This window comes from Cygnus atratus, chromosome 4 (genome assembly GCF_013377495.2).
Source record: "Cygnus atratus isolate AKBS03 ecotype Queensland, Australia chromosome 4, CAtr_DNAZoo_HiC_assembly, whole genome shotgun sequence".
In the NCBI taxonomy this organism is placed as follows: Eukaryota; Metazoa; Chordata; class Aves; order Anseriformes; family Anatidae; genus Cygnus; species Cygnus atratus.
In genome coordinates, this window is record NC_066365.1 from 15,739,256 (window position 1) to 15,809,684 (window position 70,429).

Consider the following 70,429-nt stretch of genomic DNA (forward strand, 5'->3'; position numbering starts at 1 on the left):
CCCAGGGGAAAAGTTTTATTTTGTTTCTCCAAAAGTGATCTCAAATCCAAGATCATGTTTTATCAAAACACGTAGGTAGTACCCCTGAACACACTGTAGGCAAGCAAGGTACCTATCTTTGTACCTGAGCACACGTTTAAAATATGTTCTTTGGTTTTTAAAACTCATCTGGCAGTGTTCTAGTTCCTGAAAAAGGATTTTTTCTCATGCTGCCATTTTTAAAGGTATCTTTAAAGGTGCTCATCTCTTCTGAAAAGTTGAAGCATCCGGCTTCCTTTGAGGCTGGTAGTATCAGGTTTTGAAGCTAGGCACGCAGTCTGTGTTGACCTCCACTATGGAGGAACAGCTGTCCACACTAGCCATGTTTCAGGGTTTTTTCTTGGGCCTGGCTTGAACCTGCTCCTGTGGACTGAGCTCCCATTTAGTAGCCAGAGTGTGTCCTCTGGTGTCTTTCATTTGAAAGGAACCCGTGTCATGCTGTTTCGGACTGCTCTGCCAGGTATACCAGAACGCACTAAGTGGAGGTGATTGGGGATGTCTGTTTCTAAAGCAAGCTGTTGATACAGAACGAATCATTTGTATCATTGCTTCTCTGGGTAGCTAATACTTGTTGAAATCTTCAGGTATTTCTCTTTGAAAAGACATTTTTATGTGAAAATCCATATGGAAATTATCTGTCTACACACAGAGTTTCTGAACTTGAAAATCTGTTTTTCCTGCAGTGGGATTTGCCCTGTATAGAAGGTGACAAGTAAGAGCCTTAAATGCTAGAGATTCTGATTTTTTTTTTTTTCTGTGCAATTGTCCATTTGAGTACCTGCATTATGAAAAAAAGACCATAAAGCACCAGGTGTATTTGGGCATAATTTGCAGTGATTTCAGGCCATTTTTGACGCTGATATGCAATAATGTTGTTAGATTAAAACTAGAGTGACTGGTATTTTGTTAAGAGCATTGTAAATTATATTCCTGTTAAATCATCTGGTTAATGTGAAGATGCATTTGTGCATTTCAGCATTCTGGGCAAGATAGAGAATTTCAGCATTTCTTTTATGTAGAAACTTTCTGCACTGACGTTTTGTTTAGCATGGATCATTCCCCTGAGCAAGCACTGTGCACATGTACCTTATACAACACTGGACACGTTCCTTCCATTAGCCTTTCTGCAGATCTGTAGGCAAAAGGGCTGCAGGAAGTGAGAGAAGGAGAAGGGAATGGCTTTTCCCTCCCCTGCTGAGAAGTGCCTCTGCTGTCCTGACCCTTCAAAAGCCTTTAAAATGTTGTGCTAGCACCAGACCTAATATTGTTAAAGGTGATTTTTTCCTTCCTTTCCTTTCTCAGCTTTCTCCCTCTCTCCAATTATGGGGCAGAATAAAAATCTTTATAAATCGTATGTGATACAGCCTGGGACTACTGTGGCAGACGTACGTGGAGTTTTATTTTTCCAACATTTTTTTATTTCCCCAAGAGGAAATGTGTCTGACCACAAAAGGCATTCTGATTGTCCTCAAAATGAGAAGTTTCAGAATTTGCCTTATTCTTGAAACAGGATCCTTTTGCTCTGAGCAGAGCTTTCTGCAGCAGTGAGGTGAACAAAAGTCTGGCTCTGGCTGTCCTGTCCTTTTATGCTGGCCAGGATCTGAGCAATTGATGGCATAATACACCCCCGCACTCAAGCAGATCCATGAGGTGAAGAAAAGCAGTATTTATTTCACAAAGCTGATTATTTTCGTATGATAGCTAATTGCTATTTTAGACTTATCTCCCCTCTAGCTGTGGAACTGCAAATAGATTTAAATACCATATGTATGTTCGTCCCTCGTAATGAGAGTTATCCTTCAGAGATGGTATATGCATAAATATATTTGCATATACTGAGTGTTACTGAATCAACTTAATTACTTTAATGCTTCCAGATCAGTATAAAAAATCTTGATTTTTTTTCTGTATGGCAAATGCCTCAAATATGCAGTCATGTAGTATTTTAGCACCTTTTACTTCATCTGGGTGCTTCAGCTGTGCGTGAGTAACGGGGGTGGTAGCATGAGGACTTGGAGATGTGGTCTGCTCTTAGTGCTCAATCAAGCATATTTTATTGTACCATTTGAAATGAAGGTTCACATCAAAGAGCCATATTGCTAAAAGTATAGGAGCCTGAAATTAGGTATATGAAATATTGTGTGAGTACATGAATGCCTGGTTTATACATCTACTGTACAATTACGGTACCTAGATATGTAATGCCTGATATTTTTATCCAATTGGCAAAGGTGCTGGAATTATTCCTGTTCATATAGCTGAGTTGAAATTTTAAACAGCAAGACAGAAATCCTCATCTCAGATTGTCTAGAAGACAACAAAGTAGCTTGAGGAACGTGGTAGTAGAAGATGTACTTGGGCACAAGACAGGACATCTGCTTGTTGATCTTAATAAGTGTTAATATATTTAATTATAGACTCAGCACTGTGGGGCATGTTGCAGCAGTTTTGATTCTGATCGAATGCTTTCCTGCATCTCTCGCATGGTTTCGACGATACTGGGCCAGTCGGCAGCATTCTAGTACTGGTTGGAAAACATGGGATCTGGTAGTTCTGTAAATGCCAACTACAAGTACTCTCTGCAGAAGTCTGAAAACGGTGAGTGATTCTCTGAAATGTAATCTTTTCCTGTCTGCTCCTGCACATGCTGTTGGAAGGTTGTGGTGGATGGGCTTCTTTTCCACGTTACTCCTTTTTCTTGATAGTACTGAGGTGAGGTTATATCTTTCAGTCATGTCCTATGATGAGGAATTTCAGATGTCATGCAGAATACCAACACTAGACTTAGAAAATAACAGCTATCTAGACCCAGGATTAGATTAAAATCAATCAAAACCTGACCAGAAGTGAAGCAGCAAAAAGCAGTTTTGTTGGAACTAACGTCAGATTAATTAATCAATTTCTGCCTAATTTGTATGTGTTGGAACCTCATGTGCTGACAGGGTGAAAGATGAAAACACCCTGCCGCTTCTGGTGGGCTTCCTCTTCAAAGACTGTGCTAGGGATGTAAGACTGATAAAGCAGAAACATTAGCAAAGCCAAAATAAACGTGGTTCTAAAGAAGGCAAGATGCTGTGGTTAAGAAAAGCTAAAAGCCAAAGCGTGAAGAAAAAAAGAAAAGAAAGACTAATTTTCTTGTTTCATTCAGTCATTGGCAGTAGCAGAACAGGAGTATGGTACAAACTATTTGCAAATGTTTTGAAAGCAAAACCAGTGATTAATTTTAGAAATTAGGAGAGTGGAGGTACTGCTGTGACTCAGAATTATTTGTTTGTAATTTTCTTTTATTAAAAATCTCCACCTTTACTTTAAGTTAGAGTTGTCTACTGCCAGTAGCCTCAGAGAACTAAGGAGTTTCTCAGGAAGTTCAGGGTGATTTTATGACAGTGGCTTGTTCATAACATAGAAAGCATAGCATAACATAAAACTAGTTACTGATTTGAAACCCTCCGTTAAATCTGATACCTCATCAACAATTTCCAATGGCAGTAAAATCTTTGTCAATTTCTTGCCTCTCATTTTTAAAATCCTTCAGATCTGGTGATCTGCAGAAGTGGAGCTAGCTGCTCAGGAGTTTCCAACGTAACCGCTGGGCTCTGCCCTGCCAGCTGAGGCTGGAGCTCTGCACAAGTTGTGATGAGGGAGCAGGCCAAACCTTGAGCTGGTACCAGCTGGCACAGAGCAGGGCTGTGCTGACAGGGCATCAGCTGCCTCTGTCTTCTGTGGGGCCTCTGGCTCTCTTGCGTAGGTTGTGGAGACGTGGTAGAACATACCCATGGTGTAAATGTTGCCATTTCCCTGCACAGATGCGCAACTTAATTTAATTTTCATTAAATAAACCTGTATGATGGGGAGAACTTGGGCTGCATAAGTATCTGTCAGGTTAAAAAGAATGTTTTCTGGCTTGAATTCTCATTAATTAGAAGTTAAAATGTAGATAAAAATAATTTCTTACAATAGGCTTTCCATTCCTTAGAACAGGGTCTCCTTTTTTGCTGGAGCTGTTGTTAAAATCAGCTTGTAGCTATCTACTTGTATTTCTGCAGTGCCTTCTCAGGAAATCGTACTCTGCTGGCACTTGTTTTGCAAGAGACCTGAAAGGATACTTGTGGGACACTCACTTTCAGGCAATTCATTTGGTTATAAATGGTTGCAGAGTACGAAGGCAATATTTGTTCACAGCTGATTTGTGAACTATACTGCTAACATGAACAGGCGTAGCTGAGTTTGGGTGCTGCGACTTTGGCACGCATGCAGTAGCTTGTGTGTTGATGTATGATTCAGTTTACTTCTTGGATCCTCATAAAATGTGGATAAATCTCTTTTTCTTCCTTTTTAATTATTTTTTTCTAAACTAGTACAAACACTGCCAGATGCAACTCACCCAGGTAAGCTGGTAAATTAGAATACCTGGATTTTTCAGTTGCAGAGTCATCTATGTAAAAGTAGTATTAAAAAAAAAAAAGATGCCTTGCCTATCTGGAGCTTAAAATGCTGTGGATGGTGGTATATGTGCTCAGTGTGGGCTTGGTGACCAATCTTTCACTGATTTTATTTTTTAATCTGTAAAAGGATCTGGTTTTCATTGGTATATGTGCAGTCATAGCTATAAATTTCTTCTCGGGATTCACTTGAAGTATATCTGGCTCCTGCTGCAGTAATTGGACGTTATATCTGCTGTTAGGGGAATGCAACACGTTCAGAAGTTATTTATTTTAGAGTGATTGGGACTGTGATTCTGGCTATATGCCAGCCAAATTGCTGTACAGGGAGTAAGGCAGCTAGTGTGAAAGATATAAAAGAGGCTTGAAGAAGTAGCATGGGGAGCACAAACGGCAGAAAACAAAGTCAGCTTTTTAAAACTTTCTCATGGCCCAGCAGATCAGAAAGCATTTTCTCAGCAAGATATAAGGCCCAGGCAAAGTCTAACATAAGTTATTCTCAAATTAAGGGTAACCAGTCTTACCTTCTTGCCCATGACTTCACTGTGACTCAGTTCCCCGTCTGCTCAACACCAATAGCTCTTCCATGCTCTGCACCTCCTGGTGGTTTTACAGTAAAATAGATTAGAAGGATTATTATTTTCAATACATAAGCCATCGGGATATCTTCTTTAGGTAAAGGTCAAGTAGTGGTTCCTGCTGAAGTACGTCAGGTTTTAACATAATTAATACAAGATAATTGAATTAATATGATCTCTTTGTCTCTTGCCAGCACTTAGCAGCCTTTGGGGTAGGGGTGGGGGGATTTTCTTTTTAATCAAGGTTTTTCATTCCACACACCCAATTAATTGCTCTGCCTGCTCTGGTGAACACAGCAGCGCTCTCACAAACCCATTATGCCAAGGGAACAACACAAGCTTCTGCAGCAGGGCTAACTCCCTCGTCTTCATTTGAATTTGTGGCCAGCCTCTAGATAGAGCAGTTGTCCCTCTCCCAGCTGAAGCTGACACAGAGAAGTGCTTTTAGAAAATGTTTTAAACACAGGGCTCTAGGAGTGAACAGAAAGAGCACTGAGCCTAATAAAAAGAGAGAGACCAAGTAGCAAAGCTGGTTGGCTAGGTGACGTAAAGTAACCAGGCAGTCCAAATGGGGTCAAGACCAGCTAAGGAGGATATAAGAGTTTCCAGAGGTACATGAAGTTCTGCTGCAGAATTTGAAAAAGTAAATGGAAAATGGTACCACTTTGCTTTATTTTAAAGTACACTGCTTTATCTTAAATCACTGGAACTGGGGAAATATGGAGGAATTACTATGTTTTGAACACCAGGCCATATGGCCATCATTTGGAGGGAAGAGCCTGGTGCCGGTGCTGGCTGTAGATTGACCCATGACCAGAGAGACCTGTGAATTCCTGGCATTTCACTCCTTCTGCATCATTAAGTGGATGAAGGGCTGTTTCCCTCTTTTCACTGTGTGTGTTATTTTAGTCCAAGGTAACAACACCTTAACGTTTACACTAGAACAAATCACACCTGAGGTTTGCCCAGAACTACAGAAGCTGAGGTATTTATTTGGCATAAAGGAAGGGAGATAAAACCTGTGTTTTTGAGGTTCTGTAGACCTCAGTGTCTTGTTTTTCCTCGTAACATCTTGTGTGGCCTCAGTCAAATGTCTGGTTCCCTGAAGCCCCAGTACCTAGACTGTAAGGGGGGCATGAAAATGATGAAGGCGGATGGAAAGGGATGAAATTGTGCATTAACACTGAAGAATCTGTTTGGACCTTTAGGCCCCAACAAGTTGTTAACGCAGGTGCTGAAGAGATGGCAGTGATGGTTAGAAACTCTTCAGAGCAGAGTCAGATCACCTCTTGCAACAGGGTGAAAGAAGTGGGTGTTTTGTTATTCCTAATATTTAGGCATCAGAACACGTTTTTTGAAAACTTGCTCTTGGAAGAGAAAGGTCCCTCTTGAGTTTTCAGGGTCAGGAAAGGAGAAGAAGCGGGGTGTCTCAGCTGGTGTGGCCACTGCAGCTCACCAGGCTGGTTCTGTTTTTGTCCCCTAGCTTTCAAGGCAGCTGTTTTGATCCAAAGGTGGTATCGGCGCTATGTTGCTCGGCTGGAAATGCGCCGACGTTGCACTTGGAGAATCTTTCAATCCATTGAGTATGCCTGTGAGCAGGATCAGATCAAGGTAAGGTGCTAAGGAAAAGAGTAAGTGGGAAGAGACATCCTCGTTTGGTGATTTTGGTACTGGCTGAAGCTTACTTCCTAGCTTTCTGTCTGAATGCAGCCTCTCTGTGCTGAAGCTAGCTAACGGTAAACTATTTTTAGGGCAGAAGCAGGCAGCTTCTTCCTATGTGGGTGTGTAAGATGTATCATGATTTTTAGGACCCTAATTTATGGAGGGAGAGAAATAAGCCTCTGCCTGAGGGTTTGCAAGGACTGCTGCTGTAAAAGTGGCAGTAGTAGAGTAGCCTGGGGAGGAAAGAACATCGTTTATTGGGGAAGCTGCGTAACCTTGCGCCTCCATGTGTCAGGAACTTCACAACTTTGTGTTAAATTTAGAGAGGGTTGTTATTTGTGAGTGTGGGGTTTTATTTGTTTGGGTTTTGGTTTTGATTTAATGAACTCTTGTCTCCTTTGGAGCCTAGTCCCTCTTCCCTCTTGGAGAACATTGTGGCCTGCCATTATTTGCCATTCTGGGAGGCACGGTCCCTTCTGTGAATTCTCAAATAGGAGGATGCTTTCTCTGCCACAGATGCATTTGTTTCTGTCTACTGGCTAGTAAGCCTGAAAGTGCTTCGGTGGACCAAAGATTGGGTTTCCTGCTTCTTTTCTGCCTATCGATTTCCTGCATGCTTGTGTGTGTGATGAAATGCTAAGAAATAAATCTTGAAATAAAGTTATAAGGAGCATTTAACATCATCAGCTCTTTCCTGAGTCTGAACTCAAGAGGCAATCCTAGTTTTGTTTGAACTTTGCTTGATGTTCTCTTATATGGTTGCCTTGTTGTTGAGCAGGGAGAGGGCTTATGGGTGTTCTGTCTGTATGGCTGAAGGGAAAGCTACTACTTTTACTTCATTACAAGAAATATCAAACCAAATAAGTAGTGTGATTTGTTGTACATGCTAGAAAACATGAGAAGGGCATGTGTAGGTAATACTTGTAAAAAGAAGATCTTGTCAGCTTCCCACTCTACAGAATTTCAAGTGGGCGTTGGGGATGTTCCAGGGTGAATGATGATGGGCTTTGTCTCTTCTTGCAGCTTCACAACTTCTTCAGCTACCTCATGGACCACTTCACGCCAAGCAGCAGTAAAGAGAGTAAGTTTGTGTGTGTCTTTTGTAGACTCTCTACAAATCTGAATAGGGACTGAATTACAAGGAGACTGTCAGAGCTGTGCAAGGAATGTGGGGTAATTCCTACTCCTTAGGAGCTAGAAGGGGGAATAAAACCTCAGCATGTTTTCTAAGAGCACTATTAGAAATCTGCCCTTTTTGCTGTCATCCCTGGTAACCAGCGCTCCAGAGTCCATTTCCGAAGCTACAGAGGATCCATCTCTAGGGAACCAGAGATGCTTCAGATTATCTACATTATTTAGTCTCTCACCTAAAATGGTGGGGGGAAAGAAGTGCGGTGGGAACCAATAGGGTATCTTTCTGAACCTGCAGAGAGGACTATGTATTATTTCTTAGTGTTGGGAACTTGCTAATGAATTTAGGTCCGAAATCTGGTTATAAGATGTTACAGCAATTAAAAAAAAAAGTGCAACACTGAGAATGTGGGTGCAGGCTTAGAAAAAAACAGGGTAACATAGGAGACAGCTCCTCATTATAATTTTGCATGCTTTTCGCTCTTGACTAAAGAAACAGCTTTTCCTTAGCAAAAAACAAGAATGGTGTATTAACTTTTTCTTGTCTCTTTCTCTTTTTAAATAAACAATCCAACCAACCAATCTGTCATCCAGGGGATTTTATCAGTCGCATGTTCATAAGTGGGGAAAGCTTCAAAGAGGCAGAGCTGGAAAAGTACTGTGACTATGAATCCATGGAGGTGCCAGACTCCTACACTGGACCCCATCTCTCTTTCCCCCTCCTTCCTGACCATGCGACTGCCTTGCTGGAAGCTTTCAAACAGAAACAAGTAAGGATCCCGAAAGGAACCACGCTTTCCCCTTCTGCATATAGAGGTGTGGGACAGATGATTTGTTTTTAGACTTCCTAGCAACTAAAGTGATTTGAATATGAGCAGCTGGCAGGCTGTTAAGCAATGAGTGTAGAAATGATCTGGTAGGTACTTCCCAGGGCAAACTTTCTTCTTTTCAGAAAACACAGTTCTAACAAAAACACAAAAATTTTGTAGTTAATGTGCCAGTGTTAACCTTAATTTCATTTCAAAAGGGAAAAAAAAAACCCACAACAGTCCATGTTGAAACATTCTTTTGTCATTTTTTGTTGCAATGCCTCTATTTGTAGGAATGTATAGGATGGCCCAGGTGGAACAAAGTGATCAAAATTATGTTTTGTGCTGTGCATATCTGACTCTTGGGGAAAAAAATATATTTTAAATCTAAGATAGAATTGTGGGGATTCTTTTTTTTTTTTTTTTGATTAGGAAGGCCATTACCAATTCAGCAAACCTAACAAGAGGAGTCCTTGTACAATTGTTCTGCTTCCATCCCTCAGATGAGGTGCTGAACAGCAAAATAGGTCAAAATAGGTCAAAACCTCCCTTCCCCAAACAAATCCAGACTTGTAAAGCAAAGCCTCTAGAGCCCTGACTAACATTAAATTCTCCCACACTGGCTTCAAGGGAACAAATTTATGCAGGTCACATGGCAGCTCAGAATCTGGCCTTATGTGGAGAATGCAAAGAAAGATGTAGAAGATAGCAGCTTCTTACCTGTGATGCCAGGCTACAGCTTCTGCTCTAGGGGATGGAGTTGCATAGCAGATATAGCTTTGACCACTGGGCTTTTGGATTTTGCTGCCAGCTGTGTTGATGCCAAGGCAGTGCTGCTTTGGACAAGTCTCTTCCGTTCTGCCTTTGCCCGGTATTTGTGCTGTCTTGTTTGCAAGCCTGTAGGTCAGCTCTGACTGTTGTGATGGGTCCTTGGGGCCTTTGCAGGCAGCTGTGTTGCTGCTCAGAGCTTTAATTCCTTCGCTTTCTCCTAGTAGCAGCTCCACGCTCGCTATGTCTTAAACCTTCTGCATGAGACGAGGAAGCACCTCAAGCAGTTGCCAAACATCAGTCACGTCTCCACCTGCTATAGCGAGGAGGTCACCGTGTGCGGTACGTCTGGGTGGGAGGGCACTGCACCCTTTGGAGGGTCTTTGGAGTCTCTGGAGGGAGAGTGCTTAGGTGGAAGGGATGGAAGAGAAATAAATTGGTACTGTTCAAATGTGGAATAGAAATGCAGTCTGTACGTAAAATGTGTGTTGAGAGGCAGCTGGCGCTGCCTTTAAAATATCTGGTAAAATACCTTACGGTGCTGTATTTGAGCTGCTGTCGAGACTGGCCTGAACATTGGAGGGAGCAATTCTCCATTGTGGCCTCATTTCTGCTTGGTCTGGAATAGGATGGTTTGATAACTGCCCCTTGATGGCAGCGTTTAGCTTGCCATAGCCTGCTGTAGCAGCAGTGTTGTCATGGCGATTCTAAAAATGCAAAGAGAGGAGGAGGTATGAAAGGAAAGGATAAGGATATACATTTGTCTTAGTATAAAATGAAGGGTGCTAATGATAGCCCGTGGCTGTTAAAATTGTTATACATTACCACATAAATTGAGATTTTTTTCAACTGGATTCAATTTTGTCTTTGTTCTGTCACCCAGAACTTGGGATCCCTGTTCCAAAGCACAGAAACTGCACCCAGTCAAGGACTGGCCTCAAGACTCATTTTTTGTCCTGCTCTGTTCCCTGGAATTATTTAAGCAACCAAGTCCTGGAGCTGTTTTGGTTGAGTCTTCATAATTGGCAGTGTGTGCATTCAGATCCAGGATACTCACAAGTCTTTGAGTTGTATCAGATAAATTTGAAAGAGACAAAACTTTTCACCGTTATTTTCCTACTCTAAGACTAATGTTAAAACTTCGAGATATTTCTGAAAACCATGTATTATGCACAGAATTTTGTGTGCAGTCAATAACACGTTAAATGAAAATTTAGTTTGATTATTTTGTATGCAAACCTTTCTCCTGTGTAATGATCAAAGGCAAACAATTTTTTGTGCCATCTTATGTCATCATAAAAGAGATAAACAAAGCTTCTGAAGCAGTTTGTTCTCACTCAGACTTCAGCTCAAGCCTTTACATCATGTCCTTTTGCTCTGGGCATGCTGCCTCAGCGTCAGGAATGTATTACTTTACTCTGGACCTTGAAATTCCTGAAGCATTTCAGTGGTCATAAATTTATAGAGATACTTTATAGAAAGTTATTTATTGGTGTCTTTTTAAGTTAAAAGTAAGCATACTGTGACTTGTCTTTTTGTGCCTGTTAGGAGATTTGCATGGCCAGCTGGATGACTTGTTCCTCATATTTTATAAGGTAGGCTCCATACTTGGTGAGACTGCCCAGGCATTGTAAGAGGTATCACATGGGTCATGCTGAGAAGCATTTGCAAAACTGGGCCCTTGAGATGTAATTGTCCAGCTATTTTGATCAGTTTTAAATGGCTTCACAAAGCAAAAGCTTATTCTCTCGCTGACTTTTAAATCTGTGAGAACTGTTATGGTAGACATGTGCATTTGGCAAGTGCTAATGGATATTTTTGTAAGTCCTGACACCAGTGGCTCCACCTCCTGACTCCGTTTTCACTTTTCAGTGCATTTACCACTGGGAGCCTACAGGATAAAAATAAGAGTTAGGATCTATTGTAGAAGGTAACTTGGGGTAAGCGTGAGTGTGCAGCTAGTGGGGAGGTGTATTTGCATGTCATGGGGAGGCCTCTCTAGTAATGTCTGCCTGTCCCTTGTTTTTTGCAGAATGGCCTTCCTTCCCCTTCCAAGTCCTACGTGTTCAATGGGGACTTTGTAGACAGAGGCAAACAGTCCCTCGAGATCCTTATCATCCTCTTTACCTTCCTCTTGATCTATCCAAAAGAGGTTCATCTCAACCGTGGGAACCATGAAGATCACATGGTCAACTTACGGTATGGGTTCTGTGTGGGGCTGATCACAATGTCAATGCTGTCGCTGCAAAATCTCACTGAACTTCCTTTCTTCTGTTCCTACAGGTATGGTTTCGCCAAGGAAGTCATGCAGAAATACAAGGTAGGCCTATGTTTGTGTCTCCTTCAGCACGAGACAGGCTTTGAAGGTTCGATGCTTCATCTTTTCCTTTCTGCCCTGTCCTCCTAGGTGCATGGGAAGAAAATCTTGAAGATGATTCAGAATGTCTTCTGCTGGCTACCCCTGGCCACCCTGATTGATCAGAAAGTCCTCATTATACATGGAGGCGTCTCTGATACCACTGACCTGGACATGCTGGAGAAAATTCAAAGGAACAAAGTAGGTTTTATTTCCTAGAGACAACAGTGTTGCTGATTTGTGGTTGGAGAGCTTATTCCTGTGTGTCAGCTTGGCTGTTGACAAATGTAAAGGATGGTCTTCCTAGCCAAAAAGTGTGTTCAGGTACAGGCTCGGGGTGCACTGCTTTGGTTTAATAGGGTGTGTGCAGGAGGTGTGAAGGGAAAAAGAGTTGTCGATTTCTGGAACTTGAGAGGATTGGTTATAGCCACGTAAGTGGTGGACAATGGCATTGGGTAAACATGTGCTGGTGCTGACAGTAAACACATAGCAATGACAGGATTTTGTCCCATAGTTCTTTAGCTTGTTTAACTTTTTTTTTCCCTGCTAGATTTCTAGAGGGATTGTGACAAGTCATTAGCCTGTGTCTGCCTCTCTTTTTAGTTGACAAATAGTACTTCCCTTCACCAAATCTAATGACAAGCACCTGCTTTAGCGATTAATCTTTCCCTCATTCTGCTGCCTAGTTCCCATTGCAGACTAAATCCATGTAATCTGTCTTTCACAAATGTCTGAGCAGTACAAAGTCAATGAAGAAGAGATGGATCCATAGTCAGGATAAATGTGTGGCCCCAGCTGTAAACCAAGAATGGTACATCTGAGAGGGTGGCACTAGTAACCTCCTACAATTAAACACCATTTGATGGCAGCAAAGGGAATTGAGTTTCAGAGGCCCGTGTCACTTGACAGATTGCCAGTGGAAGATGTTAGAGCTAGAGATCCAGCTTTCCAAGCGGTTTGACCATCTCTGTTTCCTCTCCTACCTCTTTCAGTTTATTTCTGTCTTGAGGGGGAAGAAAAGGAAGGAGTCAAACAGGAACGTGGAAATACAGGAGGTAAACGGGGAGAGCAACGCGGAGGCTGACCCTACAGGGAACGAAGCAACGCCCAGTTTACCCTCGCAGCCCCGACCAGCGCAGGCTCCCAGCATGGCCAACAGGCTGGAGTTCTCCAGGTGGGTCCGGCAGACGGTGCAGGAGCAAATCGAGTGGTGCCGCCGGCTGGTGGACATCAGTGAGTCGGAGGACGAGGAGCTCACCTACTCCAGCATGGTCTCCTTAGCGGATTTGGACGGGCCGTGCTGGACTCGCCAGGAAGAGTGGAAGCAGGTGAGCAGTGTAAACAGGGCCCTGGCTTTGGTGGGTGCCTCCCACAGCTTTGTTCTCTGTTCTAATGAGGAATCTTGCTATAAAATGTGTGAGTCAGTGCCCAGACCTCTCTGCAAAGATATTTTTGCTGCTCTGTAAAGTGGAGTTAAGGAGAAAGTCAGTGCAGAGGTGCCAGAGGAGGACTGGTGCTAGCTGTGTTCTGCTGGTGCCTTTCTCTTAGCCTTGCAAGTCAGTCTCTTCACTGGGCTTTTGGCTTTCTGCACTCAAGGCTCTGTTCCAGCGTTTGCCACCAGCACAGCACTCATCTGTTGGATAAATCAAACTGCTGCTCAAGCGCAGTGGGATGACAGGTTTCTTTTGATTCACTGCAAGGGAGAGAAATAACAGACGACTTGACTGTAGAGCCCAGTGGTTATATCCCTTGCTGTGTGCGTGGGGTATCTGAGGTCAGCTCTGCAGCTAATGAATGAGCGTGTCATTTGCTTATGAGGGAGTCATGGTCTTGGATGCTAGGAGCACTAAGAGTACTAATGGGCTTCTGGTTTTATCCAGGCTGTACAGTGAGATCACTAGGTGAATCGGAGCCTGGAAACTCGATTTCCTCTTTCTGTTGGATCAGTCTCTTTGTGTGCCTGTGTGCTGTGAAATCATCATTCCTTACCACACACTGCCTATGACATCCTGGCATCACACACCTTATCAGCGTAAAGCTGTATATTGAGGTCAGGGTTAAAGAGATTAAACTTTAATCCTTGTAGTGGGTTACTGAGTCAGCACTTACATTAGTGGAGGCTGCTGAACATCCTGACCGGGGAGCAAAGGAGTTTAATACTAAGTCCACTCGTGGCCCCAGGATCTGTCAGGCGTTCTTGCTCTGGGACATGTTTTGGACTCGAGGAAGACAGGAAAGGCTTTTTGAAATCTAGCGGGATCAAAGGGAAAGCTTGTTTCAGGCCTGATTTATGAACGCCTCTCTCCCCCAGGCACTTCTGAGTGTGGCTGTAGCTCCAGGCCGACAGTGTTGCCACCTCTGTGGTGGCTCAGGTTTGTGAGAGTCCTGCAAAGCAATAAGGAGGTTCAGCGGGGATTCAGGAAACATCTCTGCGCTATGCTAACAGCAGAAGTCCAGGCACGCAGAGATGGTGCTGTACTTGCTTAGTTGATGGGCAGTGATTGCCAAATACACATTATTCAGTGAACTTTTCCAATCCTTTCAGATTTTGGACATTCTCTGGAGTGACCCCATGCCTCAGGAGGGCTGCAGAGAAAATACGGTGCGAGGTGGTGGCTGCTACTTTGGGCCTGACGTGACAGGGAAGATCCTTGAGAAGTACAACTTGCAGTTCCTCATCCGCTCCCATGAGTGCAAGCAAGAGGGCTATGAGTTCTGTCACAACCGCAAGGTTGGTAAGGGGCATGCTGTGAAGGATGCTTGAGTTTCCATCCAGCCAGGGCAGGGTTTCTGAGGTGTTTCACCTCAGCTCTTCATTTCTTCCAGTAGGGTTTTGTTAAATACATACAAAATCCTTGAGAGGCCATATCAGGACTTACTGAAATGTGCTCCCAGCTGAGATGTGAGGTCAGGGCAGTCTGAAGTCAGCCTCTCTGTCAGGGGGGCTGTTATGCAGGCAAAACACATTCCTCTGCATTGTAGCTGAGAAAAGATCTGAACCCATTTGTGCTATTGCCCCTGCTTTAAGCAGCTGTTTCTGAAGATTAAATACAAAAGGAGCATTAAATAAGCTGATGCAGCGAAGTTTGGCACTCGGAAGACTCAGGGTGACTTCAGTGACCTCAACTGAGGCACCTGGACTCTGCTCACTGCAGTGGAGAGTGGAAATTTGTCAGGAGAGTGCAGAGAAATCACAGAAGTCCAGCACATGGCCAGAACCACACAAGGCCAGTGCCACCCTCGAGGAACTCTCACCTCACTTTTCCATGTAAAACATTTTACTTTCACCATCTGTTGACTCCAGATGGGATGGGAGTTTTTACTGATGCAAATATATGTATAATGGAGGATGCATGTAGTGACTGTAAATGCCTCTCTTTTTGGGGTTAGGTACTGACCATATTTTCAGCCTCAAACTACTATGAGATTGGCAGCAACAGGGGAGCCTACGTGAAGCTGGGGCCGGACCTGGTCCCCCATTTTGTTCAGTACCAAGCCAACAAGACAGCCCACACTCTCACCATGACCCAAAGGCAAGGCTTTTGTTGCTGAGTATTCACCAAGTCAAAATTCCCAAAGGGAAAACTTTGGGAGCTTTGAGAACGTTTGGCCGCAGAGCTGAACTTTCACAGCTTGATTTACCAAATAAATAGCCCTAAAGGAGGATTCAAGCTTTGGGCAGAAATTACTGAGGGAGGTTCAGGGGACAAGGAGGAAGTGTTACAAGATCAGAAGGGGGCTTTTCATTACTGGCTGCTGATTTTCCAGCTTCTCTTTCCAATGCCACGTTTCAATTTGTGACCCTTTGTTACTTCACAAATTGCACAGCTGTTAAAAGCCCCTGTGACTGGCATGGTAGAACCATTGAAACAAAAATGTGTAAACACAAACTGCAGAAGTTGGCTGGGATGGATTGTTTTTCCCTGAACTTGAGCTGACTGCTGACAGCTTGTAGAGGAAGGGCAACAGTTTCTGTGCTATGGCAGGGATTCACTGGATCAGTTGGGGGAAATACTGCTCCAGACACATGCAGGGCAGTTGTGCGAGGGTCTGGGCAATCCATGGACAATGCAGAGGACTGGGAACATGCTTCTCTCTTTTCTGCATCCTTCAGAATCAGCAGAGTAGAGGAGTCAGCCTTTCGAGCCTTGCGGGAGAAGCTGTTTGCTCACACCTCTGCTCTCATCAGCGCATTCAAGGCATACGATAAGGACAATACAGGTAAATTTGAGCCACGAGCTGCTAAATTAATCTCCTGGTGGGATGGGGTCGAAGAGGCTAAGTTGGGTGCATGTCATAATCCTCAGGCTGCTTTTGTGCCAGCTAGGAAAGCTCTGCTGGTACGGCAACTGAGTCATGGTGCTGAGGAGATCTCTCTGCATGTGCTTAGAGGGGAAACAGGGACAGGGCAGTCAGCAGAACAACTTCGTTGTGGGTATACCTTCCCTAGCAGCAGAATCATTCAAAAAAGTCCAGTTTAGCTGTTAGAGCAGCTGTTAAACTTGGGGCTTTTCTACGTTCCTGGGCCACCGAGGAACAACTAGTGCAGTTGCACAGCTCACAAGCTGTAGGGCACACTTGGCTGTCGGCCACAAATTTATGAAGAAATATCCAAAGTCAGTGTCTTCACAGCGTTCAGAGGTTTGCAGTCCCACAGTCCTGATTTGTTATGGTGGTCAAAAGCTGGCTGAGGCTGGAGGGGGCAGCACGTGCTTGTGCCCTGCAGCAGCTGTTGCAGGCTGATGTCTGTACGGCCTTGTAGGGTTTTTACCTGTACCCAAGTGCTCAAGTGTACCATGGAGAAATGGAGCCGCTGCTGTCAGCAGCACAGTAGCCTAGGATATTTACTTTGAGAGCCAGCTGCACTGCGGCTTGGTGTAATGGATCTTCTGGAGGTGGCCCTGTGCAGCAGCTAGAGGTGACGGTGGTGGAGCAGGTGAAACAAGCAACACACCAGCCATCTTTACGTGCTTTCAGCCACCAGCCTCTCAGAGGTCTCCATGGCTTTCTCTTCTCCTTACAGGAAGGATCACGCTGAGCAATTGGGCAACGGCAGTGGAGTCAGTCTTGCACCTGGGACTGCCGTGGCGAATGCTGAGACCGCAGCTGGTGCGCACCACGGCGGATGGCATGCTGGAGTACAAGTCCTGGCTTGATGATTTAGCCATGGGGCAGCGGAGCCAAGAGGTAAGGACTCACGTCTGCCAAAGCGTGCTGCAGAGCAGCTCACAAGATCTCAGTGTGGGACAGGCAGGAAAGGCTAGGAGAGTGGATGGTTCCTGTAACGCAGAGTTGCACAGACGATCCAGCCATCACAAACCCATTTCAGGAGGCACACATAATGCCAAGTGCACTACTGGCTAACTCTGAACACAGCAGATATTTTTATGTATGGGAGGGTCTGCAGTAACTGCTTGGAGAAAACAGAGCTGTTGGAATGGGTAGGAGTGTCCACGTTGTCTTTCAGCACATCCAGTCAAGCTTGTTGGAAGTCATTTATCGGAACAGATCCAACTTGGAGACCATATTCAGGATCATTGACAGAGATCATTCAGGTAAGGAGGGGTGCAGGGGGTGTTGGTCACTGTGTTGTATTCCATTTTACTTTTGGTCTTTATTATCTTCAAAGGCATTTTATTTAATAGTTTAGGACACGCATTACCTTCCTTGCTACACTGTTTTTTTGGTTCTTGCAAATTATATTATGTCTCTTTGCTGCTTCTAAGTTGTATTTTATCCACCGTTCTCCACCCTAGGAAGTTTAGTTGCAGCATGTGAAAGTCATTTCCTTCCTTTAGGGTAAGCAGGTAGTGAATGTGAGCAGGGGTACGTCCCTGCACGCAGAGCAGGAGCTGGCAGCTTGGTGCTAAGGTGGCTGTGCCTTTCTGCCCCGCAGGTCTCATCTCATTTGAGGAATTCCACCAAACCTGGAAACTGTTCAGCTCCCACATGAACATTGAACTCACAGACGACGGCATCGACGACTTAGTTCGCAGCATTGACTTCAATAAAGATGGAAACATCGACTTCAACGAGTTCCTCGAAGCCTTCCGCCTTGTCAAACAGACACAGTAGTGAGAACTCAGAGGGGATTGCCACATCCAATGCCTTGTCTGCAAAGCCAGGACTCCTTCCTACCTAACTGCAGAGCATGCTTGCAGCTGCAAAACAGGGAAAGGGAAAGCAGGGACCTGTAGCACTACTACAAAAGCTGAAAACAGGAACCACCCCAGCCAACAGCTGTGCTCTGTTTTGGGAAGGTAACAGTACAATAGATAAGCTGCACTTCAGTTATGACCACATTTAAAGAAGAGCTCTGTTCCAAGTAGAAATCCGTGCTCCAAGGGAGCTACAATTTAATTTCTCTTGTCAATGCATGTGATGAAATCTTAAAGATCTCTTCCAGTTTCGTAAAATGGAATTAAAGGTATTTCTTGGGGGCAGTGTTTTAACCAAACAGCAACTGCTACTGCAGTCTCCCTTTTATGAAACATTTCTTCTCAGTTGGCTGGTTCTGGGCCTTCTCAGCTGTGCTAGCACCACTGCTACTTCTGTGATGATACCTCTCTCCCCTGTTGTTCCTTTGCTTCAGTAAGTTTGCAGCTACTACATATGTTCAGTTGAGCAACACTTTGAAAAATAAACTATCTCAAGCATGCAAAAGAGTCTCTCACATGGGGGGTCTTAAGAAATCTGCTGAAGCTATAGTTTTTGTCAAGGGTCATAGGAATGGACGAGGTAGCTCCCAGCTGCAGTGATTCTGTTGCAGGCTCAAGATTAGCTTACATTCAAAGCACAATACAACTGCAGCATAAAAAGCATGGGGGAATTTTTAAATAAAGTGTTTGCAAAGGAAAAAAAGCCTCTCTCTCCTACCTACAGCATCGTCATTCTAGCTGTTTCTCCAGTGCACGCAGCTGTAAGATCTAAGGGATGTGACACTGTGTTCTAGTTTGGGGACTGAGAGGCTACTCAGGAGCTCTGTGGCATCTGGCTGGGTAGCTTGTTACATGCAGTGCCTAGACGAAGGGGAAGTGCATTAAACTGGACTTGTTGGCAGCTTCGAGGCTTTACTGACAGAGCTGAAAAGGAGCCAACACCATGCACAAGTTATTATAAAGTCAGACTGAATTTATTACTCTCCAGAAATTAAAAAAAAAAAAAGGAAGACATCATCTACCCATCTTGTTGTTAGTTGAGGGACAGAAAAGCTTCTTAGAATTCACATATGTAAACAGTCCAAAGGAAAGACAGACACTGGAAAAGTCAAATTCCTGCAGATTGCCCCAGAAAACTACCAGTATTGTGAAGACCGACATAGTTACAGCAACATACATATCTGTAATGATTTAGATTAGCTCTTTACATAATGCTGTTACTTGTTTTGACAAAACCATGGAAGCAGGCTAAGCTTTCCACAAACCAAGTCACAAGTAGAACAACGCCCTCACCACTGTATTTTCTAAGACAATAATATTGTAAAAAAAAAAAAAAAAAGGAAAAATGTACAATAGTACATATAGTTTTATAGTAAACCAGTATCTGAACAGATTCAGTTTTCCTTCTTTTATTAAAGCATATACAGCTTTATAAAATATAAACCTTCCAAAGGTCAAGTTCAAAAGCTTACAAGAGGCTTTGCTAATTCTAAAGATAACAGACAACATACCATTACTCCTAGAAGATACACATTTCATTTTACCTCACCAGTTTTAGCCTTGGAAGGTGAACCATGAACTTGAATAATATGTTCCGTGCGAGCCCAGCAGCAAGTGACCTGTCAACTGAAGACTCCTCCTCTGATGGGAATGCTCTCGTTCAGCCCATGTTCTATTAGTTTGATATCCTCCAAGTCATCCTTTATAATGCTAATTAAGTGACTAAGGCCTTCCTGCTGCTGCTTCAGATGCTGCAGGTATTTACAAAAAACAACATGAGTGTACTTTAACTTCACAGATTTTAAGTAACATTTCTCAAAGCAGTCATGGCTGGTGGCCTTGGCAAATTGAAAAGTCTAGTATAATTTCTTTGTAAGAAGAAAAAATATCATTTTCTGCACTAATACCTTAATTGCATAGCATATCTGTATATAAACTTGAGGCACCGTCACTGAGAACTGTAAAAAGGACTATCCTCAAACAAAAGCCATATAAAATTCTCAATACATCTCCCAAACTAGTGCCCAGCAGGCTTAAATGACCAAGTTGTGAGTATCCCAGCGGTCTACTGGGTAGTACTTACTTGCTTGATTTCCCTTAAGAGGTCTGCATCTATGTAATAGCGCTCTTCAGCCCTCACTGCTCCAAAGTGGTTTTGCATCCTGATTTGGGACATAAGCTCATTCAGTCTGCCCTGGGAAGAGAGAGAAGAGAGAGGCTTAAATTAAACAACTCATTTACATCTGTTGGAGCTCCAGCACACATCACTCCGAATCACCAAGGCAGGAAGCATTACTGATTATGCTAGTTTTGGCTTTTTTTTTTTTTTTTTTCTTGTGGAAGGCATGCAAGGAGCAAGCAACACTAATACTTTTAACTCAAAAATACTTAGACCTATCAGACATGCAGCAGAAAACACGATGCTGCAACCTAGTAACACTGCTGGACTTCTCTTCTGAAAGCTTTCCACAAGAAATACATACGCGTGCTTTGGAAAATTTACATTGTTTTGTGTGGAGAAAAAATGGGCCAAGTTCTATTAACTACTCACCTTGAACTGTGTAGGTGCGTTAAGTTCACACTGAATAGTATCTAATTGTACACGAAGCTGCTCCTCATCTGCTTGAATGGCATAACCACTTTTCCTTTGGATCTCCTGCTTTATTAACACCTGCAAAAGAAGCCTTTGAGGTTCATTAGAGAAGACTTCGCTCCTCTCTTTCTCCACCAGCCCAGTAACATCTCTTTTTGCCTTTGCTCTGGCAACTCTTTCATAAGATTTGTTCTGTCATTCACTCTGCTGCTCTGAGTCTCCAGGGCAGTCCCACAGCTTCTGGGTAAGTGAGAAAGTCTCCAAAGCAGAGACACATGTGTTTGAAGCTTTCCCTGACAGCCCTGCATGTTAATTTAATGAATACCTTTAGATGAAGTCAGAATTTCATTTTCAACACTGGCCGTGCACACAACTGCAGAGGTTATACTGGGGATCCCATCCCCTTTCAGTTTGCTTTCTGGCACCAGCCTGTGCATCAGAATGAGTTACTTTGAACATCCGTATTACCTGTAATGTTCTGTGAGAAAGCGCCATCAGTTTCCTTTTGTACTGTGCAATTTTTGCCATAGTGGTTGTCTGGTTTTTCTGTAGCTCACTGATATCTTCTGATATTATCTGCAGATGACATGAATAAGTTGGAAGTCATAAAAGTATCTGATAACAAAGCACATTTGTCCTCATTTGAAACCACGAGTTTCAAAGGAGTACTCAGTCCAGCAACCTAAGGTCCTTGCAAGAGATGCTTTCAAAAAGCTTTTTGCTGGACCTTTACAGTTTTGGTCGCTGTCTGTTTTTATATGCAAGTGGGACTTCCAGAAGGAATAACGTGTGCCCAAATTAGAGTCCATGTCAATGCAACTTAATACAGCTGTTTGATTTAGCCTATAACAATATACTAAACTTGAGCCTAAAAAAAACAAAAACAAAACACTAGTCAGATTTTGGGCCAAAAGGTATTAATTAATATATTAAGGAATGAGAGGAAAAAAAAAGAGTCACAGCCCCATGCACACGGCTCCACCACCAGTTTTCAGCACACAGAAGAGAGGCTCATTTAATAGCACCTCCTTCATCAGCAGCAAGCAGTCACAATAAAGATGAGAAACCTTACATCTAATCGAGTTTGATGCTGTTTGGTCATCTGATCTTGGACCTTCAATCTTCTCAACAGTTCTTTGAAACCCACCATTGGTACAGGAATAAGCCTACAAGAATAGAAATATTTCTTACAAAACGTTTTTTTTGTACGAGACATGTAGTATTGATTAATAATTACAAATATAATCTAATGGTGATATAAGTGATCTTGGCTTTTGATAAATTAAGATATGTTTTGGTAAGTTCTAGAATCCTCTCTATTCCTAATAACCTTTTCCTTTTTCAGAGGGAAATCAGCCTAAGCTGTCTGTAACCAATGGAAGGTACAAGAGTACAATTTCAGCTTCAGGGATAAAGAGGAAAAAAACCCCAACACTTAATGATTGCAAAAAAAAAGTCAAAAAAGTCACAATAGCTAGGCCATAAAATAGAGACCACTGCAATTCCAAGTAACACAAGTTAGGCTCTTCATCCTGACTTCTCTTAAGCACTTAAATGGGTAAAGGGATTAGGGAGGTATGTCTAGTTAGCCTTATTGCTTTATATTATATCAGCACTGGACAAAGTTATTCTCTACTCAGTTTCTTACCCATTACCTGAAGGTTACTACTCAATATTCTGCTTTTCTCCCCTCCTTCCAAGTGTTTTTGTAACAGTAGGACAAACTATTACACTTACTTATCAGGATCTGGATTATCAACTTTGGCTTGTTCCCATATAATAGGATCAACACCTTAAAAAGAAAAAAAAATGTATGGACAAATCTGAATAGATAATACATCTTGCAGCTGCAGCAGGAAAAACACCAGGAAATAAACAAACCACATGAACTGTGCTTAATGACTTTTGTATAAATATAAGGTTAATTAAATAAGGGTAGTTCTTAAAATCTCAGTCCTGGGCTGTGACAGAAAGCCCAGTCCAGAAGGCAGTCGTGACTTGTATTGGTTTGAAATGGCAGGGAAGGAACAACCAACAGATTATCAAATCAGACAATCCATGCTTAAAGAAGAAAAATTCCTTATTGTTTCCACTGTATGCTACACTTTGGGCATCGTTCCCCTTCAAGTTGCTTATTGTATGCAACAAATAAAATAAAATCAGTAATTAAGCGATCTAAGGACCCAACCAGTTGCCAAGGTGATCCCAGTAGGAATTATCATGTCTCCTAGAAAAACGCGTCTGAGGATTTCATCTGTTTACAGAGCAGTTGTGTATTTTGCCATAAACCGCTTCATCATGTAAACACGTTAAAAGCAATCTAATTGTACTAGTAATTCAACATCACGATTATTACATTCTCCAAACCTCACTGCAAATCACATCAGCGTATAAAACGCACATCTAGGAAAAATGCACATGCTGGGGGAAAAAAAAAAAGCAATACATATAAGGAGGTCTTTCTGACCGGAGACAGACATGTCTGGCACAGACAGCAAACACGGCACGAACAGCAAACTAGAACAAAGCTGTTTACTTGCTACCTGTGGCCATGTAATGTATGGATACAGGCTAACAGATCCTCCCCCCAAAAAACTAGGAAGCAGATAAAGGATGTGATTATTCTGATATGTAGCTTTTTTTTCTCCATCAGACAAATCAAAGCGATTGATGATGGCCAAATCACACAGTCCACTGCTGTGAATAAATTACTGATACTTACTGATAAATCAAGTTTTTGCACAACTATCTTAATAGATTATGTTGTGCTTCAGCGGGCAAACTGGCTCTAATTAAAAACACGTCGTCACAGCAGAATGCCTTGGAACCACCTGCAGTTTTAAACATTTTTTTTCCAGTGGACCAACACCTGCATTTTTCCTAGAGAACCTAAAAACCACCCAGCAGAGCCCCAGTCATGCCTCCGCACAGCCCCAGACCACGTACCAGCAGGAGGATTCTGAAGGAGCTGTTTGACTTGGGCCGGGGAAAGCTCCGTTCTGGCCATGGAGAGACTGACTCCCAGCTGCTGCAGGGACGATTTTATGTTGGCTTGTTCAAAGTGGGCATACAGGGTCGTTGCTGGAACTCTCCTCGAGGTGCCGTTGGGTGAACGCTCAACAACGTAAATGATCACTTCTGTCCTGAACGAGACAAACATGTACTGTGAGACAAAGCAGCAGTGTGCAGAGACTAACACACTGAAGAACAAATCTAAATCGAAGTTACTGCTTCTCCCAGCTGACTTACTTTAGTTGAGATATAAAGTACCAGTAAATCTAAATCTAGGGTTTAACACAGCACAAAGAGAAACACTGTAAATAGCCTACAAAAGCACAGTTCCCCCTGGTTTTAACAACCATACTAGGTACTGATACTAGTACTGCATTAGGAATAACCTAAAAGCTTCGGTCTTTTAAAAAACATTAATAAACTGCAGTAAAGTAACAAGTAGAAATGTCAGTGTCATCTCCAATTTTTGCTGCTGAGCAGGGTCTGGAGAAGCCTGTTTCCCAAACTGAGCTGAGGTCTTCAGCTGTGCACTCCAGCAAAAACAATAACATATACAGGAAAGATACTGGTCTTAATGCCTTAAGAAAAAGCAAGAAGAAACTAGAGACATTCAACTCAGGATGAACAGATCTACAATCAAGTCGAGTGGAAGATGCATCCACCACCATTTAGTGAGCAGACTAGGTGCCAACCCCTTTTATAACATGCAATCCTGAAGAAAAAAGCAAAGTTGTGTCAAGTTCACATACTGGTCATCTGGCATCGTTTTAACACCTTCTATGTTGACAGTGAGGGTCTGGTTTCCTCCCAGAATTTTGTGCAGCGATTCTACGAGCTGCTGCTGCTGGCTTCGAATATCTATTTCTTTTCTATTAAAGACCAAGACAACAAGGCCATCTTCGTCTTTGTTGTTGGGCATTAAACTGTAACCCACGGCCTGCAGAAGAACAAACAAAAAAACAGGGATACATTACTCAGCAAAAAGCATATCTATGTGGCATGAAGAGGGGGACTAAACCAAGATACACCCCTCAACTTTTGAGCTGGTTCAAAATATCTCACAACATATTTAGAGATGCAGAAACATAAAATCAATCCCACTTTAAAAACTACACTCACAGGGCCACCAGTAGAGCAGCTTTTGAAACAATTCAGAATTTTCACAAAAAAAGTTCTTAAAAGTCCATTCCCCATCTTCAAACAATCAGAACTATGGATGAACAGATGGCAACTTTGCCGAATATTTGCGGTATTTCAGAGCTGCTATCAATCAAAATATTTTACAAACTTAAAACTTTTTCTAAGTTGCAAAAGGAACCGTGGAACCAGAATCCGATACAGAAAGATTGCTAGAGACTTACAGAAGGGTTTTACAATATTAAATTTCCAAGTATCTCAATAAAAAAACAGTTACTGACATAACCTAATTGAAAGATATGCCAACCACAAATCTTTCTGGATTTCTTCGTATTTCTAATCCTGTATATCTAGACAGTTTGCCCGACAGTACAAGACAAAACAAAGACATGAAATATTTTTACTAGCTAAGACATGTATCAAGTAAGGTTCACACAATTTGGGACAGCCAATTTTCCTCACATTAAGCGTGATGCTTGTACAACTGCTTATAAAACTTAACGTTGTCTTTATCCTTGCTGTGATAAAGCTGTAGTAAGGTTAGATGTTTTCATCCAGCATCATGATCCAGTCTAGGAACACTTTCTGCTATCTGTGCTAAGCAGTAGTGTATTTCCTGTATTAAAAAACAAACAAACAAACAAACAAAAAGAAACAACCCACAGCCACCAAACCTCTGTTGGCTCCAAAATTAACTCTTGTATGAAAGATTTAAGCTGATTACTCATTATAAGCAAAAGCAGAATGAGCAGTTTTCACCTCATCTTGCCCACATGAAAGGAAAAGTAGGGAGGTACCACCATGCCCAGCCTGACCTGAATCCACCAGTCTAAAGCTCAGCAAGAAAGTCAGCAGGTGTGAGATTTGCAGAGGATGAAGATGTACGTGTTCTTTGTTAACATGGTAAGCAAGAGCTGGTACTGCTGACAATGCCATACAGAGAATGGAGCCAGCTTTAGCACTTGCAAGGATAAAGGCAGAAGAAATCTTTGAAAGTCAATATATTTCAGATGGCCAGCTTCATAAAGAGATTTTCTAAAGTATGCGAAACAATGAAGAAAGACTGTGAAGTTCCTATTCCACATACTGAAAGCTTCTCTCAGGTGTGAAGGATTATTTCATATAGTTTCTGTACACTGATCTCAATGCTCTTAAAGAAGAGGCAAATCGCACGATCAGAAAATGTTTCACGATCCACATATATGCACCCATTAACTAGTACCTCAGCAATACACAGATTTCTAGTATCTATACATCTTCAAACCTTCTATTAATATTTATCAGAATTGTTTGCATTACCTGGAAAAAAAAAGTTTCAGGTTTGATTTTGTTACTATTAAGAGTAATTTAACATTCACGAGACATTTAAGACACACAACCAGCAAGGAGAGTAGCTGCCTCAGAACTGTGTGTGTGTGTGTGTGTGCAGGTAACGAATTCATACCTTAAATCTGCAAAATGGGTTTTCCTGGGTGAACTCCACTGGAGCAATGTTATTGTTGAAGTACCCTTTGCCTGTTCCCCAGAAGGCCTGCAGCTGGTTCCATTTTGCCAAAATGGCATCCCTCTCATCTCCTAAGAGCGTCGGCGCCGAGAGGGCACTGGCTGTATTGATGAGCTGGTTCGATTGGGCAGGTGTCTGAGTAGGCTGGCTGAACAAGCCGCTTCCTAGTGCTGTATCAGATGAAGTAAAACAAATTAACTCCTTTACCAACAAACAGACTTATGCTAACACATACCATCTGCACATCGTTAGTATCTCTTCTTTACTCATTTTAGAAGCAAAATAAATGCAAAGAATAAATAAATGTCAGGTAACACTTTTTGAAAGTGTCTCTTTACATCCAATCTTTATCAGCAAAAGAAGTCCCTGAAGGCTGAGTTGAAAGAAAAGAATTACTCTTTTTTGCTTAAATGAGACATCTATATTCACTCACAACATGATCTGGTACCTCGATATCCTAATGTCAACCTTGGTTATTATAAATTAAGTGGACTCGGAGCCCGCAGTTGTTCATGATCCAACTTACGGTTAAACTAAATTGAACGCCGTTTCCCTCCCATTTCTAACAAGGCTATGGCTGCCAACATCAATTCTGTAACTGCTAAACCAAAGCGACAAATACCGTCACTGGTAACTCAAGGGTAAAGTTCAGAAACTTGCTTGAGCTCTTATTTAAGAAAAAGGCAAGGGCTGCAAATGTAGGCGTTCCAAAAACCAAATTTCTGACATGTCTCCATCCAGCCAAAGACTGTAACAGGCTCCTTCTGTGATGTACTTCAGTCCCATCACTCAAGCACCAGTGTCAGTCTTACCCTGTCCTCAGCAGCCGAAGCATAAGCCAAGAGAAAGCCATACTTACTGGTCTGTTGCTGCTGGGTACCGAAGCCTCCAAAGCCTAACCCAGTTCCCAACCCAGTACCCAAGCCAGTTCCGGTTCCCGTGCCAAAACTAGTACCAAATCCAAAGCCTTTGTTCTGGGTAGCACCAAAGAGTCCTGGGAAAACAAGCAAAGAATTATTGAGAGTAATAGGAGAAAAGTACCTGTGAACTGCAAAACATTGTGAAGGGCTGATGGTATGCTTCACTCTAAAGTAAATGCTTTGTGATTTGTGCTCTCTTACCGCCTGTGCCTGTATTGGTGGGAGCAGAAAAACTAAACGCTGGCGCCGCAGTGGTCGTGGTTGTCCCAAATCCTCCAAACGCACCTAACAAACAAAGTTTGCAAATAAGGCAGGCTGCATGTTATGAGAGGCAGCTGTGCATAATGTGACAATGAACTGCACGCTTCAAGGGGTGTTATGAGATGTTGACAGATGCATGTGTTATGTTACAAGCACGTGGTTGACACTGACCATGGGTACCGAGTCCACTGTCCAAGGAAATGGGGGAGAAAACATGAAACAGAAAGCCAATACATTTATGGTGCGTCAGGAAGGCAAATAAAAAAGCAACAGGTAACAAATGCTCTGTTCCTTCACCAGGACGTGCTTTCCTTGGTGACAGACACAACTTGCAGTAGTATTTCTTACACTGACTGGAAGCATTCCTAAGAATTAATGTTGTTGCTACATGTTTAAAAAGTGATCTGATGTTTTATGAGCTTGGTCGACGTTTCTAAAGTCTTAAAAGCAAAACCAGAAATGAATCAACTCAAGCCTGAGGCTAGGGGGCACAAATGCTATGCCTACACGTGAGTACTGTCACAGCAATTCTTTCTTTCTACACGGTCTTTTCCCCAAGGCTAGTTTCCCCATTTGACAGCCTCCCCATCCGACTTCTTTTTGAGGTTCAACCATTATCCAGAGGAAAACAGATGCAAAAGCCATCCGCCTCACACAGATTTTCAGGAAAACCAGGTGCTGGCTAGCAGATGGAAATCCAAGTGAGAGCGTGAGCTCCACCATGCCAGATAAAGCTCCCCCCAGATATCTTCCCATTTGTCCTTATGGCAGAGGTGTGCCAGAAGCCACTGCACCACCTCTTTTGGATCCTGACGCACCATCTGATTCAAGGTGCAGCCTGTGGACATCTGATCTGACTAGCCCTGGAATACCAAATCTCTGTGTCTGGGGCAGCTTTTGTGTGTTCAAATGGAGAAAGAAAGCCTAGGATATAGGATGTGTCAAAAAGATGCTGCCACTGCTCATCCATGTTATCACCAAAAAAAAAAAACCACCCACAAATTGTCTCTGTAAACCTACGGCACTTACTGTCTTGTATACATGTGAAATAAAAAGCTTAAACGAAAGCTGTCATGCAACCACATTTTATTTCCATTCAGCAAACATCTTAATGCAACTGGATGTAGAGATGTTCCCAGTAACATTCTAGTTTCAGTCCTACCAGTGAGTGAGCAACCCTAGCAGGAGTACCATCAGATGGCACAGTTTTTAGGTAGATTGGTATTTACAGCAATTTAACATCTTTTCTTAAAAAAGAGATCTGAAAGTGCAAACTACTAAACAAATTACGTATTAGAGTTCAAATTCAGCTACAGAAATACAGTCCAATAGCATTCATACAAAAAAAAAAATAAAAGATCCCTTGAGCGCACAAACCAGGTAAGATTACTCTAACACAGGGAGCAATGATGCTGTGGAATGAATGTAATTCCTATACGAGCAGCGGCAATGAGACCCCATGTGCTAATTCTATGAGAAAAAGCATGAGGTATCCGTGTAGTACACTTTTTTTTTTTTTAATGAAATGGAGAATACCTTGAAATTTATCATCTGATCACTCAGAATTGATGGATCTACATGGGGCCAGGAAGGGTATTCTTAACCAGCACCCAGCGCACACATCACACCAGATCCCTCGCAGAGAATTGTTTGAGGACAGCCTGGGGTGCGTGCCATATCAAGGTACAAAACGGCGTTTTGGAAAAAGAGGTAACAGCGAGGGCTGTTCGTCTTTTTGTGCTGATCGTATAAAATTTGTTTCTCCACAGAAACTACTGAGGTGCAGTGCATTCATGATAACCAACGGAAGGCCAATGAGACAGGGAAGATGAAAAACATGACTGCAGTAGTCCAAGAATCTCATGTCAGGAAACGTGGCGTTAGGACCAACTCTGCGATTGCTCGTGGTTGCCTGGGTTAAACGGAGAACTAACATTTCTGTTCTGCTAGGTAATTGAGGCTCGATTTTAGACTGGGTAAGACTGGCAGGGTACCACGATCCAGTGGTCCAGAGACTGAGCATTTGGTACATGGTTATTTTTCCTCAACAGCTAGTTCTGAATAATTTAACAGGCAATAAAAACCCCTACAAGTCTATGGCTCTCCATCCTGTACCACCTCCAGAGCTTTTATCTCCAGTCTTCACTGGATATGAAGTAAGATTAGTACTAAATACGGATTCTCAGGAATGTAATTCTTGGACCCCTGCTATTAACATTGATTACAGAACAAGTATTTATGCATTATCTACCTGCACTTGCCAGACTGTTACCAAAATTGAATGGTGGAGTTGAGGTAGTGGAAACACCGAAATTCCCAATATTAAAATTCACTGCAGGATTAGCAGTTAATCCGAAACCCCCAAAATTAAACCCACTGGCAGTGGAGTTTGTAGTTTCAAGCCCACCAAATCCTGGCAAGCGTGAAGCAGAAAAAGAGCAAGGTACCATTAGTTCTAAGTAAAAGGTAGGTTCAGGAAGTAAAAGCTGAAATATTTTTCCATCCCCAGAGACAAGACAGGCATAGTTAGAACAAGAGAAAGATATTAACTGTCATTAAGCATTGTTTACCGAACACAAACAGAACAGTTGAAAGCATTCTGTTTAACCCACTCTATCACTACTGCAATGGGATTACTTTTCAGCTATTCTGCATAGCAAGCACCTTACACTTTTCCCCACTTACTGAAGACCTATATGCAAAAATAACCAAGCAATTTGAGATTCCCATTATGAGCAATTTTACCCAAAACTGCTAGATAGAGCTGCATCTGTGCAAGCGTGGCTGAGGAGCACCACGCACTGCTACTGATCTCTCCACTGCAGTAGCAAGCCCAACAATAAGTACTGCGGGTTTTTTCACCTTGTATTTGCAAACATGCTCTACGCTCGCTGGTGTCTTTCCTGATGAAGGTTTTTAGTGTTAGGAAAAAGAGGATGGTAGAGCGGCTCTGATCGCCTAGGAGCTGGGATCCCCAGCTAGCAGTGCTCGGGGGGCATGCCAGGCCTGAGCCCAAGCAGCGTGAGGCGATTTTTCCCCTCAAGATAAAACCTCAAGGTGTGCTTATGAAACAGCACGAGGCGATTTTTCCCGTTAAGATGTTCTTACGAAACACGAGGTCCGTTCCTGCAGCCCGGCGGGCGCCCAAACCCGTGCTGACCGCCGGGAAGAAGCCCAGACCCTGCCAGCCTGCAGGAACAGGACCCACTAAGCACGTTTCATTCCCCCACAGGCCGGCAGCGAGGCGGGGAGGCCATGGATAATTTTTTTCCCCTCAGGATTTTTAACCCGGGGCCGCTCCGAGGGCGGCTCCTGGCGGCCCCTCAGCGGCCGCCTCACGGAGGGGCGCGATCGTTGGCGGCCGTTGGCGGGCTGCGCGTGTGGGGGGTAGGTTAGCGAGGGCCGGGAAGGGAGAAGGGAGATGGGAAAGAAGCGGCCGGCCGCCTTCCCTCACTCACCCGTGGGGTTGGCGGCCCCGGTGCCCGCCGCCGCCCCGAAGTTGAAAGCCATGAGGGGAAGAGGCGTGTGGGTCCTGCCGGGGAGAACAGGCAGTGCTTCCGGCACCACCACCACCCCCCGCAGGCTTTCCGGGTGGTACCGCCCGGCGGAGCCCCGCCCGCTCTGCCCGCGCGCGGGCTGTACCACTTTGGGGGGCGGGGGGAAAGGGCGGGGTGGGGGAGAAACTCTTCTCTGAGGCTGAAGGAAATCTCGTAGGGGTCGGGCTTTTCCTGCAGGGAGCTAAAATCCTCCGGACTTTCCCTAAATAGCATGCTCTTTCCAGCCATTGGCCAGGGAAGGAGGGGAATACCACAAAAACGTGGAGGTGACTAACTCCAGCAACATGGCTGGCATCCGGTGCGTGGCAAGAGCGACTTCTGAGTGAAAACAGAGCAAAGAAAGTTCCCAAAGTGTTTTCACTGGGTGCTTCTTTCCAGTCTGGTCACCCAAATAACAACATTTGAGGCAGGGGAGCAGAGAAGAGGGGACAGTTTCTGTTTGCGATGTGAAATTGCTCCAGAAATGACCGTCTCCAGAAAGTGGCAATGAGTCCCTCCTTCCCTGGTGCGTGCTTGCAGTCCACGAGGCAACAGGCAGGCAAATGTCCTACTGGCGTCCCGTTCCTTGGCCAAGGCTTAGGATACTGATTTGTTAAACTCAGGCCTTCAGCTGAGGCGAAGTCTGCCTCAGTGGAGCAGGCAAAGCTGCAACTGCAGTGCTGTGAGCACCATGGGCTGCAGTGAGTGCTTTTAGCTAACACAGATAATAAGTAATTGCAATTACCTTCAAACGTCCTGGTTGGAACCAGCTGCAGGTGAACAAAATTGTTGAACAAAGCACCAGCTAGGCAAAAAAGCAACAAACCAAAACAATGGAAAAAAAATACCTCTATTTAGAAGAAAATAATACATTTTAAAATGTGTTTTGCTATCTAGATCCAATGGAAATACTTCCCAATTAGAATATCCCTTTCGCCACGGGAAAAATACTTTTGTAATTTCTGAAAACAAGTTTCCACTTGGCAAGTAAAAAACTGTTACAGTTTTTCGAGGCCCTACACATACCTTAATACAGAGGTGTGCTTTTATCCTGAACAATAAATGTAACCGCCAAATCTGCATTCATATTAAACCACACAGCTGAGAACCGTGACACAAACACCAGAGAAAAAAGAACACCGTTTTTGTGCCTTCCACCATCAAGACAAATGTTGTGTTTTGTTTTGTTTTCTTCTGTTTTTTCTAGTTGAAGGGAAAAAAATCCAAATCTCAAGGATAAATGTAACACTAACATGCAATAGGATTGTGTGCAGAGTTAGAACAGTTACGAGGTCTGTACGTAAAAGCATTTCCAGTCACTGGATTCTTTCTCCCCGGTAACTACAGATACTTAAAATGTTTCACGCAATATTTTGGATTAGTCGTACAAATCAGTTCTGTGGAAAGACCAATGACATTAATAGTAAACAGTCAGTGCATACTGGTAGTAAGCAGCGCGCAATACTTTACAGAAAAAACAGTACTAGGCCTACAGGAAATATGACAGGTCTTCCTGGGTGATACGGGTGTCTTTACAAGGGTACTTTGCAGCCCACGCTCCTAAGGCCATTTGCAAAATTTACCCGTCATTTCTGTGATGAATCAGGCCTTTTTTCTTTTCACTGATATAGTGGTTATGATCGTCTATGGGTGTCAGTGCAGGGACAAGAGAGTGCAGAGCTGAAAAAGCAGGATCTTGAGCAGTTTTAAAACGTAGTTTTAAAGTTGTAACTTAGCTGGTAAGAAAAGTCTCCTTCCTTGATGACAGTCCAGATTCTCTTCCATCTCTATACCACAAAAACTTACACTTGACACGATTGTTTCTCCACGGTGGACAACGGTGGGTAGTGGTAGTTGCTATTAGGTCAGCTCTAATAATTTATTCTCCAAGCTCACATGTTAAAGAAAATCTACTACTATGTCCTGATGAGTGGGGACCTTTCTTCTTCAGTACTCTGCAAGAAAGAAATTTTAACACAGGGAAGTTAAATGTGGCATATCACAGAGCTTCCACGGTGGGGAAGCTGGATTTCTGAAACTCCAGGCAGGATAGGAAAAAGCTCGTCTCCTACTTCTACGTGCAGTTTCATGGAGGAGAACCACCGCTGTGCTGGGGAGGTGCTGGAGGGTGGACGGCAGCTTTGGCAGGGGCTGGCACTGGGGTACAAAGAGCTGTCCCAAATTTGCTTACTCCAGGGGATGGAGGGGACTGGGGCAAGTGGAAGGGCCAGGATGTTCTCCTTGCTCCCACTGGAGGGCAGGATGCTGCCTTCTCTAAGGACAGTGAGTGAGGTGAAGCAGGGATTAGGCCTACCAAGATCATGCTTTGCATGCCAGCTGGGCCAGAGAAGGCTCACACTGCAGGATTCACAGTGTGAACAGTGGGTAATGGGCAAGAAATACAGCGAGAGACATCCTGCAGAGAAAGCAGTCCTCCTGGAAGCTGCGAGATATGAGGCAGTGATGGGGCAAGTCGTTGATTAGTAGGATATTAAGGATGCAAAATAAATGGGAAGGCTCAGGCCGCATCTTTGCAGGCCTGTGGAGCAGGTTGGGAAAGCGATGAAAGGGAGGAGGGAATCTGTGTATCTGGAGGTGTGGTGTGCTCAGTTCTGGGCACTGCTCACTGAACTGTCAGGGACATCCCCCAGCCAGAGGGATTTCAGCAAGCACTCAGCATGGCAGATGTGCTCATTCACAGGCAAAGAAAAGGCCTGATTGCTCGGTTCCCCATAGCACATTCCAGATGATGAAAGACCATAACCACCCTGGTGGGAGGTGCATTGCAAACAGACCTGTAACTGGCTGAGTTACTCTTACGTCTGCAGGAAAAGCAACAAAAGTAACAGAGAAAACATGAAATTGAGGTGTCACTTGGTCATTTTAATCACTGTGTAGCATCCAGGAACATCCAACAGGGCTGGTATGAAGCCAGCACATAGGGAGGGGAAGGAATGCCTGAGACAGGGGCCTCAGGCAATGGGACAGTTTTGATTTTCTAGTTGAGCCTGCCAGAAATATGGGCAAAAGAAAAAGGAGGAAAGGAACAAGGAAAAAGGACAAGGATCTGCTGTAAGGGAACCTGAAGTATGGTCCTGAGAACCCCTGCTCATGAAATGCTTCCTGGGTGCCCAGAGAGAACTGCAAGAGTGAAGCAAGAGAGACAGAGATCAGTTCCTCAAAGCTCGAGGAAGGAAGGCTGAGGACTCTCCGCCACTGCTGCCACCACCACCACACCCCTAACCAGCACTGGGTCCCACGGACTAAGATGAAGCACAGACACAGCGCAGCTGGGAGCTCTGGAAGTAGGCATGATGGTGCTTTCTCAAGTGGTTTTAAGACGGTACTTAGCCAACATCATACGAGCAAGACCACACTAAGACCACAGCAGCTACAGGGAGAAAACAGCCAACTAGAGTACCCCGTTTGTCTCATCTGAACCCTCCTGCCTTAACTGTCAGGGTGAAGTTTGAGTTTTCAGCATTGCTAACTAACAGCCTTAATGTCAGCGTGTCATTTTGTGACAGAACTTTTCATAAATAGATGTACAAACTAGCATTGTCTGGATAAAACTATCTGCGTGCTGTTGTCTGTAAAAGTCATCTGTTCTTTGGTCATGAATTTGCATAGCGATTCAGAAAAATAATCAACCGGTGTAAGGCAATTGTTTCTATTGAGAACACTGTCCAATTGCCTATGATTTAATGTCCAGCAAATATGGTGAACTTTTCACATCTTACCCTTCGGGGTCCTCTAGACAGGCTGATTTTTTATTTTTTTACTACTATCAGCAAGGGAGTTAGGCACAGAAGATAGGACCTGCCTTACCACGTTTCGTATATTAGCTGCATCCCTTTGTTTTCATGCATTTATTCTGAGTCTATTAAAACTTCCCCTCCCTAGAAAGGTCATTTTAAACAAAAACAACACATAAAAATGTTTGTGTACAAAAAGATACTGAAGAAATAAAATCAACCAAAAGAAAATCAAACACAGACTAACACACAGTAAGCAAAGTTGAATTCAAATGCTACTTACCTCTTCACTTATTCCCCTGGACCTGCACACGAGCACAGTAAAAACAATCCCAAAAACAATTCCGATAGCCATGATTACAAAGGGGATTCCAGTTACAACACTGGCTTCCAGCAAGACGTGCTTGAGTTTGCTGGCAGATGCTTCATCGATCAGAACACTCTGGAGCAGAGAAAGATGAAGAAAGAAGAAAGACTGATTTCTGTTCGTCTTTATATTAGGCTATTTTACTTTTGTGAGGTGTAGGGTAACAACAGTTCCACACTTCTCCACCTCTGCTTCATTGCTTCTTGATATACCTTCCCTCTAAGAATCCTTAGCTCTCCTTCTGTGGCCAGAGGGATAATCTGTTCTGCATTTCTAAAGGAAGTAGTGACTTTGAATGCTCAGTTTAGGTAAGCAATAATATAGACCTGGAATAATGGCATGAATCATCAAAGCTAGTGTTCCATGAATCCAATGAAGGCAGTGATCCAACTACAGCACAGACTGTGCTACTACTGCATTCACAGAATGTCTCCACACAAAAAGATGTGATCCTGCAAGCCTTCTGCCTCTTCCTCGTGGCCAGTACTCTGCAATTACAAAGCCTATCTGACAGAGTATTTTCCAGAACTAAACTTAATGCAATGGTCAACAAACAGCAAGAGGATATTAGTAAGAAACAACATCAGCTTCCTACCTATCACTATACAAAGCAACAGGAAAACATGCATTTCTTTCCTGGCTAGCTCAAAGACGGTATTTCAGCAAGAATAAACATGCCACAATGCTGCAAAGAAATAACATATTTACCTCATTTAGATACATCACTGGGAAAATTAGTGTTCGGATGTTGCCTGTTTCACTGTGTAAAAAAAACAACAGTAAGAAATTATGCTTTTCCCACTTTTCAACGTGAGGGTTCTGAAGACAGATTATAATAGAACAATGAACAAGGAAACTGTCCCCAGAGAAACTCTGGACTTGATTTTCACCTCCCCACTCTAGCAGAACAATCTCAATCTTCAAAATGCTAAATTATTTCTGTTTTGGGATTTGGTGGTGAAAGAAAAAAAGGGATCCATAAGGGGCTCATTAATAACTTACTGAATGACAGATCTGTGCCAGTCAGCAGGAATGCTAAGCTAAGCCGATGTTGAAGGTTACTCATACTTGTAAAACACAGAAACTATTGTCCACACAACATGCACAGAACAGTAAAAAAAAAAAAAAGTTTGGCACACATGAAATAACAGCTTGCTCCTAAGTTGTTTTAATGCAACAGCTCCTGGCCACTAGAAAACAAGGTGAAGAAACACTGACCATCCCATAAGGATCGGGGTAATTAAAACACTTCTTTTTTAGTTATAATATGTGGCAAAGCTGTGCCAACAAGCTAAGTGGCAAGGATTGCTGTATGGACTGCCTAAGTCTCAGGACAAAGGTTTCTTGTTATCATACCAATGCAGTCACCAAGGCAAGGTCTTTCTCTCTGCCTGACCTAAGCCCTCCCTCCTGAGTTTTGGATAGGACTTGCGGGCTGTTTTGAGACACACCACTTGATCTTCTACTTTGAAGGGGTTATTCCTTTTCATTTGGTTTTCACGTGGATACTGCTGAGAAGTGATGGCATCTGCAGTATTTTTTTCTAAAAGCTGTGAAGAATAGGATGGCACGTCCTCACTGCAGTGAGCAGCAGCTCTCCAAGCTCTAGCCCCACTCCATTGTGGCAGACCCTCTCTTGGAGTTGCATCAGTGTAATATGACTGATGCCACCACAAGCATCATGTGTAACCTGTCTCCAGCAACTTCTTTTCTTGAATACTGTCTTTACTCTGCAGAAGGAACTGCAATAGCCACTTGGTCTGTGATTGAGGAGCGTACTGCCATTTGCAATTAAGATTTGACTAGATTTCTCTCTCACTTTCTCTCTCCAACCAATATTCCATCTGAACACTGCAGACAACTTCACTTTGAATATCAAATCAGGTCTGAGATATCCACCCTGCAGCACTTACAAAAATTCAGGTAGTTTTCTGACATGAACATTGATCTGCATCCGCTTGGCTGCTCGAAGGACAAGCCCTGTCAGCTGGGGAATAGAAGAAAGCAGTGAATTATTATTAATATTATTATTTTTAAAGAGTAAGCATGAAATAGTAGGCATTAGGAGAATACAATGTAACAGTTACACTGGTGTGGATTTGACAAGGCAATATAAGATCCACTTAGGGTTATTATTTATTTCCCTTCACCAAGGGAAGGTAATCTTGCAAGATACTCTTGTATCTCATATGCCCAGATTTCAGTCTGCCTCTGAATTAAGTAGATGTGAAGAGGCTATAACAGAAACAGGGGAACCCACACTTAAGCTACAGAGTGATCCCCCTTCTTTCAGATCTAGCTGTAGTTTTGAAAAAGGCTATCACCTACTGCTGCTTGTTCTGGTCTCTGAATACTGTGCGAAGACCCTGCAATCTCACACAAAAGAAACCTTTCTGTTTGAAGGGTGACAAAGAGATACTGACCACAATGAATGGGAGCATACGGCCACAAAGGTGATGAGAATGAAACACTTCTCACAGTATTGCCACTGCTTTAGTAAAGGTTGCAAATGGGTGCACAGAAATAATGCTCCTTGCTCAAGAAGCCAAATTTAGTCTGTGGGGGCGGATGGAAGCGAGGAGTCGCAGAGCTCGTTTTACACTAATACTTCAAAAGAGCTGCATAACAGAAAGAGCTTGGCACCAAATCAGATGTCAAGCAGCATCCGCACTAGATGTTGAGAGAAACTATGCAATTTCCTCCATAGCAGCTTGATGAGTCAGACTCCTCTCTTTCTGTAAACTGGGGAGGTAATGATCTTGCTCTGTCCCTTGACCTACCTTCAGATGTGTGGATCTAGAGTACAGTGTAAAACCACAGACCATCAGCTGCAAGCTCCTTTATTTCTGACATCTCACAGTGAGATTACCAAAAACCCCACAAACTTCCATGAAAGACATAATCACCATGCTTCTGCATGTCTCCTTCCATGGCTCCATGCTATCTAAATTGAGTCCAACATCCACTGAGTATTGATCTGTTCTCTTAGACCACATACCCAGCTTCTTCAGCTTGGGGAAAATACAGTCAGGACAATACCCCAGTGGCTGGGATGGCAGGGTGAGCCGGAAAAGTAGCCTCATCTGCTTCTCAGAAATATTTTAGCCTCTTCATTTCATCAATACCAGCCTGTTGGCATCTCTAATTGCACAGGCATGATAGGAAGAGCATTTTAATTCCCGTTATCCAGCAAAATTTGCTCCATACAAGCACATTTGAATAGTTCCACATAAAATAACACAGCTTTGCTGAAGTCAATGAGGCTACATCGATATACATCATCCAAGAAGGTGACCTAAACCCATGAGCTTGGATTTGACTGCATTACCCTTTAAAAAAGGCTGTACTTACAGGATTGATATCCACAAATGTCTCATGATATTCTTTGGTCGGGTGCATGCCCTCTATGTCCTCTATAAACTTTTGCTCTGCCTGGTAAAAATGTGGAGCTGATAGAAATATGGGAGCACCTGGAATGTGAAAACATCGAAAATCACCATTTAAGAAAAGAACAGGATTTGAGAAAGTCTTTGAGGACCTCAAAACTCTTTGCACTGTGCTATTTACACAGTAAAGGCAAGTCCATTCTGGGGCTGCAGAATTAACACTGATGCCCAGTCCTTAGAAGAAGCCAGATGTTCCCTTGTGCAGCATCAGCACGGCTTCACGGCTTGCATGCTGGTCTTTTCACTGGTCATCCAACTACGCAGATGTGACAGCTACCTGGATAAGAGCAGACTACAAACGCCCATATTTGTTCAGTATGGACCCTGGTACTTCCTTCTGATTTCTTTGATTTATATCATTGCTGGAGCTGATGACATCTCACATGAACATCTCCCCTCAGATACATTTCCTCATTACTGCAGTTTAACACTAACCAACCACTTGTTGGTGACCAGTTTCACTGAGTACAGTCACATCCCTACAGGCCTCACCAAACTGTCCTCATTTCTTTCAGTCAGAAAGGAGAAATATGTTGCTGCTGATGTCCTCTCAGTCTGCTTCCACCGCCTGGTAACATACCTTGCTTGCAGATGCTGACGTTGAGGACCCCAGTGCCAGGGCAGTTTCCTGGAGGCACACAGAATCCAGCATTGTCTGGGTTAATGGTGGTGTTGGCAAACACCATAGGAGAGGGCACAAAGCGGTAGGTTGGGATGCCTGCAACGCTTCCTGAGCTGTCATACACCAGGTAAAAAGATCTGCAAGAAAGAGAAGCCAGACTCAGATTTGTTAGTCTTGAGAATATGCTAATATCTGCTGCAGATGTCTCTTTGTTGATGCCTACTTATCTACTTCAGTTTACAGTAAGCTGTGGCCTTGGCCGAAGCCCATTCCAATGATCTTCTGTTAAATTTAACAGGCTTTTGATCATCACATACACACCTCATCATTCTGCTGCTGCAAGAAATGGACAATCCTGTGCTAACTGTGCTGCTCCAGGGATACTGACACCTGACTTTAGCATTTTGGGGCTTCGGCCATGTCCCCGTGTTCCTATTATGCGTTGTGTGAGGCAGTGCTGGTGCGTGCTACTGGGAGGAACAAGGCAAGGAACACGGTTGGGCAAGACAGAACAGAGGGGAGGCACAAATTTGGCGAGTCCTGAATTTAGCATAACACACATCCGTATTGATTTAAATAGAGAATTTCAGATCATTCTCATTCTCCACAGACAGGGAAACTTGGAAGGGAGGAGACCAGCAGGTGGAACATAAAGAAGGAAACACCATGCTTTTTTTCTGAATATTGTTGCATTTTAAATAGCACTGCTTCAAGTCACACATCTTTGAAGAAGGCAATCTGGGTTCTCTAAAAAGCAGAACAAGGGAAGATTTTGGAGAGAAAGAAATTTCAGGCAAGGTTCATAGAAATCCTCTTCCCCTCATTACAAGCCTTGCCAGACAGTCCAGCCTGTCTTTCCAGTCATCTTTCAAATTTTCACTCTATCCTTCTTTACAAATAACACATCCTTAATTTGATACAGATTTTATTATTATTATTACTTTATTTATTTTATTTTTGGTTTATCTCTCTCATCCTTCATAACACAAATGAATACTGGACGCTAACCCTGCTAAATAAAACAATGGAAGGAAAAATATTAGCCTAACATAAAACCTCAACATCAATGGACATAAATGCTCTGCTGTTAAGCCTGAGTGATGATGTTTTCCTTTTCTTACCTGCAGAAATCAGAGGAGAAGATATAAATGTTCTCATCTTTGCTAATCAGTGGGTGAAAGGATGTCCCATCTGTTCCGTTGATCATGTTACATGACTTTGTTGTCCACCAATTCAATGACCTGAAGAAAACAAAGCAAAGAGAATAAGGGTTAAAAGACCTCTGAGCAGTGGTCAGGCCAGCTTATGGTCTGAGCAAACAAGAATCAGACCTGTACAGTGCTAAGTCCTATTGCCTCAGCTCTGCTAACAACAAGGGGAATTAAAATGGGTTTAAATTGCATTTGTCTTCTCTTTAAACTGGCACCAGGCAAGTAAGAATCCAGGGAGGGGTGTCAGGGAGGGTAACCTGTGCCATGGGGCAGTCAGGGGTTCAGAGGCAAGTGCTCACAGCAGTTTGTTCTCTAGGGGCAGGGGCTGTCTTCTTTTCATAATTATATGACCCATACCGAAATACTGGAGGCCTGGTCTGAGCTAAGAGCTGCTAAGAACTACCAACAACCACAAAATAAATTGATTTTTTTTTTTGTAAAGAATGTAAAGGTGAACATTCTTGTTCAACAAAAATGTGAAAAGTGGCAGATTTTGACAGAGGCCTAACCACAGTGAAAAACTTACTCTTTTCCTTTCCATTCCACAATCCTTGAGAAGTTAAGGTAGTTCCTTTCCCCACTTAGGAAAACATATTCTCCATCATCAGTTCCATTCATCTGCAAACAGATACGTAATTTTTTAATCACTCCACTTGTTCTTTAACACCTGACTGGTAACAACAGGGTGACAGGAGACTGAGCTGCCATCACTACAAATCCACCACAGGAGTGATGGACTCCCCTGAGGTAAGTGCAAATCATTAAACTTCACCTTAAATATAAGTGAGGTGGACGTGACTGTGCTAAATTCCCACCCCTCCCAAGTGAAGGGAATGCAACATTACGTTAGCCTTTTTTACCCTTTGAAATTTGCCACTGAAAAAGCAGTCTTTAACAAAATAAACCCACAGAAAATAACTTGGGTGTTGTAGATATCTCTGAGAAACAAGGAGTCCTCCCGGCCCAAGGTGACTTACAGAGACACAGTGGAAGCCAGGAATGGCTACAGCACAGAACTAACATGTGATCTCAATTAATTACTGCGAAGGAAATTGGTCAGGAAATTTTCTGATAGTTTGCACAAGTGGTGCCAAAAAGGCCATGTTATTCAAAGCGAGCACAATCAACAGTGGAATTGTTTGCATCCACTCTTGGAAAGCTTATGCATATTTGACAAAGGGAAGTGAGATAAAACACTCGCAGCTGTGCCACAGGCCAGTGCCTAAACACAGCCAAACTGAACAGGGAACATCCTTTTGCTACCTCTGCAGCCTGCCTCCTGGCCTCAGCCTGGGAGCAACCTTCTCCACTGGCGGGTGATGACAGTCCCAGCTCTGTAGGAATGACATCACCCCTAATTTAAAGCATCCGAAAGTCTCGTACGCCAGTTACCTTATTAAAGAAACCAAACACTGGATCGATCTCGGGATGCAGAAGATGAATGGTTGACAGCAGCCTGTCCTTGTAGCCCCACAGTAATTCATGCACGGTGCGAACTGTAAACAGGGATTCTTGGTATATGAGCAACAGCACCTCTGTGGCAAACTGAAGAGAGGTTGCCCTGGTCCACTCCATTGCAGTCTGCCAGGGGATTAGAATCAGTGAAAAATGGTCAGATTTCATGTAGAATAAATAATTACAGCTGCATACAAACACAGACACACACATTTCAGCATTGCACACGTTTGAATTGTATTTTCAGTTTCACTATTTCCACTTGCGGCAAGTAATGTGCTGGCTAACAGGTTCTTCAGCTATTCTCCTCCAGGGATGTGCTCCTGCAGATTCCTGTTCAGCTAAGCATGGGCACACAATCAGTCTGGTTCTGTGCGACTGACTTCTGCAGGCTTAAGAATGCATTTAAAGTGAAACGTGCAAAACTGCTTTCTAAGCAGCCTGAATTTCACAGGTATATTACAGCTGGAGATGCGCTTTGAATTTCAGCCTTAGGAAATTATGGTTTACATTTTGAAAAGCAAAGCCTGTAAAGATGGGCATTTCTCTAAAATGCAAACAATACCAGAATTTATTCCCTTTGTAGTAATTTTACAACGTATTTAAAAAAAAGGCAAAAACAAAAGGAGAAAGATATTCCTTGGGTGAACCAAGCTGTAGTTCTTCCAGTACAGCCTGTTACAGTACATCACAGTCAAAAATCTGAACAAGAGATAATACTTGCTACCACTCAAATGCCTGGGAGGAACTGTAAATACAGTGACTGTATTGTTTGCAACTCGTAGTAAACTGTGTTCTATCTAATGCCATATAGAGAGAATTTATGTATTCATTCATAAAATCAGACAGACATTGTTAGAAATGCCAGGCAAAACTGAATGCACCCTGTAATTGAAGTCAACTAAACTAGTATGGGGAGTAAAGGCTTAGTTACACAACCAGCAAGTATTTCGGTACTGTCTCATTTGCTTCGCAAGGTATGAAAGCTTTGTATCTGCCTGTTCTCACGCTATCCCTGTGCGAGACCAAAAATAATGGTCTGCCTCTCATCACCAGAATGAGACTGTCTTTGCAAGGTTGTCTCACCTAATACAGATCAGGGGTGCCTGTCTTAATTGTAACTTTATTCTTGCAGCATCTTTTCATTCAGTGGTATCTGAAACCTCCTACTACTTTTTCTTTTTTTTTTCAGTTTGTGATGCAGGGCTGGAGGCAATTTTTGCCATTTTGACCAAAATAACCCCAACCAAACAAATATTCCAAGCCTTCTCATTCAAATGTCTGAGTTCCTCCTACGTATTTGAGATCACTAACTTCCTAATTTCACTTGGTCACGAAAACCCAACAAGCCTGATTTCTGCTCATCTCTTAAGTGTGTCAGCTCTCAGCTCTCTGCACAGGAATGTGGTACTAACACTCAAGAGGTGTATGGGGAAAGAAGAATGTAACAAAAAAATCCCACAACAGTCCTAACCAAAACTGAATGCAGTATCTGCCTCAGACATAAGCTGCCTCTCTAGTTCTTCAATCACCTTTATCTACCACAAAGGGAGAGACAGTACGGAGTGACAAGCTGTAGGTGTAAAGTGAGTTAGGATGACTTCCAAGCAGAAACAGAGGAGAACTCACCACTGCAGGAACATTAATTGTTCTGATGAGATCCACTTCAGGGTCTCCAACTGACTTCTGAGGCTCAAATACATATGTCTTTGGATTCAGAGCAGATACTTTGGTGCCATTGTCCAAAAACTGAACATGCACTCTTGGCCTGTATTCTCTGAAAAACAAGAAAGTTTGCTCTGTAAGCAAGTTAAACATGTACAAATGACATTAATTGCAACTTGTGGCCATTCTACTGCTCTAAGCACATGAAGGGTAGGATTTTCAGATCACTGGCAGTTGGTCCATTTTTGCTGCTGCTGCTGCTGTCAGCAACAGAACTCCCCTTTGTGTCAACGTGAGCTGAATTAGACCTCACAGGGTACTTCCAAAAATGCCACCCCACGTCCTAATTGCACTTCATATTTTTACCTTGTCTTGAAATACCTCCAAGGAAAGAGAACAATTTCAGACAGTACAGAAGGATTTAGAGACACTATATATAAGGCTTTTGCCTCTTTGCTGCAGACAAAATTTGCTCCCAGGCAAAATAAGATGTAGGCTTCACCTAAGTCTCATTAACCTGACCTAAGAACCTACCAGAATCTTTTTGCTGGTGTCCACGTACTTTGCAATAGGGCTTCTGGGCTTATGTGTGACACAACAACAGAACAAGCCTCGTTTTAGCTCTTCTCCTTTAATTGTGAGGTAGCAATCCTGGATGCAGCAGAAATTCAACTGATTTTTTTTTGCCCTGAACTGCTCATGGGTTTGGAGGTTGCTTCTGGTACTGTCTAAGCAACAAAACAAACGAGCTACAAACGAGCAACAAAAAGCTCAGGATTGCTGACAAACAAGTCCAATTGGCAAGAAACATCAAATGCTACCTGCTGGCCTAGTAAGGGAGTCAGATCTTAATCACCCTGAAGCACATGTCATAACCATAATTCAGTGCATGGCCAGGACCATTTTCCAAACAAGAACCACAATTCTGCAGAACTGGCAGGCTTAGGTTCACAATGAGATGCATATCAATCTTCAGCAATCCAGAAAACAGCAGTGGCAGGTTGTCTTCTCATGGTGTGATCCTTTCGGCATAGGAGTGAGGTGAAATAGACCATATTTCATCAGTCCACATTCAATCAAGAGTTTGTTGACTTCTACATTGCTTTGCCTCCGGAGTAAATTTTAAATCCCAAGATGCAAAGGTGAATTATTCTGCAAGACCCTGTGCTGTGATGTTCTTCGTTCATTTCAGATCCTAGATGCTATCCTGGCTGCACTAGATCTAATTAATGCAGCTTCATGACAGGCTGTATCACTCTGGTTCAGTCTTTCTAACTTAAAACAAACTGGGAGGGCCCATGAAATTATTCTTCTTAGAAATCAACCATTTCCCACCTCCCCTACAAAAACTACAGTGTATCTACTGCTCTTCAGCATCCCTACCTCCTAGGAACATTTTGGTCAGGCTACACTTCCAGCTCGATTTGGCAAGAGTCTCTTTCACATCGATTTACTCTATAGCCTAGGGCTTGAACTGAGGGGATAGGAATGGACAGTTGTGAAGTGCCTTACCTAAAATAGGCTGGAGTTAGCCTGAGAAGCCTCTCCAACTCTAAAAAGCCTGCAGAGGAAAATAATACTCCCCGATTAGGGACACAAGGAGGAGGATCTCAGATGTTAAAGACAAAAAACTGTTAATGTGTCCAAGACCAGATAATATTCAAGTGTTCTTTGGGGCTTGGCAGGCAAGCAGCGTGCACTTCAGAATGAATTATTTTATATATTGCAAATATAACAAAAAGACAAGCACTACTGCATTTTAGGTACAGAAACTATGTCTGCACTAACTGGGTTTACAATTTATACGGGTCAAACCTATGAACTGTTTGAAGCTTAACCATGCAGGATGAGACTGTATTTAGCTGTCCCACCTCCTCTCTGCCACACTTAGACTTTTTCCCCTGCCTGTCAGGGACGGTTCCCTTCCAGCCTTTCTCCCCAGTAGCCCATTTTATAAAACACTGAGCCATGCACTTCATTTTAGAGCATTTTGGATGTTCTGCTACATACTAACCTGGTATTCATTCTGTGACTCTAGCATGCAGTATGTTTGCAACATCCCTCCCTTCTCCCTCTCCTCCCATGCGCCTCCTCTCTTTCCCCACCCACCGCCAACAGCCTGGTACAGCAGCAGCAGCAGCGAAGCAAGGATTAAAGAATCTGCTAGGAAAGAGCACTCCAGCTTTTTAACTTTGGTATTTCTTCCACCAGGCAGAGCACAGCACAGTCGAATCCTGTTCGGACACGTCAGAAGCGGGCAAACCAAGCGAGGCAGGAGCAACAGAAACACGCAGCGCTGGAAGGAGCAGCCTGCCTCCTTCGGAAATAAACAAGTCGGGGAGCGCCTGCGTCGCCCGCCCCAGCCCGATCACATGCAGCCAGCCTGTGGCGTGTGCTGCAGGGGAAGGCTCGCAGCGAGCCACAAAACAGCAGCTCAGGCTGGGCCTCCCCTCGGGCACGGAGCAAGCCAGGCAGCCCCGTCCATCCCACAGAACTCCTTCATGGGTAAGGTGCAGCTTCACAAAGCAGGCTGTGTGTGACGCCTGGAAGATGCTGAGGAAAGGGGAAAAAAGGAGCTAGAGAATGGGAGTGCGGAAAAGCAAGGGCCTATGAGGTTTCATGTAGGTCTTTTACATCTAGAAGCAGCCCTGTTTATCCTCCTGCTGACTAATTATCAGCATTATACTACAAAGACCTGAAGGAAAGCTTGGGAACTTGAAAGCTTCTCTATCTTTTCCCCACCTCTACGAGTTTATCTAATAAAAGGTATTTTGCCAGAGTAGCACATGTTGTTTGCCAAAGCTAAACAGACACAGTAATGAAAAACAGAGATGGGAAAAGATTGAGGGCAGAGGGTGAAGCAAAACTGAGCTGTAGGAGGAGAGAACAGAGTGGGAAGACATACTGCAGAGACTCAGGCAGCCCGAAAGGCTCTCCCTTTTACTCTACAATATTTTTAAAAATACTGACAACCAGATCCTGATCATTCTGCAGCTTAGGTAGAGACAACTCCTTCTGGCACTGAAACTGGTCTGAATGAATGTCTGACCAGTGAGACTGACAATAAGAAATCGACATTTTTGCCATGGTTCTCCTACCTCCATGTGTTCAAAGACTGTAACACCTCCTGCCACAGGACTGCTCCTGGTTTTACACTGCTGCGTGCAGTGGAGCAGAATGAAGCTCCAAAGGAAAACTTGTTTGTAAGGGGACTGAAACCTCTCCACATGCAGCAGACTCAGACTGCTCAGTGTGGAGCCATACCATGCAGAAGGAGAGTCATGGAGGCTAGATAAGCTCCAACACTGCACGTGGCCTTACTGAGTCCTGCCATCTGTAAGAATACTAGATATTTCTGAATCTAAGTAGGTTTCATAGTGAGGGCTGGTTAGGGGAGTTCCCTTTAGTTCCACTCTGTAACTAGTTTTCTGTCCACATTTTTAATGATATGAGTTGTGCAATTTCAACTAGGAACTAGTTTCTGAGTGAATCACATTTTTATGCAACACTCCTCTCTGCTTACATCTCAACCAGTCACTGCCTTTTCCCTCACAAGACAGCAGGCCACGATGCAGAGAACTTCCTCTGTGTTCAGCAGCTGAGGAGCAGCAGCACACGAGCAAAATCTTGCACTAAATCTAACAGAAGACCCTGGCTGAATCTGAAACTGCTTGCAGGCTGTTGATGTATCAGCCGAGTTGTACTGTGCAGGTGGCATATGACCATCCTCAGTTGAATAAATTTTCAAGCACACATTAGCAGCTAGGTTTTCTCCTAGAATGGGATCCCAAACATTCTGGATCTCACTTCTTTGCCTCCTTACACACAACAGGTTCAGTGAAATGTGAACACAGTGAAATGGTCCTACCGGTAGGTGTAAGGCCCTTTTTCCTCTACAAGAGGAGTAGCTCCTTGAAGCACTTCTAACGGATTTGTCACATTAAAAAAGTAGAACTGCATGTAGACTGGTGGAGGAGGATCTTCCCAGGCTTCAAAGGTTTCTGTGCCATTTTTTAATACTGTTCCCTGAAACATGAGAAAGACAAATCAGCTGTTAGTGATAGACACTGAATAACATTTACAGGAAAGAGAGGAATTCTCTGTCCTCAGAACAAGGACAAGCAACATGATTGGAGACCCCAACTCTACAAATACTTTGTGCTTTACTTTGAAGCACCTCACTAAATACCAACAAAATCAGGCATATGCTATGATGCTTGCAGCCTAGGGGCATACTTCTGTTGGGATTGTTTTTCTGCTTCTTCCTACAAACACTTCTGCCTGACATTTTTCAGAATGAAGACTTATCAGCTGTTACACAATGATCCTCTTGCACTTTCTATATAAGCAAAAACCTAACCTGGTGTGAAACACCACAAAACATACCCACATTACAGATAGAAGAAGTGGAAACCAACAATGTGAGGCCAAGAAGTCCCAAGAGACATCTTAGGAGGAACAAGGTCAGAAAAGAAGCTTAGATTCATTGTGTTTATGATTTCTTTGCCTAAGAATGTCACATTCCAGTACAGCTGTAAGGTTGTCTCCAAAGCAATTGGACTTCGTTTCTCAGTGGCCTGGGAGGAAAACCTGTAAGTGATAGAAAATTCTTTCATTTAAGCAGACTGGGATTCATGCTTTTCTGAGGTCTCTGAATAGGGCAGAGATTCTTTGTATTCAACACAACGTGGGCCTACAAAACAGGAGCTGCAAATCATTGTTTTAATACAGAAGCACTTAAATAACAATTCAATAATTCCTTTACCCACCACATGTTATAAGGAAAGTCACAAATGTACCTGCACGTGGCTCTATTAGGAACACTTAACACAGATCTCAATTCCTTATTTTATTATCATTTAATTTTATATAAAATTTACTGCAACTACAGAAGCGTCACCACCGCCACCAAAATCAAAGCTTTTCACGTTTTTAACACTGTTACTGCCAGTGTTACAGTTAAGAAAAAAAAAGGCTTGCAGAGTGGAATTTTCAGGAATAAGTACAAACAAAACTGTATCTTCGAAAATCATAACACTAGTAGGCGGAAGAAGGGAGGGGGGGATAATTTGCAATTAAATGGGTCTCGTCAACACTTGCTCTTTTTATTCTTCTGAGAAAACAAGTCAAATATTGTAAGTACAAAATCAAAGGCAGGGCAAACTGGCCAGCTGCCATGTCTTGGTTACTGTTTATGGGGTCTTAACTTTATCAGCTACAGGATTATCAGCTACAGCCTCAGGATTCATCCTTGGCCTTCCCACTGAAGGAGCTGTTTTCTCTGCATGCAGATTTTAATTTTGAATGATTTGATAAAGAGAAGACCTTTTAAAAGAAAAACGTATTGGCAGGAGCTTGGAATGGCAGCAGTATTCCTGAATGGCAGTGAAAGCCAACCCAGCTGGTAGTACTCTGCAGTTGCAGACTGCTTTCCTCTGAGAATTGCAAACCCTGCATTCTGTGAACACCACAAAAAATAATGTTAGGCATGTTTCAGGTGCTTCGTGCATTTCTTCAGAACTATCAGCATCTCGTATACACCATTTCCTACACAAATCAATGCTTTTGACCCTGTTTTCTTGCAATCTTATGCCAAGGAGGCTCACGTTTGTATTCAGACAGAGCCTGCATGAAGCTGGTTTGTAGGATCAGGAACAGAAAATCTCACTAAATCAGGCATGCTGTTTCCATGACACTACCAGAAAGGGCTGGGAGTGACACAGCAATGTATTTAAGATACCTAGAGATAACTGAGATAGCTTTTCTCCATACACAAATAACCACAGTACAAAGTCAGGGGTTTCAGAGGTCTGATATCTGCTCCTTTCATAAGTTGTGTACAGCTCACATTTCTCATGCGCATGAAATACATTTGAGCATAAGCTTGACACTGATAAAAAGACTAACTCTTGCCTGTCTTGACCTTAACTCTCCCCATCTAGGAATTTGTACTATTCCCCATCAACTAGTAAGCGTATTCAGGGCACCTGTCTGCTGCTCAAATTGCTCTCATACAAGGCAATTAAAGTGAAAGATTATTACTCCCTCTAAATTGTCAACATTTAAAAAATACAAGCGCGCCCCAGGCATATTAATTCCAGTTTTAGGCTCCAGTCTATCCTTTATGAGAGGGATGACATTTACTAGGTGCAGGGAGGTCACTGCCCCATGCCACTCTCCTGAGCTAGACCGAAAACAAGAAGCTCCCCACCTTGATGACGAATTGCTAAATGTAACATCAGTTTCTCTCCTGCTATATACATATACACATGCACCACACTACATGCAAAGAGCATTAACAGGAAGGGAATGAAGGAGTTTTTCTCTGGAATAAATAAATAAATGCAGGTCCCTGAGATTTTGAAATCTTAAGTGATCCCCTGGGAGATGGCTACAGAGCAAAAGGGTAGTGAAACCAAGTCATCTGGTGATTTATTTGCTGGATCTGCGTAACACTGTTTGGATCTCCCACAGCAATGACAGTGTATTTTTAGCTCTGTACAGTGACAACACCAGTTGTAAACCCAGATTCACAAACTTCTGAGCAGGACTCAGATACACTGCCATGAAATTCTCAAATAATAAAATATGGCAAGCTCTTTTCTTCAATTTTTCACCAAATGGTATCGGGGGTATTTGGGTCTGCCACACGATATTAAACAGCCTGGGCCTAAGAGAAAAATATGAGCACGTTTTTTTTGAACAAAACATATGTCCATGTCCCTCAGCTGATGGCATTCTGTTCAGCTCTGCTGACTGATTCACAGAAGAGTAGGATCCGATGTTACCGATCATTTTTTTGTCAGAGGCTGTGGTCACTGCTAGGTTAGGAAGGCTGCAAAATACTAGATCATAGGACTGCTGTTTAATCTGAAATATGTAAAAGATACAGCCCCACTGCAGTTATTGTTGCTGTACTGAACAAGGCCTTTTCTCTTGATACATTTACATGCAGGAACAAGGCACACAGAGGATTCAGAAACCTCATGTCAGACACTAGTCCTGCAGGCAGTAGCCCAGAGAGGCCTCAGACTCAGAGATCCTGTCTCATGGAGATGCAAAGGTGCACCAACTGCAAGATCACCACCCAAAACCAGTAGATAACATCATGCTGTGTCCTCACTCAGCAGCACAGCAGAGGCTGTCGTTTCCAAGTGGAGTCCACATTCATCTCAAGTGTACGAAAACATCTGTCCTGCTGACTTATTTATCATGCCAGGCCTGAATTTGCACCAGTTGCATTCTCTGGTGTTTCCTTGTCCTCACAAAGAGGGAAAAAAAAAGGCAGTTTATGCTCCCAAATGTAATTGCAGTTGGTGGTGTTGATTGGAGTGGAAAATGATGCTGAACTTTTTTGGAACTTGTACAGAAAATTAAATATATACATATACTTTTTTTTTCCTGGAACTGCAAAATGATCTAGTTCTAGGACATAGTTTTATACATCCATCTGTGACAGAACTTAATTGCAGCTTCTTAAAAGGAGCAGTAGGAGCAGTAAAAACCTTCAGTAAAAAGGAGCAGTAAAACCTTCAGACCAACACCAGCAGACTTTTCTGACCCTGCACTTTGGGAACTGTCTGTTCAAAAGAAGCATCTCAACTCATCATTTGTCTAAGCCTCCACGGTCTAGTATTTCACATTAAACAAAATCTAAAAATCATCAATCCATAAAATAAATCAAGGGATAAAATATCTTCCCTGACCTTTTGGGCCCCAAATACTCCTGACAATCCAGCTGTGGACAGCTGGCAACAAAAGCCCATTGAAATTTCAAGGGGTTAGAAGACAAACCATTTTCTAAATTTATCAGTGTGAGGCATGTGGCATAAACAGAACACTTGAGGTAAAGGCACAAGGGCTGATTGCCCAAGTTTCGCATTAGGTGCATAGCTCAAGGGTTGTTATAGTCATACATTGCATGCTTATGGCAGTAAAATCCATAACCATATAACAAATATAGAGCATAAAGCAAACACTGCTTGCAGCTAGGAAGGCTTTTCACCTGTGGGCAGCAATTTTACTCTTGTTCATTCCAGTTTTTTTTCCCATTATTTGCTGGAATTTCAGCTGCTACCTCTGGTAACTAACAGATACTGGACAAGATGGACCAGTGGTGCTCAAGTTCACAAAAAGCCAGTAAGACTGACAAGTGAGACAGAGAATAAATCGGCAAGATTTGAATCCTTTCTGGAAAGGGTGCTCCACTGTCCTTGTCACCACACATCTGCCTACTGACTTTCCAGGGGGTGCAAAGTTGACACCCTGCTGGATCCCCAGCCTTCCGATACACCTGCTGTCCTCCCGAACAGACTTTGCTTTGCCTGGAAAGGATGCATCACACAAATCCCCTGGTTCAAGCCGACCTATCCTCAATGCTGCATAGGTCCTGGGTTTGGACACACAGGTGCTTCAGCTGGTCCATAACGCAGTCATTCATTTAAATTTACTATCAGTCAGCACTGCTGGAAAGCCTTCAAAGGAGCATGAACTACCCCATGTAAAGGACAACCTCTTTCTGCAGAGAGGGTGTGGAGGGTAAGAGGGGCCAGCATGAAACTCATGAGCACCGATGACATTTCTTGTCCACTGCCTTGGACTTCAGAGCAATCAGAGAGCTCAGAAAGCTCTAGTCTTGCCACACTGCAAAGGCAAAATTGAGATTTGTCTATTTGCACAAGATTTTCTAAGCTGCACACATGGTTACACAAGAGACAGCAACTTCCTAGGCCACACACAAATGAGAAGAAGCTCATGTGGGATAAAGCACGTGGAAAGCAGCAGAATCAGCAGAGTGACTGGGAGGGAGCACACTGCTTTGGGGCTGAGAGCTGTTCAGGAGGGTGTCACTGGGAAGCACGGGGAGCAAGATGCTTGATCCTGTGCAACGGAGATGCATGCTAGTGCGAGCTGAAAAACACTAAGCTGGAAAAGACTGAGCTCTAGGAACTGCATCCTGCATTACTGAAAGCTCTGCAGAGTAACTACGAAGTTACTCTTATATAATCAACCGTTAAGGGTAAGGAGTTGTGTAGCTAAGAGATAATACGCGTAAGGAGGATCACACCTAATTCCTGACAGTCCTACACTGCTGCCAAACTATTTCTTTTTACCCCACTGCTCCTGTGGTAAGAGCATGAAATAGACTTGAAGCCCTAACATCTGCTGTGATGTAGAGGCTGACAGACTCCTTTCCTGCAATATAGGAGATGGAACTGTAGATGTCTACGCAAAGCTGCACTGTTTGGTTTGCTTTGCACACAGCTTTGCATACACAGACGTTCACATCAGTTCACATCTGCCTTTCAGACTGCCTGGAGAAGGCATGAGCTGACAGTCGGATGACTTCAGGATAAACCACCCATTCCCCATGCTGTGCTCCAGCAGGGCAGAAGCACTTACCTGGGGACAAACACTGCAGGAGCAGCTGCACGAGTAGTTCCCGAAGAGCTGCTGACACCCTGGCAGGCTACACGACACCTAGGGAGGCCTGGTTTTGTCTATCCCCTAAACTTTAGGGATACATTTCAAAGTGCAACTTGTTTTAAACTGACTACCAACCTAAAAATGCCCTCGTTAAGCCAAATTGGTGTAAGATAACACAATACAGCTTCTCTATTAGGAAATGCTGGCTGTCAATACCTTGAGGAAAAGCACAGCGCATCGGTTAGGACATTACAGGGGATAAGCAGACTTCTGTCACCAGTTAGACAATAGCACTGGTTATATCACATCATTTGTTAGCACTCTTGGTTTCCCTGTCTGAATAAGAGACAATATTCCTCAGATTAGGCAGATTAGTAATAATTTACATGCTTCACAGACATTTTAAAGGAAATAGCTAATGAAAAGTGCTTCAAGTAGGGGAGTTTCTAACACTATTGCAATTGATCCTTTTCAGTGGACCACCATATAAACCCAAAGGGCCAGCATGAGAGAGGAACAACAGCTAAGGCAGACCATGAACGATGAGAGCTCTGAAGTTGTAACAACGCCAGGATGGGTGCTCCCAAAGTTTGCTGCAAGCAGCTTTAAAGAGCAGGGTGAAATGCCCCGCTGCCACCACCCAGCCTGGGGAACTACCATGCGCTTCAATCCAGAGCACACCTAGCGCTGTACAGGCAGCAATAAACAGAGCAGCAGAACAAGCCACTGTCTGAAAGCTGCAAGAAATTTATGATAGACCTCGCAGAACAGGAGGCAGGAGGGGTGCTTTAGGTGTTCCCTGCTCTCCCTACGTGTTGCTGCTCTGGAGCGGGCCCCTCATTACAGCAGCTGCCTCACAGCCAGCAAAGCTGCCTCGACAGAACTGATGTTTACTCATATTTACTGGATTTTTGCCCAGCCCAGCCCGAGCCCCCACCTGGCCAGGCGGTGCAGGGCCGGGAGCTTCGCTCCCCGGGGATGCTCCGGCCCTCACCGAGCGCGGCTGGGGCGAGGAGGGAGCCTGGCAGCGCCACCCACCAGCCCCTTCCCTCCCTCCTTCTCCTCCCGGGGTTAATCTGCGGAGGGAATAAACCCGTCAGGAGGGACGGGGGGGTGGCGATCGGGCCGTGCTCTCACCTGCTTCACCTGCAGGTCCACCACGGACTGGAAGACGTGCGCCACCAGCAAGGAGATGCTGGCGATGAGCAGCGTCAGGGCCAGGACCCCCGCCGTGACGAGGCACAGCGACTTCATGGCCGCCACCCGACGAACAGGGACACAGCCGCCGCCGCCGCCGCCTCCGCCGCCGCTGCCGCCACAGCCGCCGCCAGGCCCCGGGCCGGGCGCAAGGGGCGGGCGGCTGCCTCGCCACGCCTGCCGACGGGCCGGGAGGAGCCCCCGGGCCTCCCCGGGCCCTCCCGGTCCGTGCTTCGGATCCTCAAGGCCCGGAGGGCCTCGGCGGTGGGCTGGGAGCGAGGGGAGCGGCCGTGCCCCTGCCCACGGGAGGCTTTGTGGTGCGGGGACCTCCTCGGTCGCTGCACCACGCTCTGCTGGTCAGGAAAGGGGGAAATGTGTCCCAAAAGGCATTTGTTCGTTCCTGCTGGCAGGAATTCCTCCTGCCTGCTCGGGATGGACCTGCTAGTGGGCGTCTCTGGATGCAGCAGGAGTGTTTCAAAGGTTTTCTGGAAATCGAGCAGAAAAACAGCTGCCCCTCAGGAATATGGTTAGGGGAAAACTTGTAGGGAACAGAAACTGCCTCGAGAGTGAATTAAGCTTCATAGGGATCAGCTTCTACCCTAATTCAATACAGATCAGTTAAGCCTCTCATAAGCAATAAATTGATGTATCCCTTTCTCCTTTAAAAGACAGTGGGCACTGCTGCTCCGGCTTCCCACCCGTAACAGCTTCCTGGAGTACTGCTAGCAGGAGGGAAAAATACCCACAGCAGCAGCTTTCCCAGCACCTCTTTGCTGTTTGCCCTCCGTCATAGCCTTTGTATTTCACAAAAGGAAGGAAAGCCCCAGCGATACAGGACTCCTGGCCCATAGCCACAGTCCTGCTGCTACCAGCGCTTTCATTTCTGAAGCCATGAGCCAGTTCCCTCTCCTCCCGCACTGCCAAATCGTGAGGCTAGCAGCTTGCTATCATCATCCCGGTTCAAGTTATGCCTTCCCTAGGAGCAAGCAAGTAGACCATCAGATGGATTTCCTGTTAAAATCGACTGAATTGTCCTTTATAAATATTATTTACTGTCATTTTAATTGCTGGGGACACTGTTATGTTACTGTGTCGTTTATTTGCTTATGAAAGTTTATGAGGTCACCTTTCACAACTGTTTGGGAAACGAGAATGATTGTGGTTCCCCCCACATGGTAGAAGGATTGTTCTGACAGCAAGTTTTAATTTAGATCCCCACTCCCAAGTGGTGATTTTCACTCAGTTTCTTCACCATCTCTCCAAAAAGCAAGCAACGAAGTAAATAAAAGAATCCCTTTTTGAAGGTTAATTTAACTACACCAATAGAATTTTCCCCCTGGAATAATCTTCAATGGGAATTCCCCTTCTGAAACCATAAACCATCCCTTACGCCACATTGTCCTTGGTGGGACGTATGATGTAATGATGACTTTTATAAGCAGGTGTCTCTTCCCATAGAACATTAAATATTCTCTGTGGCTACTGAAGCAGTGGAGTGGAGACCTCGTTCTTTTCTCACCTAAAGTATTTCAGCTGCTCCGTGACTTGTATTTTCTATTGAGGATGTCCTGATGCATGCACTCAGAAGTATGTCATCAGGCCCACTGTCTCCAAATCAGAGAGAGAGACAAGAAAAACAAGATAAATACAGAGGAGAAAACACTTTTCTACTTATGCAAGGCCATTTTTATCATAACTACGTATCACAGCCATGAGGCATTTCTATTAATAATGTTAAGGAGGATGCTAGTTTATGCAAACATTTTTTTAAAAACATAAATTTGCTTTGCCATTGCAATGGCACAAATGCATTAAGATCAAGCAATGATTCCTGCAGAATTTTTTTTTTGCTTAATTCAGTGTTTCGATTTTATTTGCTTGTAAAAATCTACCCATGCAATGCACAAAACTATGCTGTTTCTCCATACAGATTTTCTAGATTCCGAGTGTGAATTATTATTATTATTTTTTTTGGCAAACTATTTTACCTCTGGAAATCAAGAAACTGCGTACTAGCAGTTTTATTTAAAACAGTCCCGTGAACAGTGACTCCGCCTCTGAAGTGCAGCATGGGAATGCAGTGGGTGCACTGCTGGCTCCAGGCACAACACTGTGTCATAATTACAAACCCCTGAAACAAGCAGAGGCATATCTTCCCTTTCCAAAATCCCAATGATATTGCAAAGGGAAAAGGCAGATATGTCCCATATTCAGAAAAATGTTTAAACGTGCTTATAGGAAAGTCTTCATGTCATCATTCTTTTTTCTTTCTTAGCCCCTTCATTATTCCTGTCTCCCCACTCCTTTCAATTTTTATCACAGTGTGCCACAAAAAGTCACTGTCTCTTCTTCGACTGCCATCATCCACATATACTGCCAGGCTCCCCTAAATTTTGCAGTGTCTCATGATGAAAAGGGCAAGATTTCCATGTGGAAAAATGATTTGAGAAACCTTGTTTTAAAACTAAATCATGGATGGAATATTCCCGTCCCATGCACTGGGAGAATCTTTCAGAAATAAGAAAGTCACTACTTACTTAGTCAAGGGTCTTCTTCAGCTCTGTGTAACACCAGCTCCTTGGGGTCTATATAAGGAAGGAAAGAGCTTGTCAAAGAAGAAGGTAGGGAATCGTATAGTATGGCATCAGCCAAATCAGAATAGATCCCAGAAATCCTTACTCCAATTCCTGTTATTTAATAACTACTAGATAATTCTTTAATGAACGTTTTATGTTAGCCACAATGGAGGGGTGGAGGCAGTGGATAGGAGGGGTAGGGTACTTTTGGTTTCCTCTTCGTTTGCATTCATGTCACTTCATGGATCTCTGGTCTTTTCCACCCAAGATAGGAATCATGCTTGTTCTAATTTCAGAATTAGGTGCTGTAATCATCTGCCACTGCTGACAGACCTGTTCACACCAAGTCTAACTGGATCCAAAGCTTGCTTTTCTTCCTTTAGGAGCTGTGACCTGAAGGCAGAGACTTAAAACAGCCTTTCCAGAACCAAGAGGTTTTTCATCTCAACAGTGAGAATGTAATTGTAACTAGAAAAGTGTTTAACTCAACAAATATTCTACTCATTTCTGTCCAATCTAAAACTTCTGTATGCTTTTCCGCCCGTCTCCTCCTGCTGGGTGATGTTTACAGCCTGCTTTCATCTGTGTATCTGTAGTGCTCCATTTACTTCTACCTCCACCACTGTGTTTCTGAATCCTACCTTTATTTTCCTTTGGGATGTTCAACAGAAGAAAATCAGGGGTAAAGATTGTAGGGACTGAGATCTAGTTATCAAGAACGATGTTTTTATGATGGTGGAACATCCCCCTCTTTTGCATACTGCCAGGAGTTTAACCACTCGCTGCCATTTAACTCAGCCCAGCTCGCCAGCAGACCGTAAATCATATTACAGGTAACTTGCAGGTCCTTAACATTTCAATTTTCCTGACAGCTCACCACAAAGAGCCCCTGCTGGCTGGATGTTTCCCAGCGTGGGCCAAGAAGAATAGCAGAAGCTTTACATGCAGTACACTCCCAGTCTTAGAGGAGCAGCTCTTGGGAAACACCCGAGTGCATCAGGATTATACAAGGAAAATGCTTTCAGAGACAGCTCATCTGCCTTTCAAGCCCAGCTAATCTACGTGCTTGTCATCAATGAATTTACACATACTATGTATGTGTCTGGCACTGTATGCATAATTAGTAAAATAATAATGTAATTATAAGATACTGTTTTCAGCTGAGAGTTGAGAAATTTCTGAAAGGCTTCTAAGTTGGTAGCGATCACATTTCCCTGTATTCAAGCTTTACCTCATTATTCCCACGCACAACAAACTAACTGCTGGCAGGAAGGCAGTTCACTATAGGGCAGAACCACCCTGCAATTATTAGGTTCAGCAGAGACCTTGGAAAGGTCTGTGAGCAGAGCTGCTTTCTGTGGGCAGTAACTTTGCTCCTGGTTTAGCTGCACATGGATGTGCAAGAAGCAAATGCATCAGACAGACCAGGCACTGACTTCCAGATATGGGACTAGGACTTTTTAAGAGACAAGAGGTTTAGCTACAGCACGTTTCTTCTGAGGAAATTAATACTTACTGTTACGAGAGCAGCAGCAGAAACATTCTTCATTCTGAAGTTTGGTCCTTCCTGACTCTCATGTATTTGATACAGGCATGTACTCATGCCTCTACAGGCACCTGATAATTGGTATACAGATCATGTAGTACCTTTTAAAATACACACACATGGCCATATTCCTCATGATTTGAGTTTTACCAAAATTAGCAAGTACAACTACTCACACCCATCAGCTACTTCTCCTTTGGTTTGCTGCTTCCCTGACTCATCAGCTGCTTCTGCATATAACTTAAATGCTTCTGCATAGAAGTCCACATGACTCAGAGATGACAAGCTGGGCCACCTGTGGAGGAGGACGGAGCATTGCCTCAGGCCACCTTTTCCTCTTCACACAGATTTCTCTCCCCACTCAGCTCCACTCCCTTCCAGACCACGATTAATCAGCCCCCATCCTCTTCTCCCTACCACGTGGACCACCTGCCCATGCTCTGTCCTCTTCTCTCAGTTACACATCTGCTTTTAGCTGCTGCCACAGCAATGCTAGAGCCCTCGCTGCTGAACTAGGGCACTCTCAAGCTGACCATGGCCATGCTAGCGAGAAATACGTTGTGGGGTGGGAGAATGCTGCTACTGGATGTGTAGCCTGTGCTGCTCGTGCCAGGCTGTGACCTGGCATGAAGCTGTGAAACAGATCTTGCTAGGAAAGGAAGGAGAGGGAGCTTGGGGAGATGCACTGGGAGTATGGGAGACCCTGTTTTTTGGCACTGTTGGGGCAACCAAAATGAACTAACAAGTTTGCTGAGGACCCAGCTTTCAGTGTCAGGCCAATGTAATCTGTAAATCTACTGCCAGAGCTTCACTGCCTTAAATCAAGTTATAGCTGTTAGACTGCATGTTCCTCCAATGCAGGTTGCAACAGTCAAGAACACTATCATCAAAGCTTCCCAAGTGCTTGATTTCACGCTCTTAGGCAGTAAGTCCTACTCTCCACCCGCTTTCTTCCCCAAGGACACCTCAGGTCATGGGAAGAGTCGCTGTAGCTCTGTAGATTAGAGCCCATGGAGGCTGACAGATCTCCTTCAAGACCACAGATATTCTCTTGGTCCTGAAGCAGCAGCAGGACCAACAAGGTTTGCTTGTTCTGTTACTGCTGAGCACTGCAAACAGCCTGGAGCTGCCGGGAAGACCTTCTGCACGCCAAGTGACAGGCACAAGTGCAGCAGCACCCAGGGAGAAACCGAGAGCTCAGATGAGACGTGCCCGTGCTGTTCACAGTCGTAGAGCAAAGAGAACCTGCTGTGCCCACGCGGAAAGAAGCCAGCCACAATTCAGAGCTCAGCTTTCTGATCTGCAACAGCTGGGGAGGCACTGTGTCACCTGGCAGGGCTCCTGGCAGACCTGGCAAATGTGGGGACGGGGAAGAGGAGTGTGTGAGACACTTGTCCCAAAGACAGGGCAGAGAAGCCAGAAAGAGCCTGGGGAGGACTTACATGACTGAGAGCCTCTCCCTGCCCCGCAGGCGCCGCTGGACACAGTCTCCTAGTGACCCGGAGCCCCCGTGCTCTGACCTTCCGTGCCAGGCAGCCAGGGCCTCACGGTGTGGAGCTGCTGGGATGAGTGCTGCCCCATGGTGAGTGGGATCAAGGCAGCCAGGGAGGTCTGGTGAGGACCCTGCGGTCCTTCATTAGCTCACCTCTCTTTCTGGCCTGTTCACTCCCGCCTCCAGAAGCTCCAGCTGAAGTAGACCTGTGCCCATCAGAGTCTGTGGGGTTTGAACAAGAGTTTTTCCCTGGGAAACATGTCAGTGGGAAAATGGGGAATACAAGCAACTCACTTTCCTCAGCCTCCAGCTTGTAATCTAGTACTTTGGCTTCTGAATGTCGGCATCTAGCACTGCTCCTCTTTCACATCCTGAGCCCTCGGAGCCTGAATGTCCCTGCACGTTTGTTATTCAGCTTGGGCACCAGCCACTGAACTCCACTGCCATATTCAGTGGAGCTGAAGTGTCACAGCACAGGCCAGATATGGTTAGCCCTCTGCCTGCTTACACCTCCTTATACAGTCAATATTTCCTGCAGTAACTAGAGGTCTTTGATTTCAGGTACAAAGAAAAGCTGTCGTCAAGGTTCTTGCCCACACACACCAAGCAGAGGTTCTCCGACTCGCTTAACAGCCAGCGCTGGAGGTTCTTAAAAAGTGGTCTGGATGATTTCAGAAGTGGCTTCCCTCCTCCATGTGATAACATCATCATCCAGGGCACAAAGGGGCTTTCTCCCATCCTGCTGCAGAGTGGATCCCACCTGGCTCAACAAAAGGCACAGAAAACACCAGCTAAACCCAAGTGCAAGCTCAGGTCAGAGCTGGAAGCTGGGAAGAAGTTCACAAAGGAGACTGACCGTCACCCAAGCCACGACCCTGAGTTACTTCACTCTCATTTGAAAGATGGCACCCTTCCAGAAGTAAAGACAACATAGTTGCTGCTGTTCTTCCTTGAAGTAAACACCTGTGCATTACTTGAAATGCAAAAACAGCCCAGGATTGTGTTCCCTCTTGCCTTATAAGCCCCCTTCCCCTTGTTATTAATTACAAACAGGAAGCTAACAAAGTCCACATCTCCACATTAAAATGTATCTTTCTTCTTACCATAGAGAGAGCTATATATAAGGAGCTGCCAGATCTCTGAGACAGCTTGCTGACATGGTGATATAAGTCACCCGGGTCAGTTACTGAACCAGGCTCACACTTACCCATCAATATAAGACACTGGAGAGAAGACGCTTTGCCCTCCAGCCTTGGAAACATCTTTGGATAACCCTGGACATGCCATGAATAATAAAGAATCTCTCATTCAAACAGAATAATTGGTGATCACGTACTTTTTCCTGTATTATGAAACATACGCCACCTAAAATGTTAGTGTTAGAGTCAGCGGGAATTCAGGGCCCGAATCCCACAGGAGTGGATGCAAACCCTGGCCCCTGACACAAGCCCTTTGATTTCAGTCTCTTTGTACATAGACAGTGCCAAAGTGCAGAGCAAATCACAAGTCAGTTTATTCTGTAATGCTGCCAAGTGCCTCTGTTTACTTCAGCATTCGCTGGCATGAAGAGAGGGGACAGAGAGAGAGGCTTGTTGTATGTATTTGCCCCATTTTGGATTCAGCTCTACTGAGCACAGTTCAAGCAGTCCGTGCCCCATTCTAAGTGAACTGTACCTACAAAGGGCACGCTTAAAATTAGCAAGCCAGTGGCACACGTTTTCCTGACCTGTGAGTCACATTCCACATGAATGCCACTTCAACCTTACGAAGGTTAAGGATGCTCCCCTGGAGTATGACAGGACAGACTCTGGGGAAGCAGATTTGAAATGTGCTGTCTTATGTTATAATGTACTGCAATGCTCTAGGAATCCTGTTTTTGTTTGTTTGTTTGTTTCGTTTGTTTTTAATTTTGTTAGCCTCTGCTCAACTTCTTACTGACTTGAAAAGAATTCAGATAGTTCTGGAGCTGAAAATGTATGCTGTTGCATCAAAAGCTAGATGTCTTCCATCTCTACCTACTGTCTTATTGGGTGAAAATAGATGTCTTGCACAGCAAGCAAAGCACTTTTACAATCTCTGCTAACTGCAGTTTACTTGGCCTGTGTTTTTGTGTGAAACTGCAGACCTGCAATCAGGGTCTGCTTTGAGTCTGTCTATGTCAAAAGCTGACCTCTTCCCTTGTTCCCCAAACACACATAGGTACTAGAGGCTGCAATTAGATTATTTTGTTAGCCTGAGTTATGTTATTATTCACTCAGGCAATCAACCGTTAAAATTCTGATACGTAAGTACCTTTTAGCAGGCAGTACCAGTGAGAGCAGCACAGCTGAGCTCTCTGGAGTCCCAGCACATACGAATTCTGCGGTCTCAGCCCTTAAGCGCACAGACCTTACACAGGAGGAAAGAGACCAAAATGGTTCTCATCAGTGGTCTCCTCCTGACTCCCAGTGCCTAATACACCTCAACAGGCGAAGAAATAAGGCCAGAATTAGTCATTCTTAGCCCCTTGCTAGCCCCTTAGATTCCTGGCTAGTCTGTGGCAGCCATTAGTAAACAAATGTTTTGTCTGCCAGCCTTGAAACAAATAGCTTGTGTCTACCAGCTTATACAGTGAGGTTCTGCATGTCACAGCCCTCCAGCTCCTGCCTCGGGGCAGGGCAACGCCAGCAAAAGGCATGAGAAGCACTTGCTTCCCTGGAAACGTGCCAGATGACAGAGGTCTTAAGTGATCTGTGCTGGAGAAGAGGAGGCGCGGAGACTTGCTGCAGAAGGTCAGTGACTCAGATTCACCTCCCCTCTGTCCTCCTGCTGTGAGCTTTGGCACTGGGATGTGATGAGCACCCACACTTAGCGGGATTTTATTGTGGTACAATAAACAAAGTTCATCAGCTGTTCGGGCGGGCAGGTCTCCAGCTTGCCTCCCGCAGTACAACTGGTCACAGCTGGTCATGGTGCTGCTGGGTTCAATTATGTGCGGCAGTTTTTCAACACAAAAGTGCCACTGAGGAAAAAAAAAAAAATAAGGGGGTGAGGAGGATGCCTGAGAACCTACTGCACCGCCTGTCCACCTGCAGCAGTTCAGGAAGGCAAACACCACAGCGTTCTTGCTGCTCCTAGGCCCATGCATCTTCAGAACCTAGCTCCCTGTCAGCCCCAGAGCAATGCTGCACTTTGTTGTGCCTCAATATTGAGTACTTACTATCTTGTGGCCACAAGCACTGCTGGGCCATAGGATGGGAACCGTTAAGCTAGAACTTCAGTGCAGGCTGCGATAGCTTGTATAGGTCAGCTGTATGCCTTGACACCACAGCAAGCGTAAAGCACGGAATATTGGGTGAGGCAAAAAATCACACCCTCGATTCCAGCCATGTGACATGGGTCTTAGGACGGAGTCACTGCATCACGTGCTGGCTTGTTAAGCACAAATTACGGGGTCACGTCTTGCCTTTTCCTCTAATGTGACTGGGTGGGAAAGGACATTATGCTTTCTCCTGCCATCAGAGCAAAGCGGCACATGAGTAAGTGACCAGTGACATCCTCCTGCAATCATTACACTCAGGAAAGAGGAACTTGCAGGAATAATTTCAGATTAGGGCATGCAGATTTGATGTCAGCAAAATTGTATTTCAAGGCATGGTAAAGATTCCTACTGCTGCCTTATTTATATCCCTGGCTGCTTATTTCAGGGAAGAGAAATAAATAACAGCAATGAAGATAACCCCAAGGCAACTGTGTGCTACCAGATCAAGTCTGTTCGGGTGGTGGAGATAAACACTTCACCTCCAGAGCTTACAGAGTCTTTGGGAGAATCCTTTCCCCAAGAGAGCTGTCAAAAGTCCTTGTAAGGTGAGCAGAAAAAAGGTACACAGAAAAAAGGCAGAGCCAGGGAAACGGGAGCTTTGTTTAGAATTCAGACACATGATTTATAAAATGATCTAATTGCTTACAGCTTTCAGGCAAGCGTTATCTTCTCCAAGGGGGCATGAGCAATCGTATTCAGAAATTTTATAAAGGTTTAGCATAAGTTAGCTCCTGAAGATTAAAAGTAACTTAACCTCCTGCAAATGAAATACTTGCAGTCAGTGGTGTATGAAAAAGTGTAAAAGAATATATAGGCAGTCTGGGGGTGGGAAGAGTGCTTGTCAAAAGAAAGCAAGCTTACTTAGGGCCCTCTGTAACTTATTTTGGTCCTCTCCTCTGCATGTCCTTGGCTCACGTGATACTTCATTTAGACCAACTTCAGACAAAGCTTAGCAAAGTCCTTCCTGAGGAAGGCAGATTAAATTAGGCCGGGCACCTGAAAAATCCAAGGGAATTCTTAAGATGGTGTAAAGAACGTATTTCCATCAGCCAGGTGAAGACACCAGTGGCATACTCTAAAGCCTCCTTCAATTATGATACACAGCTTCACTTCACAGTAAATAACATCACAGCTAGGCTAAGAGAATACACATGGGATGCTGCAGAGGAAACAAGACATTTGCCCGTAAAGCTTGCCAACACAGGTAGCACGCTGTAAGAAAAACCATAAAATGATACCACGCCCTATACCAGCATCCTATTGAGAGTCCTCCTAGGAACTGTTTTTTCTCAGCATCTAAAAAAAGCACTTCTGGTATTTTCTCAGAATCAACTTTTTCTGCCAGTTTAGATTATACTGTCAGCTACAAATACAGATGCACATGTTGGTTTTTATCACAAAACTCAAGCCTGTGTTTATTTTCTCAGCGCTCTTCAGACTTCGGACTTTGATAAATTTCTGTGTTAAAAGTTGTTTGAAAATAAATATTTGGCTGTCTTTTATGCTGCAATTTTCTGTGGGCCTGACAGTGTAAAGAATCCACATGGAAGTCAAAGCATAATGTCTACAGGACTTTAGATGACCATGAGGGTCTATCAGCATGAATTTTCTGGAACATTTTAATTATGATTCAATCTATATGATTGGTACCCAATCTACTGGGTACCGCTGCTTCAGTGAACCTTGGGGTAAGCTTGACATGCTAAACATTTCACAGAATTTAGCCAAATACATTATACTATATTATATACTTTGGGGGCTTAGCTGCTGCCCATCCCTCTAAAAACAAACAAACAAACAAACAAAAAAACCAAACAGAACCGAATGATGTCTTATTATTGTTCCATTCTATTCCTGTACTGTAAAATGACCCTGCCATTCTGCTGCATGTAGAACTTCCACTGAAGAACAAAGTCATTTTGTTAGCATTTCTCATTATGTCTCTGAAGAGTGCAGAGATTAAAATATTGTGCACAGGAAAAGACTAAATGGAGCAAAATTTATAGGTCTTCAACTTTGATCCCCTTTTACTGGGCTTCAAGAGGAGATTTGCACTGTGTCTTCTCTGTTTTAGAGTGCCTCATATTTCCTCCCTCCTCTTTCAAATCCTTAGGTGGGATTTGATTCTAACTTAGGGGGAGGTAAAAAGCATCAGGGACCAATTATGAAGTGGCTTATGAAATGATATTGTACCAGCTAGGGAAAAAGGAGAACAGAGAACAACAGAACAGAAAGCATGACTTTCAAAGTGGGTGACTAACAAACAGAGAAAACTGGCTAAAATGGCTCATGGGAAACAAAAAGGAAAGGAAAAGTGATTTAGGGAAAGCTGGTATTCCTTGATATTACTGGCATTGTACACATATTTAGAGGAAGCACAGGATAAGCATTAAGAGACTGGCCTGATAAGCCACTGATAATAGCTCTCCCTCAAACCCAAGAAGGAATTCCAAGACAGACTACTAAGGAAAATTGGGAAAGAGCAGCATAAGTACCTAGGGAAAACTAAGAAAAGTAACACTGAGTGAGATGCAATTAGCAAGTGACATTAGATAACAAGGAGTCATTCTTTATGTACATTTCTAATGAGCAAAACACCAAGGGAGGTATTTTTTTTCAGTGGAGAACAAAGCTAACAACAAATGATGCTTAAATAGACAAAACTTCAACACTTTCTCTGCCTCCTGCTACCAGAAAGCTCAACCACAGTCAAACAGCTAAGACTATTACCAGTAGTGAGAAAGGACGAAGATATCAGGATGCAACAGGGATAGAACAGTTTGCATAATAATTAAACCTGTTAATTGTTTGACTCAGCTATGCAAGGATGAACTGTGTTGTGCTATGGAAAAAATGGTAGAACAAACACAGTCACTAGCTGTTTCCTTGAAAATCCATGGAAAAAGAGTGCATTTCCAAAGAACCTATTCAATTTGCCAATGACACCCAGCTAGAAAACACAACAAGGATGATGAAGGGCTTCAAATGGATTTACAATGATCCCAGCACGTCATACAACACCTGGAAAAAAAAAGGGACTACAAAACCAGGGCCGAATTACTTCTCCCAGTCAGAACTTCTCAGCTGTGCCAATACTGAATGAGGAAAAACTGGCTAGGCTAAAGTTCAGCGGAGAAGGATATAGGGATTTCAGAAGACTGTAAATGTCAGCAAAACCCAAGTCATGCAGAAAAAAGGGAAGCACCCTATCATGAGAACAAAGATGAATGTGAGATAATCCTCTGCTTTTCTCAGCCTGGGTAAGACCACCTCAGGGGATGACACCAGTGTCCAGGTTTTGTCACTATTCTTTAAGAAAGTTGTAAAGGAATTCAAAAGAAGGCAGGGAGAGTCACAGGAATGACTACACACCTACGGCCAACATACAAAGGTGGAGCAAACTGAGTTATGGAGTACAGATAAGCAATAATTGAGGACATGCCTAAGAAGTTCCAATAAAGCAGAAGGGTGATACAAACCAACCAGAAATACTTTCCACCCCACATTTCTTTGGGACAGGGGAAGTGAGCTGAGGGAGAGCACATTAAAAACTAGCAACAATTTTTTAGTAGAAGGGAAAGTTAAATAATGAAATACATTGTCCTGAAGGCTCTGGTTTCTCTGTCTTTCAAGATCAGGTTACCTAATCATCAGCAGGTTAATGCTGTCTTAAGGCAGAAAGGTAAAACAGACCAGTGCTGCTTGATTGTTAAGATCAAAAGTTTTTGGAAGAGAATTCACAGTCCCTCTTGTATTTTACAATTCTTTTGGTGGCTACGAAGAACAAAGTCCGTAACATACAGCTAAGCTTTACTATCTTAGAAAACCTCAGTTTTACTATTAGAACTGCAAACATTCGAATTTTCAGTGTGTTCTTGCAGAAAACGCCTTCTTTGACAGAAGATATGTAAAACCTTGCTCTTCCAAAGCTAGCAGGAGCTTTGAGAAACCACCTGTGCACTGGGAGAGCTTTCACAGCCAGGCATTCTCCTCACGTGCCACCTGCTGGCTACTGCCAAATACTGCACAGAGAAGAGGGTCAGGTGCTCATGGCCAAGACACTCGCAATTGATTTGGGGAAGGGGTGGTACGGACAGACAGTCAGGGTTACAGCTTCTTCCAGGACTGTGGAGCACGTCCAAAGTATATTAATACTTTGCCCTTCCCATTTTTCTACTTGGTTGGGTGGGGACCCAATGCAAAAAGATTCAAACAACTTCCAAGAAAACCCCCATGGCAGCAGAAAGGCACTATGACTCCTGAACTGAGCTTTTAACTTGGTTTCTGGTGAAAGATACTTTATACTAAGCTTTGTGAGCTCTTATTAAGGTATCTACAAGACGATGTTGTTCCTTTTGCAGTGCAGTGATAGTAGAAGGATGTCTCTTACTATTCACCTGACAAAGATTGCTTGGTTTTCATTCTGTGACACCAAGAAGCCACAGCGTAAGGTCCAGCAGTGTGCAAACACCGACAGCCCTCATTCATTTTAGGCAATCTGCTACCTGGCACCAACCTCACCTACGACCTGTTCTCCTTTTCCAGCTCAGCTGAGCTTCACAAAACTGCCACTGGGTTTTTAGGCATGCTCCTGTTGTGCTCAGGAAGAGCTCCCTGCAAACCTCCATAAAGCTTCCTGGGCCAAACTCTCTTTCTCAAGATGTCTGTGGAACTTCTCGATGCCCCAGAAGTACAGCCAAAGGACGAAACAGGGCTCCATATTTTTTATTTCACCTCTACTTGTTCATGTTTCTATTTCGTTCTATTACAAAATTGGAAGAAGCTTTGTACACACACAGCGGTGATTTGAGAGCAGTACTCTCCGACGTCCTCAAAACAGCAACTCTATACCAGGAGCATAACAGTGGAACACAGCCAGGCTCCTGAGTGCTCCCTAAATAGCACCCTACTGCCACTGTCGGCGCCAGAACAGCCTGATAGATGCACCACTGCTCTGATTTCAGCAGGGCACTTCTCACATGCTCTGAAGCACCAGCTGAGATTCCTTGTCACCACACTAGATGGCACAGCTTACAGTATAAAATTCAGAAAGTTCATTTGAGCGACTGCACGTGGGCTAGGGCTTCCTAACAGCTATGGCTGTATGGCTGGTTATAGAATTGTAACACTAAATATCCACCCTGCTGCTGTGGTTCTGAGATGTGAAGAGGTGGCAAGTTTGAGGCTCCTGATCTTACCCCATTCAGCTGGCTGGTAATTCTGCAAAGTCACGTGTAGCTTTTCAAAATATGTTTCAGCAACTGCTACCGCATCGACTGAGTGAACAATGGTGCAACAAAGCCTTGGTGTTCACAGAGCACACGGTTCCAAATTAACGCCGCATCAGAAACAATCCCATGAACAACCTACAATTGTAAATTAGAAACAGAATTGATAGTGTCCCTGAGAACTTGAGAAACTGCCTCCTTGCCCATTTACTGTACTGTTGCTTTGTTTGGTTCAATGAAAGCTTTAAAAAACGCAAGATACATTATGGAGCACATCTGTTAATCTGCTTTGGAAATTCTCCCAGGAGGCAGATGTCCCCACATCCCACATTTCAGGAATTCCTATAGAGGTAAGACTACCAAAACCAGGGGCAAGTTACCGACTGCGACAATCTGTACCTTTGCTTCAGAGCATGAACCTCATTCCTCAGCATTGTGGGAGCTCTTGGGCCATGACCCTTCTCTCACTTCTCTCCTGTCAAGCATTTCTGCTTGTAACTCTCAGTAAGTCATCAGGGGCTCAGGAATTTCAGCCTTTGCATTTCCAGACAACCTTTTTTTTTTTTTTTTAATGTTATGACATAAATTATAGACAGCCTAAGAGCATTTCCAAAGCACAAATTCTCTGCCACCTGGACCTTTGTTACAACCGTGACTGAACCACCTAGAACTATAGTTATATCCAGCATAAATCCACACAGCCTCGGAAGAAAGGGCTGCCTTTCCTTTAGCCACCCATTCTTGTTTTCTTCCCTCTGTTGGCACATGCACTTGTATGGATGAAAAGGATTTATTTTTTATTATTTTTTTTAAATTTCTTGAGTTAATTTTCAGCTGAATCAGTTACCTAATCTGACCCATTTTAATGGCCACATGAAAGCAAAGGCCTGCACAAAACAGGCGGTGAGGACAGAGGAGCTGAAGGGCCATACAATTCCTTTCTGCAACAGCGTTGATTTAAGCTGGGCTCACGTATAATCCTACCAGGTGGTCTGCAAATTATGAAGCCCTTTCCAGTCCTGCCACCCACTGCAGCCACCACAAGCAAGTAATCATGGTTAGAACTGTGCTTTCTACTGAACCTCTTGCTCACTAAGACCTCCCTCACCTCTGAACTGTGGCAGTTCATCAGAAGTGGCCATTCCATGGCAGATTATAGGGAAGGCCCAGGTCTAGGAGACAACAGTACTCAAAGTGGATTTATATCAGAGGATGCTGATGGCACCTGGAAGCAACTGAGCAAAAATAGCTGCTGTCCTCTGGGGACTACACAGGTCTTCCTCAGGAAACTGGGTTACAGAACTGTCCTTCCCTGCCTGGGAGAACACGAAGCTTGTCTCTGGTGGCACCTTGGTCCTTTGTGACTCTTCCTAGTCATTCAAATGCATTACATTAAGCAACAATTACTCCCTGAGCACTCAAAGCACTCTGTGTGCTCTGTTTTAGTTCCTTCTTCAGACACTGGGTGAAAAGGAGACTGAGCAACAGAGGAGACTTGTATGAGCATGGAAGATGAGTAGAACCAGAGGAAAACTATGCCCTTATTAAAGAAGCACCCTGCTTTTAGCTTGTCCCTTTGCCTTTCATCACTTCCACTTCTGTGTCTTCAAAATTAGCTGTTCCTTAAGGATTTCTGCAGCAGTCACTTCTTAGCTGTGCTAGTTTGGTGCCTCTTCCTTTCTAAGCCACTTGACCAGCTAAGAAAGGAAATGGTTAGCAGCTCCAAACACCACCTCTTTGGCTTTGCTGAGGGCTGGCAGAAGGATGCTCTTCTATTGTAAAGATAGGTCAATTATTGATTTCGGTCTGCTCTGCTTCAGGATGATGATCAGGAATTTTAAACTGCAGTACACACTGCCTAACAATCGGTAGCTTGTTGTGCCCTGAGAATCCCAGCTGGGCGACGTGGTGTATAAATACATGGGAATGTCTCTGCAATGAAGGCTAGAAAAAGGGATTTAAGCAAGCTACAAAAATATAATCTGCTATGCAAGAAGTCCCAATAGTTAACTTATTACAGGCAACCAGCTGTTTTACATAGCAAGGCTAAACTGAAGGTACCTATCTCCCCTTGAAGCATCAACAGAGGTAAAAGAGAGTGCACCCAAAACCAGATTCACTGAGGAAGTGCCCAGGCAGGTCCAAGCTTCTCAGCTCTTTTCTTTCACTGTATTATTGGACAGGAGATCTGAGCAGTGCATGTTTAACACGTCTGAACCCATCCCACACATCAAAG

The 70,429-nt window shown here is 43.8% G+C and overlaps 3 protein-coding genes across 3 annotated transcripts; 1 reads left to right on the top strand and 2 right to left on the bottom strand.

Moving 5' to 3' along the window:
• Positions 1-2,576: 2,576 nt before the first annotated feature.
• PPEF2 (protein phosphatase with EF-hand domain 2) lies at positions 2,577-18,311 on the top strand. Its single transcript, XM_035544243.2, has 15 exons — positions 2,577-2,637; positions 6,543-6,670; positions 7,745-7,802; positions 8,447-8,622; positions 9,657-9,771; positions 10,978-11,024; positions 11,462-11,749; positions 11,837-11,986; positions 12,778-13,113; positions 14,331-14,516; positions 15,176-15,318; positions 15,900-16,006; positions 16,809-16,972; positions 17,253-17,340; positions 17,682-18,311. Exons 1-15 carry the CDS (start codon positions 2,577-2,579, stop codon positions 17,858-17,860), a joined length of 2,226 nt encoding a protein of 741 aa, XP_035400136.1. The 3' UTR covers positions 17,861-18,311.
• Positions 18,312-18,895: 584 nt separating this feature from the next.
• On the bottom strand, positions 18,896-30,979 carry NUP54 (nucleoporin 54). The gene is made up of 12 exons (XM_035543824.2): positions 30,829-30,979; positions 27,311-27,394; positions 27,049-27,183; positions 26,130-26,359; positions 24,298-24,485; positions 23,483-23,679; positions 22,274-22,328; positions 21,609-21,702; positions 21,005-21,112; positions 20,495-20,614; positions 20,027-20,137; positions 18,896-19,694 (listed from the first exon to the last, which is right to left on the bottom strand). Exons 1-12 carry the CDS (start codon positions 30,878-30,880, stop codon positions 19,566-19,568), a joined length of 1,503 nt encoding a protein of 500 aa, XP_035399717.1. The 5' UTR covers positions 30,881-30,979; the 3' UTR covers positions 18,896-19,565.
• A 758-nt stretch (positions 30,980-31,737) lies between these two features.
• SCARB2 (scavenger receptor class B member 2) lies at positions 31,738-54,221 on the bottom strand. Its single transcript, XM_035543947.2, has 12 exons — positions 53,991-54,221; positions 47,296-47,453; positions 43,392-43,539; positions 41,700-41,888; positions 40,834-40,925; positions 40,218-40,337; positions 39,055-39,233; positions 38,380-38,498; positions 36,942-37,015; positions 35,737-35,788; positions 34,945-35,103; positions 31,738-32,861 (listed from the first exon to the last, which is right to left on the bottom strand). Exons 1-12 carry the CDS (start codon positions 54,105-54,107, stop codon positions 32,823-32,825), a joined length of 1,446 nt encoding a protein of 481 aa, XP_035399840.1. The 5' UTR covers positions 54,108-54,221; the 3' UTR covers positions 31,738-32,822.
• Between the last annotated feature and the right edge of the window lie 16,208 nt (positions 54,222-70,429).

What these genes read in the sequence shown, in the direction of transcription:
- PPEF2 (XM_035544243.2), top strand. Translation starts at nt 2,577, where the DNA reads ATGGGATCTGGTAGTTCTGTAAATGCCAACTACAAGTACTCTCTGCAG. An exon ending in AGTTCTGTCACAACCGCAAG is followed by an intron (nt 14,517 to 15,175) that starts GTTGGTAAGGGG and finishes TTTTGGGGTTAG; the next exon opens with GTACTGACCATATTTTCAGC. An exon ending in TGGGGCAGCGGAGCCAAGAG is followed by an intron (nt 16,973 to 17,252) that starts GTAAGGACTCAC and finishes GTTGTCTTTCAG; the next exon opens with CACATCCAGTCAAGCTTGTT.
- NUP54 (XM_035543824.2), bottom strand. Translation starts at nt 30,880, where the DNA reads ATGGCTTTCAACTTCGGGGCGGCGGCGGGCACCGGGGCCGCCAACCCC. An exon ending in CACCAATACAGGCACAGGCG is followed by an intron (nt 27,184 to 27,310) that starts GTAAGAGAGCAC and finishes TTGTTTTCCCAG; the next exon opens with GACTCTTTGGTGCTACCCAG. An exon ending in ACGCACCTACACAGTTCAAG is followed by an intron (nt 20,138 to 20,494) that starts GTGAGTAGTTAA and finishes CTCTCTTCCCAG; the next exon opens with GGCAGACTGAATGAGCTTAT.
- SCARB2 (XM_035543947.2), bottom strand. Translation starts at nt 54,107, where the DNA reads ATGAAGTCGCTGTGCCTCGTCACGGCGGGGGTCCTGGCCCTGACGCTG. An exon ending in TGGACCTGCAGGTGAAGCAG is followed by an intron (nt 47,454 to 53,990) that starts GTGAGAGCACGG and finishes CTCATGTTTCAG; the next exon opens with GGAACAGTATTAAAAAATGG. An exon ending in CCAGGGGAATAAGTGAAGAG is followed by an intron (nt 32,862 to 34,944) that starts GTAAGTAGCATT and finishes TCTTTCTTGCAG; the next exon opens with AGTACTGAAGAAGAAAGGTC.